The sequence below is a fragment of the Mustela putorius genome, unplaced genomic scaffold, assembly GCF_011764305.1.
Source record: "Mustela putorius furo isolate JIRA1106 unplaced genomic scaffold, ASM1176430v1.1 tig00000275_pilon_pilon_pilon, whole genome shotgun sequence".
NCBI lineage: Eukaryota > Metazoa > Chordata > Mammalia > Carnivora > Mustelidae > Mustela > Mustela putorius.
In genome coordinates this window covers 20,880,839-20,951,077 of record NW_025421341.1, presented here as the reverse complement: position 1 = coordinate 20,951,077, position 70,239 = coordinate 20,880,839, and the positions used below count along the sequence as shown (strand labels likewise).

The 70,239-nt window shown below is 51.6% G+C and overlaps 2 protein-coding genes across 2 annotated transcripts; one reads left to right on the top strand and one right to left on the bottom strand.

The window, feature by feature from the left end:
* Window positions 1–15,834: 15,834 nt before the first annotated feature.
* IGFBP5 (insulin like growth factor binding protein 5) lies at window positions 15,835–36,427 on the top strand. The gene is made up of 4 exons (XM_004762716.3): window positions 15,835–16,947; window positions 30,072–30,301; window positions 30,512–30,631; window positions 31,808–36,427. The coding sequence occupies exons 1-4, from the start codon at window positions 16,614–16,616 to the stop codon at window positions 31,937–31,939; spliced, it is 816 nt and encodes a 271-aa protein (XP_004762773.1). The 5' UTR covers window positions 15,835–16,613; the 3' UTR covers window positions 31,940–36,427.
* A 6,273-nt stretch (window positions 36,428–42,700) lies between these two features.
* On the bottom strand, window positions 42,701–67,133 carry IGFBP2 (insulin like growth factor binding protein 2). The gene is made up of 4 exons (XM_045078728.1): window positions 66,584–67,133; window positions 45,678–45,907; window positions 44,567–44,707; window positions 42,701–43,200 (listed from the first exon to the last, which is right to left on the bottom strand). The coding sequence occupies exons 1-4, from the start codon at window positions 67,029–67,031 to the stop codon at window positions 43,036–43,038; spliced, it is 984 nt and encodes a 327-aa protein (XP_044934663.1). The 5' UTR covers window positions 67,032–67,133; the 3' UTR covers window positions 42,701–43,035.
* Window positions 67,134–70,239: the final 3,106 nt, after the last annotated feature.

The window sequence follows — 70,239 nt, the reverse complement described above, 5'->3', positions numbered from 1 at the left end:
CATGGTACTGGCATAAAAACAGACACATAGACCAGTGGAACGGAGTAGAGAGCCCAGATATGGACCCTCAACTCTATGGTCAATTAATCTTCGACAAAACAGGAAAAAATATACAGTGGAAAAAAGACAGTCTCTTCAATAAATGGTGCTGGGAAAACTGGACATCTATAAGTAGAAGAATGAAACTCGGCCATTCTCTTACACCGTACACAAAGATAAACTCAAAATGGATAAAAGATCTCAACGTGAGACAGGAATCCATCAGAATCCTAGAGGAGAACATAGGCAGTATTCTCTTCTATATCAGCCACAGCAACTTCTTTCAAGATATGTCTCCAAAGGCAAAGGAAACAAAAGCGAAAATAAACTTTTGGGACTTCATCAAAATCAAAAGCTTCTGCACAGCAAAGGAAACAGTCAAAAAAAAAAAAAAAAAGAGGCAACCCACGGAATGGGAGAAGATATTTGCAAATGACAGTACAGACAAAAGGTTGATATCCAGGATTTATAATGAACTCCTCAAACTCAACACACATGAAACAGGCAAACATATCAAAAAATGGGCAGAAGATATGAACAGACACTTCTCCAATCAAGACATACAAATGGCTATCAGACACATGAAAAAATGTTCATCATCACTAGCCCTCAGGGAGATTCAAATTAAAACCACATTGAGATATCACTTTACACCAGTTAGAATGGCCAAAATTAACAAAACAGGAAACAACATGTGTTGGAGAGGATGTGGAGAAAGGGGAACCCTCTTCCACTGTTGGTGGGAATGCAAGTTGGTGCAGCCTCTTTGGAGAACAGTGTGGAGATTCCTCAAGAAATTAAAAATAGAACTTCCCTATGACCCTGCAATTGCACTCCTGGGTATTTACCCCAAAGATACAGATGTCGTGAAAAGAAGGGCCATCTATACCCCAATGTTTATAGCAGCAATGGCCATGGTCGCCAAACCATGGAAAGAACCAAGATGCCCTTCAACGGACAAATGGATAAGGAAGATGTGGTCCATATACACTATGGAGTATTATGCCTCCATCAGAAAGGATGAATACCCAACTTTTGTAGCAACATGGACGGGACTGGAAGAGATGATGCTGAGTGAAATAAGTCAAGCAGAGAGAGTCAATTATCATATGGTTTCACTTATTTGTGGAGCATAACAAATATCCTGGAGGACAAGGGGTGTTAGAGAGGAGAAGGGAGTTGGGGTAAATTGGAAGGGGAGGTGAATCACGAGAGACTATGGACTCTGAAAAACAATCTGAGGGGTTTGAAGTGGCAGGGGGGTGTGAGGTTGGGGTACCAGGTGGTGGGTATCATGGAGAGCACGAATTGCATGGAGCACTGGGTGTGGTGAAAAAGTAATGAATACTGTTTTTCTGAAAATAAATAAATTAATTTAATTAAAAAAAAAAAAAGATTAGCGATGTGGGGGTGCTCAAGTTCACCAAACATGAGTTTGGTATCCCAAAAGTTAGTATCTCTCTCATTCTAAACTTTCCCTCCATGACAGGACTGGTTTGGATTAAGAAGAAGCTGAAAGTATTGGTTCATGTGAAGAGTTTAATTCCCAGGTGCTAGAGAAAATCAAAGTGGTGACTTGGCTGGTTTCTAAGGTAACATCACAGAGATGTCTAGGACAGTAGTGGAAGCGTTCTTAGCAGATCTATTGTTAAAGGACTAGATGTGTTTTGTGCCTATTATGAAGTCCCCTAACCCTGAACTCCATGAAAGTGACCATGACAATGGAGGCAGTCCATCTCTAAGTCCTTCCCCTGCTCATCACCTGGACAGCTGTGCACTCTCCAACTGGATGAGCTCTCTCTCCTTGTGGAGAAGAGCAAAGATATCCAAAAGCCCTCATACGGCTCCTTGAAACATCTCTGTTGGGGGTCTTTCTTTTGCTGGGCACGTGTGGACAAGACTCCCTCATGTTTTTTACTCATCCTGCAATAACCTCTGCCCAAGGCTCAGGTCTCTAGCTGGCAGCTTGGCAATGAGCCTGTGATCATTGGGGAAGGAGGCATTCTACTTGGGTTTCTAATGCTGACTTGCCTCAGAGATATCCATACTGCCAACCAGTCTTCCTCTGAGCTTCTACTTCCAGGTTGGTAGAATGGGTTTACTTAACTAACTACATATTGTCAGAAGAACCAAAGAGAAGATGTCTGTGATTATATGGTGAATTCTCAGAAAGATAGGGCCAAGTTCTAAAACATCAGTCTTCTTCCAAGGACAGCTATGGTTTAAAGTTTTCAAACAGACTTTACATCTCCAAGACTTCTCCCCTGAGAAAGACAGAGTCTTTAGGATGCAGAAAGATCTCTGAGAAACCACATAATTTGCCAGGGGGGTGGGGGACAGGGAGTACAAGGCTCTCAGAGAGAATAAAAAGAATGATGGAAGAGGGGGGGTTCAACCTTCAGCAAGAGAACCAGCATTGGACTCTTCAGGAGTTTTCTAAGAGTAGAAGATTTCTGCTCATGAAAATTGACCAAATAATGAACCCTTTTCATGGAGCTTCTTGCAGAGTCAACATGCCATAAAAATACACAATTCCAACACTCTTCAGGATGGCAGAAGAGGGCTTCTGTGACAGCCCAGCACCACCCAAAATCAGAAAATCCATGAAGACGTTTTAGTGGAAGCTCTTTTGATTGCAAAAAATGGAGACCCTCTCTGACTAGTTCAAGGGGAGAGAGGAGCTGTTGAAAGGATATTAGGAATGTCACAGCATCCTGGAACAAGAAAATCAAAAGGCTTTGTGACATTCTCACATGTCTCTGGCCTATTGATTGCAGATCCTCCTCACTTGCCCCTGAGCATTTGTTCATCTTATTGCCCCAATAGCCTAGTCTCCTAAGACTTCCCAGCTCCCATGACATTGGTCATTCCTTCTGTGCCTTTCCCTCACATTTATGAGAGAGGATCTAATGGGCCCAGCTCACTGATGAAAAAGTCCTGATGGGGTCAGGTGTCCTTCCCTGAGCCAATCGTTGTGATGGGACAGGGAGGGTTCAAGGCACTGAGCAGAGACAGAACAATCATCACGATACCTGGTAAGAGGGAAAAAGGAATACATTGACAGAGGAGGCTAAGGCTATCTTTAAAAGAGGACATAATCTCCCAGAAGGCCATCCATTTAGTGGGCAGTATGCTAAGAATTTTACGTATGTTATCCTGTTAAGTATTCCCATCAACCCTGCACAGTGGTCTAATTATTCCCATTTTACAAGCAAGGAAAACTGAAGTTCAGAAAGGTCACTCACCAGGTCCCTCAGCGAATGGGTGGAGGTGCTATGGTCCAACCCAGCCCTGTAGGATTCCTGACCAGTGCATTTGTAGACACAGTCAGCCACAGAACCACACTCTCCCTCTGTACATGGACTCAAATGAAATGCAGACAGTATGTGGAATCACCCTGCCTGAGGAAGAATGGGAAGGGACAGGAAGACCAAGAGAAAAAAAATGACATGTTTTTCCTGAGTAAATATGAACAAAAAAGTGGAAGAAGGGTGGTCTATCTGAGGATCTTGGGAGTGAGGCAAAGGGCAGCAGAGAAAAATGAAATCCAAGGCCATAGAAAAGTACTTACTTTAAAGGAGTGATTTTTTTGTTGTTGTTCTTTGTTTCTGTACCAGAAGTGCCTATTAAAAAACAAAAACAACACACACACAAAACACACACACCAAAAAAACTGCCGTTGCTCCAGCAACAGACAGAACCGGAGCCCTGCAAGGTCTCCACCAGGTCGAGAGCTTTTTCTATTCCCCCAGCATTTCCATTGTCAAGATGAGGGGTAGAGGCTTGCTGAGACACACCACTCAAAAGATATGCCAGCAACCCAGACCTCACTTGAACTGGAAAGGAAGCTAAAAAGTCCTTGGGGGAGCAGAGGGGGGCTCTGCCCAATCCCACCTGAAGACAGTGACAGAGGTTGAGGCCAAAATCAAGTCCTGAAGATGATCCACACAGAAAGTAAGAGGAAGGGGAATGGAAAGAAATGATCAAAGCTAAAGCACAGGCACCTACGCCTAAAGACCCAGAACCAGACTCATAGACATTCTTACAGAAACAGGGAAACAGACCAGAGGGAGAGGAGGACTGCCCTGTTGATTCTCCTGAAAGGCATCTGGATTTCTCAGTGAGATCCTGATTTGGGTCTTATTCTCGTTTTCCATCTGGACTGAATGGTGAAATGCCTGGCATGAGAGGTGCCGTGAGTCAGCTGCAAATTCAGGCTTCGTCCCTCTGCCCCTCTGCTCTGCTCTTTGCCAGACCACACGGCCTCCCTCCCCTCCTGCCAAGCATGGCTTAGCTCACCATCCAGGTAGCACACTTCAAAGACTTGGGAGTGAGGTAGGCTGGGCTGGGCCAGCCTCAGGATGGGAACAGATTCCACTCCCAGCCCAAACACTCCTCACCAGTTCTCTTGAATGCCTTCCACTCCTCTCACACCCTTGACACTTTGAATAACCCTTGGACGTTAGAGCTGGAAAACCCAACTGTTCACTGGAGCAGTCTGTCTCTGCTGCACTGCAGGTCAGTGCAGCTTTATGAATGTGGGGTTGACCAGATGTCAGCCAATGCCCAAGCACAGCCTGGCATTAAGGGAATTTTTGTGTGTTTTTCTCCAGAGTTGGGGAATACTCCCCAGGGCAATCAGAAAGACAGGTGGTGCTTATGTGACCAGAAACCACAGGACCTCTATCAAGGTGTGTGGATTATGGTAACCATTACCAATGTGTGGTCTGCTTCCTTCATCTCCTAAGACGTGGCCTTTAGGCCACTTTGTATCAATTATATGTGTCTGATCCCCCACAGAAAACTATAACGTTCTCTGCAATCAAAAATACACTCATCTTTGTGTCCCTCACAACACAAAGAGGAGGACAGCACCTTGTGCTACATTGCTTTCATTAAATGTTTTCTGACTTCAGTGCCCGGCTGGTAGCCTCCTTAAACTTTTTTTGAAATACTGCAGAACTTGAGAAGCAGGAAAACAATGTCATGTCTCTTCCTTTCTCAAATCTTTTCTCTCCTGACAGTTGGGTCTATGCATGAAATTGAGCACTGGTAAAGGACTCAGAGACCTATCACTTTACTGGTAGAAAACCAGGATGAAAAGGTCATTGACCTAAAAAAATAAAATAAAAATAAAAGTTTTTAAAACTGTCATTGACCTGTCAAGCATCATGTTGGGCAGAATTCTAAGATGACCCCCAATGACCCATGTTCTTATATAAAATCCACCTCCCCACTCCAAGTGTTGGTGGGACATGTAATTTGCTTTTAACCATTAGAACACGGCCACTTGAACTGGAAAGGAAGCTAAAAAGCTTCAGTTCTGTGATTGTGGTACCTTATATGGCAAAGGTGATGTGACTCGCAGATGTGATAAATTTGCAGTTGACTGAGTCAATTCAAAGATAGATTATCCAGGGTGAGCCTGAGCTAATCAGGTGAGCTTTCTTTAAGAAAGAATCTAGATGTTCCCTAAAGTTAGAAATTCAAACCTATGGAGGTGGAGACACACCCTGTCTCTTTGTGTGTGTGTGTGTGTGTGTGTGTGTGTGTCTCTCTCTCAGAGCTGGAATAGATTTTTTTTTGGTGTGGGTTGAGGGGCTTGGTTTCTGGGTAGGCAGGCAGCCACCCCCCTCTGACATTGCCCCATCTGTCTCCCAGCAGTCCTGTCTCCCCTCCAGTCCATCCCAGTTGTCTTAACTGTTCATTTCTTTCCACACATCCCAACCTCTTCCTACCTTGACATAATAAGCAGCTCTTGACCTCCTTCAGCAAGATCAAATCAAACAGGTGTCCTCCACCCACACTTCCTCCCCCCGAACTATCACAGCAGAGGCTTTCCTGCAAAATGAAGTAGGACTGCCTGTAAAACTTGACTTCTCCTCCTAAGCCCAAACCATGGCACCCTTTTCTCCCAGAGCCTTCCCTCTGGGACTTCATACTTTATTATCACATTCGTATGGATGGTCCCCAGACCGCTCCCACCAGCTCTGCTCTTCCTAGCCCAACTGTATTGTCTGTGTTCGAGCTAGCTTTCCCCGGATGTACTCTATCTACCTCCTTCTCTCTACTTTTCTTCAGTGCTTCCTCTGCCCGGATCATCTGCCTCCCACACCATGCTCTCAGATGTCCAGACTCTAGAACCTCAAAGTCATGTGTCCTCCACACACCCACTTTCCTCAAATATTCCTTATTGGTCACCAAATTCTTGCTCCATAATATAGAAGAAAATCATCTATCTTCCTAGTTCTTTCGAGAATGTCTGGGTGAATTTTCAGGGTGGAAGAAAAAAGAAGCTTCATCAATAGAATTGTATCTGAAGCTGAAGAGTTACATTTTCAGTGTGTTAAGATTCAGTCAGTAGAAATGGAGGAAGTGGGTAGAGCCCATATATATGGGGCAGGATGGCTGTGGAATAATAGTTGCTCGGGCTGAGGGATGGGCTCATGGCCATTGTGATATTCCTGTCTACTTTTGTGTATGTTTGAGATTCTCCACAATAAAAATGTTCTTAAGTAAAGCTAAATAACTAGTTAAATCTTTAATTTAAAAAAAAAAAAAAGTCAGGGTGAGCGAGCCCACACGGTTTTAATTGGCCCCAAATTGTACCCATGGGCTGAAAGTGAATTGCGACTTTGCTACTGCCCCTCTTGAATCCATGTTTCTCCCCAGTCCCCCAACCAGTCTGGATCCTTCCTGTTTTTGGCTGGGGTCTGCGTGCATTTGGGACATTAGTTCTACAGCTCTGAGAAAACAGCTAGGTAGATAGACAGATACACAGGGACCTCTATGATGCTGGTACATTATTAGTGTTTTTTCACTCATTTCTCTTTTCAGAGTAGTGGGGGATTGAGTCCAGACACCTCCTCAGAGCTCCTTAGCCTATGACAGTTCATCTCTGAGTCTGTAGAATACAGAGCATTTTCCATCTGTGTTTCACACTTCAGTTCCTGAGTCCATCACTCACACAACTCCTGACACGTTTTCAGAACAGGAGCCCACTGATACAGGTGGCCACATCTTTGGGGCCAGCACTGGTGGTTTGTGGACACAGAGTCATTGTTCCAGATGAAGGGGGCATCGACCAAACTTTTCTGACCCACCCTGGTGACCCTGTCACACCCAATAAAGCCCCTGTACTTTTCCAGACCTGTGGTCCCTCATTTTGACTTTGACTTTCAACCAACAGAGCCAATATTGACCTCATTGTCTTCTTCCCAGACACTTAATATTGGGTCATATGCATTCCAAACCCCCCAGCCCTGCCCAAAATCAAGCCCCAGGAATAGGACTCTTGCTGTCTCCAACACAGGCACCTCCACCCCCTACCCCCATCAGCACCCCCGCTGCCCTCTGCCATCTGGCTGGGTTTCTAACTGGCTGCAGGGAGCAAGTGATTATGGAGGATTTAATAATTATCAACAAAGGAAATTAAAATTTGTTCAGTTTCATGCCTTTTGCCTTTAATACTTGGGCAATCTGGAAAAGGTAACTAGGGAGAGAGGCTGGCTACTGAGTAATAAAAATAAATAAATAGAAAGGAAGACAGAAATAGACCTCATTCACTTATCTACAAACACTCACTGGGTCTGGTAGGGGCCCGCGGCTCTAGACCCTGGACAGCACGGTACTGAGCCCCACAGTCAAACCACCTGCTCTCGGGGCTCTTTCTGTCTAGACATAATCAAGGCCTGGAAAGAACAGAGACGCAGACATGGAGGCAGAAATGGCCCTATGGAAAGGCGTTTGAAGGTACTGTGAATGATAACTACCACCTGAGCATTTCTATGCAGTGTGGGTTGAATTATGCCCCCCGCCAAATTCATGTATTGAAGTGCTAACCACAAGTTCCTCACCGCATGAACGTGTTTGGAAAGAGGGCCATCCATCACAGGTGTAATCGGGTAAGACAAGGTCATCCTGGAGTTGAGTGGCCCCTAATCCCATATGACTGGGGTCCTTTTAAAAAGGGAAATTTGGACATAGACTGCAGTCAGGCTGCCACAAGCCAAGGAACTACCAGAAGCTACCAGAGAGACCCTGAACAGATCCTTCCCTGGTGCCTTCCTAAGGACCCGGGCCCTGCTAATTCCTTGACCTTCAGTTCACCTGAATGGTAAGACCATAAACTTCTGTCACTTGTGTGACTTTGTCATAGCGCCCTAGCAAATTCAGACACTACGGAATAGTGCTAAGTGATTTAGAGATTATCTCATTTAACCATCTTACCAACCCATCGGTAGGTACTGGAACCCATTTTACAGAAGAATAAATTGAGCCAAGGGAAGGTCAAGTAACTTGCTCAAGGTTGAGCTGCTTTCATCTGAAAGGACAGTGGTGTTCAAAGCTCGGGACTCAGACTGCATATTGTATGGAAGCACTAAATCACTATACTGTACACCTGAAACTAAAATAACGCTGTATGTTAACTATACTGGCATTAAAATCAAAGTATTTTTTTAAAAAATAGAGTTATCCACCACACCCAGTACTCCATGCAATACGTGCCCTTCATAATACCCACCACCAGGCTCACCCAAACTTCCACCCCTCTCCCCTCGTATTGCATGGAGCACTAGGTGTGGTGCATAAACAATGAATTCCGGAACACTGAAAAGAAATTAAAAATAAATAAAATTTTTAAAAATTAAAAAATAGAAAACATGGAGTAATCATTGAAACAAAAGTGAGAACAAAGCACGAGGCTCAGGGAAACCTGTCCTCCACACCCAGTGTCTGCTAACTGGGTAAATCCCACATCTCTCCCCTCAGCCTCTCAATCCTTACTCCAAATAGATGTTATCTCTCTGGTTGGCTTATGATGAAGATGCTTCTCTGCCTTGCTTGGTGGTTAGATCGGTGCTTATATCTGTTCTAAGTCTACACGAGTAAAAGGGTCTTGTGGGTCATGATATTCCTGCTGTATGTGGTACATCCACTCCAGCACTCGTGTTTACCTGCAAATCGGTAGCTCCCTCGCATGTCTCACGCCATCTCTGCGTGCAACCTCCAACACACCCCTCCCTGCCATCATAGTACAGACTGTTCGTGTTTTTTTTTTTTTAATTTATTTATATATTTATTTTAAGAGTGTGTGAGTGAGCATGTGGGGGTTGAGGGGCAGAAAGAGAGGGAAAGAGAAGACCAAACAGACTCCCCACTGAGTGTAGCTCCAGATGTTGGATCCCAGGCACCCTGAGATCATACCCTGAGCCGAAACCGAGAGTCGGATGCTTAACCAACTGAGACACCCAGATGCCCCGTTCATGTTCTTTATATTTGCTTGATCCGTGTTTTTGTCCAAGGCTTGTCACCCAGCTGTATGCAGATTTCCCACATCAGTCAGCCTTGCCTGCAGCTCTAGAAAACATGTTCCATCTTCAAAGGCATGAGAGCCAAGTGGCACCATGTTCATTGCCATGGGCTCAAGAGTGGATGTGAGCCCAACCCTGAGACAACCCACCGGCGCCGAGTAGGGGGACACGATGCCATGTCATTGAGGTAAAGATGTCATGGGACAATTTTGTGTCACAAGGGATTAAAGGAGTTCTCAAGGGGAATTTTGATTATACTTGATTTTTGTATTTCAAGCTTACTTTAACCACTACATAAGCCATGACTCCATTGTAATTTAAAAAAAAAAAAAAGTGAGAGAATTAAATCATCAAAAGAACATCAAACACGTATACACCAACCCCAAAAAACTTGCACTGTAACAGTTAAACCATAATCATGACATGAGTGATTTCTTTTCAGCAAAACATCCATTCAACTAAACATCCACACGCTAAATTAATGGTATCACTTTGTATTTTGTTGGGATTGCAGTTTTGATTGAGTTCATTTACGTATTTGTTGGATTTTCTGGTGAGATGAGCTTATGAAGCCTATGCCTTAATATGTACATATTTAGGTTACACTATAATTAACATATTTTAAGCCCAACAAGAAGAGTATATTGGAATTTATTATTTTAAAAGATTTTAAAATACTGTTATTTAAATGATTCACATTTGAGAAACAAAGTGTTGACCAGACTAGTATATAAAGGGACAGAATAGAAACATACCAACATGGACATTACCAACTGTCAGAGTGATGCAGACATAACTAGGTGATTAGAAAAATGTTGGAATCATTAAGGGTCAGCAAATGTTTTTCATTCAAGAGTAATTAATAAGTAATTATTAAGGGCCTTCTCTGCTAGGAACTGTCCTGGAATCTCCTGGCCAAGAAGTAGGAAAAGGACAAGTGGAAATAAGATAAAGATGAGTAGGACCCTGGGTCCTTCAAAAACATCCGGTCTAAAGGGGAAGATTTGGTCTCATAGGTAATACTGAGTAAGCATTAATGAGGCTCACAGACACTGCCTCGATCAAGGCTCAAAACAACCATACGGGGTAGGAAATAAGTCTCCCTCCCCACCCCATTTTACTGATGAGGACACAGAGGACCACATAGGATAAAGGCTGCTACATAGGCTTCTTTAGGAAATCACACATGGGAGTTGGGGAAATCTGTTATGTAGATGTGATTTCAATTGGATCTTTAGTAATGATTAGTTCACTAATCAGAACAGAGGGGAAAGGCATTCTTGCCAGAATGAACAGCTTATGCAAAATCATGCAAGCATTGAAAGGCATGGTTTCCTCTAAGGAATAGCACAAAGGTATAGACTAGCCCAGCTGAGAACAGAGTCAGCCAGCGTCAGCTGCTTTGAAGGGTCTCAGGCCCCTTCAGGCTCAACTCTGATAACCATGTCACTAGACCAGTCCTTTCCACGCTAGTAGAAAAACAGTGTTTCCTAATGGTTTGGAACCCAGGCTCAACTTTCCCAACCAGTGCCACCACATACAGTTTCGCAGGTTGGGTACTGCATAATAAGAGTCCCGTAGATTGTACATTCATTATGACAATTTCCTGGAAGGGTGAGTAAAGTTTCTTATTCTAACAAAGTCTGTATTTCATAACAACTTGCTGACAAATAGATGTAAAGTGTCTTGAGGAAGGGTATCTTTTTCTAAATCACACAAATCTGCCCTATGGACTAGTGGTGGCAAACTAGCTCTTACGGTTTCTTTCCCCTGAATTGTAATGGAACCTAGATTCCAACCATGCACTGTGGTTTTATTTGGCCTTTTCATGGCTCAGCTGCATCTGCTTCCAGCAGTTAACATACTATCCCTCTCCTCCTATTCCGTCTTCCCTATGTAGCCCATCCCCCTCCCTCCCAGATCTGATTCTACCAACACTGTTTTTTAAAACCACAACAGATCACTTTTTCTGGTTAATCTCATTTTTCCAAAATTCAAACACAGCTCTAGGGCTGTCCATTGTACAAACATGTCAGATCCCATGATCCAAGAAGGCCTCCAACCAGAAACTGTATTTATGGAGCTGTCCCTATTCTGCCATATCTTTCTGGAACAGTTCCAGAAGACTTCTAAACATCAATTCTTAAAACTATTAACTTGCATATTGCTCACATAGAAATATAAGTCACTGTGAGTCATAGTTGGCTCCAGCTTCATCAAAAGTCAGCCCTAGGGTCAATGTGGACTGTAGTTAAATTGCCACCATATCAAGCACCGCTACAAAATTAACTCTAAGTAGCTTGTGGTTTCACCCTCAAAATCGTTCTAAGAAACTTCACGTAAAACCTAGGGAAAATGCAGTGCAAAAAGATACAAAGCTCTTTCAAAAGAGTGGCTACGTCTGCACAGAAGGGCCAGGGGCTGAAGGGGAATGCATGCGCAGGGAAGGGGGGAGCTGTTCTCTGTAACATTATAGATCTTTTTAACAAGGATGGCAACATAGTAACATGTTAAACATGTGTGGTGAGTAGAGGCTATCTGTTAACACTATCTTCTGCTACTGGAATGGTTGAAATATACAATAATTAACATTGAAAATTTTTTAGAGGACCTTTTTATGCACTTTGGCTGAAGGTCATATTCTAACTATTCATCAGAGAAGCTTCAGGACCTTTGATGTACCCAAAGTAATCAAGCTCTGACCTGGCCCTACCTGTCTTCAAGGTACAGTGATCATGAATATAGCTGCTAGTGAGACTTGGAAGCTGCCTTCCTCCACTGGATCGGTGCTATCATGGCAAAGGTAAGTAAGTGCCAAGGCCAGGGCGATGTACAGAGGACCCACAGGGTATTGATGTGGCCCTCCATCGGTGCCTTTGTTCCCCCCTCCCCAACCCTTGTCCCTGTTGCTAAAGACTTCCACCAGAGACTGCTTCTTTCCCTTGGAGAAAGGAGGCGTGTTTGAAATGATGTATCTATTCTGCCACCTAGCCTTCAGCCCCATCACTACAACAGAGCTGCCTTAAACATTCGGCAGAAACCTCAGTCTTGCTAACTTCCCTTATCTGGGGGGGGGGGTACCTGAGTGACCAGTTGCTTTATTTCTTAAAGGGGACCATACCTTCATTTTAAACTAAGATGAAGTGACAGCATCAGTATGCCTGATGTGTGCTGGTCTCTGGGAAAGGGACTGATGTCAATCTCATAAGATATTTAACAGAGTAATTACTCAGCACAGGGAATGGTTTCGGCAAGTCTGTCTAAGGCCGTGAGGAGAGTATTGCAAAGGAAAAGAATGAAGACAAGACCCTTAGTTGACATCTTTCCTTTCCAACTAGAGAAACCCATGATACTTTATGTCGTATTACAAGTCCAGTTTCCCAAACTGATATCGGGTGTCACCCTTGCCTTGAAAAATCACTTTAAAACTTAACAGAAAATAATCAAGCTTTATAAAATAAAAATGCTACTCGCCCTTTGAAAGTTGTCCATAGAAAAGCATAAATCTTTTACTTGGTTTCATTTCTTGAGACTTGGTTTTGATATGCAGTTAGTTTTTTAAAGGAATGGGGAGGAGTGATCTCTAGGGGATGAGACACAAGTGGATGATATTTAACTTCTTACTTCTCCAAGAAAAATGTGGTTGAAAGCATCAAAACTCAGACATGGCAGGGTGGGAAGCCGAGTTGGGAAGCTCAAGGCAGGGAAAGCACGTCATCAATAAAGGAGGGCAGGGAACCTGACCTCTGACATTTGCATTTGGCAGGAGTAAATGAGCCCCTCCTAGCTAAATTCATTGATGCAAATTATTTTTTTTCCCCCAAAGGTGATTGTGAACAGATCTAGGTCTAAAGAGTGGAGGGGAGGACGGGAAAAAAATGGAGAAAGGCCCATAGGCAGGCCCCATAATCCAACATCACATACCAGAACCTCTCTTCCACTCTCTTGTGTTACGTATGGACTCGTGCAAGCAAACCCAACTGATCAGTCCCGTCTTTGAGAAAAAAAAAATCACAGTAGACAGCCCCAGGCTACCAAGAATTCTTTGTGTTTTCAGAAGTCTGCCAGAGGTCCCCAGAAGAGCAGCTCTGTCCTACCAGCTCTCAACCCCTCATGACTTAGGCTCATTTCTAAGCAGACACACGGAATGGTCACTTCACATTTACAGGGTTGCAGAGTGCGCGCTCTCCACCGCCCCTCTGCGTGCTACCCCAAGGACCAGCCCCAGCCATTACCTCCTCCTCCTTTCCACGCTTTTCGTCTTCTCCATGAATCATCCCCCTCTTCCTTCTACCTGTCCTCACACATTTTATTTTCCAGCCACTGGAAGTCGGCTAGACAAAAAGACGTGTCACTGGAGGCCGTCTCTCTCAGAATAGAGGGTGGCTGGAACTAGCAACTCATGTTTCTCTGGAAGGAGCACCACAATTTCCCCATTCATCTTAAATGCTACCAGTGTGCTTGGAGTCAGCTTTGCCACTGAGCTGGTGCAGAAATAGGAGCAGGGGTCAGAACACACACCGCACGCACACTGTTGGGCCACTCTTCCAGTCTGAACTTGACACAAAAGGGAAAATAACATGATCCCCATGGTTCCTGAAATATTTCAACCAAATTTTTGAATACTAATTCTCCCCCTACCTTTCCAAGCCCCCAGACAGAGGGGAGAAGCAATGCAAACAGGTCTTGCAGTTTGGGGGGAGGGGAGGTTGTTCAGGGTCCTGTTGGTTTTTAGTTTTTTGGGGTTTTTTTTTTATCACTACACACAACTCCTCCTCCCTCACCCAGCCAACACCTAAAACCCCTCTGGCAATACAAATAAAAGTGCAACTTTAAGCTTGAGCCCTCTTTTAAAAACGTGCCTTTCAGCAAACAGATAAGCAAGCAGGAAGATCAGGATCTGGGAATGTTAACAGCATACAGTGAGATGCTCCTGAACCAAACCAGCAAGAGAAATATTTTCTTAAGAGCAGTCCTACAGACAGAATTCTTATCACAGATAAGGGTGCAGTCTAGTGGCAAACTTCATGAAATGCAGCCCCTTTTTCCAAAGGAAAGTGAGAGCACTTCTAAAGGGATGAAGGAAATGTAAAAGCGGTGAGTCCCACCCCAGGTCCTCCCAAATGGGGCCCCAAGGACAAGTCATTTCTCTCTGATCGGGCTGTAGAGTCCGCAGCCCAGTCATGTGGATTTCAGAAACAAAGGAAAATCACTACCTTCCTTCCTTTAAGACTTTAGCTTTCATTCTGTTTCACCAAGGAAAGCAGAGACCCAATAGTGTTTGAAGAGGTTGCCTGAGGTTTCAAATAGAAGAGTGATGTCCCTGGTCAGGATCTCTTCAGAACAAGTCCCACGGCCCTGTCAGCTCTCAGTCCTGAGATGTACCTGTGCGTGCCAGTTAGCCTTGTAACAAGGCACGCCTCTGGTCTGTCACCCACTCCCTCCAGAGATGTGGCCCTATCCAGTAGAAATGCTCCAGTAAACCAATGTGAAGGGAAGGTATCACTCCAAGCTGCCTTTCTTCCATCCCAAAAGCCCACACCAGGATACCTTAGGTCACCAGGCAAGATTTTTCAGACTTAGTATCTTCCGGGAAGCACGAGTCTCTGAAAACTCTTTACAATGCTGTTGAATGAGTATCCCTTCCCACAAGTATACACAATACAGATACCCACAAGCTTGAGCAAGTGCACAGACGTGTGTGCGTGTACACACACACACACACACACACAAAACCTCCCTGGGCCAACAATGGAGCTGAAGGAAAGTGGCCACCTCTTGATCATATGACCAAAGACAGTCACTTGCACTCCAGGGGCAGGAGAAATGCTCTTAATTAAATCCCCTTTCCTGGGCTTTTAGGGGGGAAAATCCAATTTCGCTTTTCTTTTATTTTTCCCCCTTTCTTTTTAATTCAGCTCACTACCCTCAGCTGGCCATCCTACACTAACACTCCCCTTCAAATACACACACACACACACACACACACACACACACACCCCTCACACAGTAACTTAGACACCAGCAGACAGCCATTTCCCAAAGCTTGGGAAGAATTTCTTGGGCACTGTATATATCCACTTGGCTAATAAGAAAATGCTTCTCCCTGCAGCCTGGGCCTTGGCTAGTTAAGGGGTGGGAGGGAGGGGGAGACCGAGTTAGTCTTCATTGTGTCCACCAGCTCCTCCAATTCTCCCTTATACTCGCATTCCACCCCCCTCCCTCGTAGGCAGCCCAGCCCAGTCCCCCAACCCCCTTTCTTACATTGGGGGGGGCGGGGGTGGAGGGAGGGGGGCACTGTTCTGGGAGCTCAGGGGAGCCCCCGTGTGTCTAGAAGGCCTCTCCCCACCCCCACCCCGTGTGAGTTAGTACTGCAAAGCTCCTTGGCATCCTCGCCTGGGTTGGGTGTTGGGGAGCTCAAATAGCAGCTACAAACTGGCTGGAGGCCAGGGGCCGTCTATTTAAAAGCGCCTGCTCCACCGGAGCCCGTAGTCTCTTTGGAAACTTCTGCCGGGGAAAAGAGCTAGGAAAGGGGCAAATCGGTGTGGGATTTTTTCTCTTTTCTTGCTCCTTTTAATTACCCCTCTTCCGTTTGCACCCTTCTTCGAGCTTCACGGAGAACCTGCAAATTTCGAAGAGGTGGTGACAGAGTGGGAGCAAAGAGGTGTTAGGCTTTGGGATTTGGGCCTTTTTTTTTTTTTTTTTTTTTTAATTTCTTGATTTCGACATTTTCCCCCACTCTCGCGGCCACCGCAGCCGCCTCTTACCTGTTCCCCGGCAGCCGCGCGCTGCAGGCAGCTGCAGGTTAGAAAGGAGCAGGGTGCATTTTAGACTTTAAACAAAATTTTTGCAGACAGCCCCATTTTTCTCCCCCCCACCCCCTTCTCCACAGCCTCCGAGCTCATTATTCCGGTGGTTGCTTTGGGGTGAACAATTTTTGGCTTTTTCCTCCCTGTAATTCTGAGCGGGTCTGGCTGGGGGGGGTTGTTTCTCCGGCTTTCACTCCCTCCGCGTGCACCTGGCGCGGCTCTTTTCCCCCCAACCTGTTGCAAGTCCTTTAATCCTTGCAGTTGGGACTTGCCGGCAGGCACCTCAGCCCTCCATCTCTCCCTACGTTTTGCAATTGTCTGGGGGAGGGCACCTGCTCTACCTGCCAGAAAAAAAATTTTTTTAATTTCTCCGGGCGCCCTCTTGGCCCCTCTCTCCCTACACGCTCGCTCTCGTGTCCCGCCCCAAGGTAAAGAGGAAGACTCGGAGAAGATGGTGTTCACCGCGGTCCTCCTGCTGCTGGCCTCCTGTGCGGGGCCGGCCCAGGGCCTGGGCTCCTTCGTGCACTGCGAGCCCTGTGACGAGAAAGCCCTCTCCATGTGTCCCCCCAGCCCCCTGGGCTGCGAGCTGGTCAAAGAGCCGGGCTGCGGTTGCTGCATGACTTGCGCCCTGGCGGAGGGGCAGTCGTGCGGCGTCTACACCGAGCGCTGCGCCCAGGGGCTGCGCTGCCTCCCCCGGCAGGACGAGGAGAAGCCGCTGCACGCCCTGCTGCACGGCCGTGGGGTTTGCCTCAACGAAAAGAGCTACCGCGAGCAAGCCAAGATCGGTGAGCGCGCTCAGTGTGCCAGTCAGTTACGCGGCGCACGGCCGGGGGACACAGGGGAGGCTGGCCCCGCGCGCTTGGGCCAGCAAGTGGCTTGGAGCCGGAGTGTAGCCCGGGAGGAGGGCGGGGAGGGTCCTTGCACCTCGGAATTAGAGCCTGACGGATCCAGCTACCCCGGGCTGCTTTCTTACCGGTGTCTCTCGCAGCTTTCGCTCCTTCTCCTCGCCCCTACCCCAACCCTTCCCCACCCACCTCCTCCCCCTCCTTCTGAATACTGGCTCTGAGGGCGTTCGGTCTCCAGGTCCAAGCCCCTAGGTACTCAATTTCTAGTCTCAGAAGGTGCGTGTTCCTTTATCAGCTCCCTCCTCCACGCACGTACCCACCTACCCAATATGGGGTTTTTTTTTCTAAACTTGAAAAAAAAAATCTCTTTGTTAAAATATTGCTTCAATTGGGAACCTGGAGAGAGAAGCGTTACCGGTCTTCTGCGGTGATTCCACCTTTGTGCCTTCCAGCCCCTGCCCCTGCCCCCTACCAGTCCGTCCTGGCGTATCTTCCCCTTTATCCCCACACCCACTCGCGCGCGCACACACGCGCAGAAACGCTTGAAAGCTAACGCCTTTCGCGGGGGGGGGGGGCTTTTATGCCCCTCCCACGTGCACACCCATCGCTCTTGACTCGGTGTGATTGTGGCATAGCGTTAAAACATCTTAAAATGCCAAATACCTTTTTTTCCTTCCGGGAAGGATAAAATTACTTTAGCTCGCTCGGCGGCAGTGGGGAGGTGGGGGGAGGGGGCCTGAGAGGAATAGGAAAGAAGGATTTCTGTTCCCCTGTTGAGTGTTGGTCCCTGAATCTAATTCCTTTTTCCCCGCCCCAGTTCAGATTTTACCTAGGAAGAAAGGTGGATATAGGGGCAAGAAGGGATATAGAACTCAGACATCGCAACTCCCCCGCCAGTGCTAATCTCACCCCCCACCCCCCACCACCTCAGTCTTTCAAACTGGATCACAAGTGGGTGTGGTGTAAATGCTAGAGGGGCCCTGGAAACACAGAATGCAAAATCAACTGGGCGGAGACCGAAAAGCCGCGCTCCGGGAGCCTCCCCTCCGCCTCCACGTAGCCCCGCCCCCGAGTGGCCCCGCCCCCAAATTCTCTGAGTCTGGAGTCGAAGGTTTAAAAAGTTAACAGAGCTGCTTGTTCCGATCAGAACAGTTCTGCCCCCCCTCCTTCCTTAGAATGTGGCTCCTTTTGGATTTACCTGATCTTACTTTTTTATTTTTTTTAAGTCTAATGAGTTCTACACGAAAATCTGGGCTCTGAAACGTCAATCTGGTTATTAATCCTCCCCCAAAGGGCTTAAGACTTAGCTAAATAGTGTTTGTTCTCTGTAGTTTCCCACTGGAGCGAAGCCCTTTTTTCCCTCCCATCCCGTCCATTAGGGCACCCCAATATGAGTTTTCGCAACTACAAACTGCACACTATCGCGCGGTAAGAGTGCGTCAGCGCTTGCGAAGCGGCAGGAGAACTTTCCTGGGTTCAGCCTGGATTCCCCGCAAAGCTTGCAGGGTTTGCCTGTCGCCCTCAGCCGCCCCCCACTTTTCGAGAGGCAGTGGTCCTCCAGACTGCAGCCTGCCAAAAAGGAGCAGAGTGCAACGCGCAGACCCCGGAGGCCCTAGAGGCCGGTTTGTGGAGTTATTTTTATTAAGAGCCACTTTTCGAAGGCGGTCCTGGCTGCCCTCATCTTCGGGGATGTGGATTTGGAAGAGCTAAGAACGGCGCGGTGGCGGAGGGGGGCGGGGAGGCGGGGGGATGGGGGGGGACTGGGTTAGGGGGACGGGTGGAGAAAAGGCATGAATCGGTTCCTGACTTGGAAGCGAGCGCTCTGGGTAATAATCCGGTCACATCTAAAGTATGCAAGGTATCACTCAGCCGCATTCTGGCCCCGCTTTTATTTGCCCAACCGTGTGGTTGCTGTGATGTGGTTGGTGTGAGGGTGTGCGCGCAAGGCGCGCGCACGCGCGCGCAATTGCTTGGAAGAGCAAATTGGCGCATCATCCAACTTTCCAGTTCAACCTAACACACACACACACACACACACACACACGGGTTTTTTGTCCCAAGCAAGATGCCCTTTAGACTTCTCTGCCAACCATTCTTCAACCCCCACCTTCAAGGTGCCTCCCATCCCCACCCCTGACTTTCTTGGGACTCCACGCCGCCTTTGGCAGGTGCCTGACCAACCATTGTTGCAGGATGGCAACAGGAGCTGACCCCTTCCTCCCGGAAGATAGTATGGTAGTGGGCACTCCTGGCTCGAGCCTTTCAACTCGAAAACTGTTGAGTGGGTGCCCCAAAAGTTGGAGACGGCGCAGAGAGGGTTCATAAAGAGAAGGAAATGAACAGAGAGAGGCAGGAGAGTGTCAGCTCCCTTGACCAAAAAATCTGCTCCTCAACACCCTACTACCATGTCTCCTTACCAAAGTCATCAGTGAGAAGTTGGCTTTGCCTCTCTCTCCTGCGGTTGCCATACAGATAGAGAGGATATGCATATATAGGCGCACACCTAAGTCAAAAGATATATGCATAAAGGAAGAAAGATATGGATATAGATACATATCTTTTTTTGACCAAAAGAAACAGTGCGTTTCCAGAATCCGAAACGGGGAGCTGAGGAGAGCGAGTTGGCAGGCAGCCAAAGCTGCTGGGAGGAAGAGCTGAGGGCGGGCGGGCCCAGACTGGTGTTTTGCTGGGCGCGTTGCTAAGCAACGCGAGAGCAAGTCTGCTCTGCCGGGGAATTGGGTGCTGAGAGCGCACTGGGCCCTGCATTTTATTTTGGCCAGTTCTGGGGCAGAGATAGATATAGAAACAGAGAGCAGTGTGTGTGAAGCTGGAGGGAGGCGGGAGACGGGAGTTATTTATTGATCCAAGCTCAATAAATATGGGTGAGCTGGATCCAGCCAAGGAAGCACAGGGCTTTGCTTGGGCATTGTTTGGAGAAGGACCCTGTGGCTTTCTGGCCAGGAGGGCGAAATACATACTTGCCCCGTTCTGGGAGATCTCTCCTGAGCGCATGAGACATTAAGCTTGGGTTACAGGGAGAAATGGGTTCTGAGTTTCAGTTCTGTCGTTGAGAAATAAGAAAGAGAGGACAAATAGTATGATCTGGGAACGAAAAAATATTACCGAAGTAAAAATAAATTCCATCTTTGCTTCTCTGAGATGTTTGGCGTCCATCACCCTGGCATCCTCTCCAAGCCTGGCCCAAATGCCATGTAGAAGTCAAGCCCTGGAGTTAGGTTTATTGGCCAGATTTGTGTCTCTGTTGAACAAGATCATGGAAAACCAAAGGAGCCAAATTCCTTTCCCACCCGCACACCCTCCCTTTGAAATAAGCCTTTGAGAGGCTGGCTGTGTCCTGAGCCAACCAAAGTGGGAGCCGGGAAGATGAGAGATGGTGCTTTTAACTTGACTTTTCTTGCCTCCCGCCCCCTCTTTCTGCTGTGTCAGCTCAGACTGGAAGGGCACGGACAGTTGGCCACAGTGAGAGCTCATTTTCTTACCATATTTCTCTTTTCTTCTCCCTTCCTCTCACTACCCCCCCCTCCTTCCCCTAGCTCCACAGCATTCCTTGGGGACTTGGATTTTAAGTTGGAGCAGCTGCCAGTCAGTGCTGGGGCTTGGGTTGGATTTGAGCAGACAGGTGGGTTTGCAGCTGCAGAGGGAGGACCAGGCTGACCTAGGAGGCAGAGGTCACTATGAGGGTTACAGCAAAGGGCATGGGAGCGGGAATCCCAACAGAAGCTCTGGGCCCCTTAATAAGGGGTGGCGGGGGCAGGGGAAGGGGAGATGGCTAGCAGGAAAGGAAGGTGATTTTTATCTGTAGTTTTTACTTTGTATCTGAGCAATGCCTTTGAAACTTTGGGTTATTTAATGCATAGAACATAGAAACTTCGGAGAAGGGATGTGCACATTCCAAGCCCACTGCACCCAGAAACTGGAAGAACTCCATAAACAGACCAGGTACCAGTGAGGGACCAACAGGGAGCAGAAGTGAAGACGGAGGGTGGAGGGAAGTTGGATGTGGTGAAAGATGATGAGGCAATTTGGAGGGGTTTTGTCTGAGTTTTTGTTTTGCATTTTTACTATGCTGATCCAAAAGTTTCAGTCCCCAGAGAGCATCCTTAAATGGCAATCTGGATGCGTTTTCCAAAACAATGAGATTTATTGCATATTTGCAAAAATAAATAAGGAAATAAACAAAGAAGCTGGTTCTAAGCTTCTACCCCCCACTGCCTCATATCCAGAAGATCTCCCACTTGTGTTTCCGGTTCCATTTCTTTCCATGATTTCTATTATGATGCCTTTTATATATACATATATCTAAATCCAGAGGAGCTACTGAAAACCTCAGTGATAGACAAAGTGTCTTTTTTTACCTGGCCACTTGGCTCAGCTCAGTCCTAGTGTCTCCCCAGGAATGGTCTAGGTATTGACCCAAGAGTGTTAATGCTGGAGAGAACCCCGAGATCGTAGCACTCAAAGTGATGGTTTTACAGATGAGAACACTGAGGTGGAGGGTACAGAGTCACTTGTCAGTTGGGCTCTTGCTGGGGCCCTGCCTAACGTGCCACAAGGCCTTCAGCAAATATGGCACAATACTTGTGAAGACGAAGGGAAGAAGTGACGTTGCCTCAAAGTGGAGAACACAACACCCTTTCTATTTTCAACACACTCTGGTGCCTCCCTTCTCCTCCATAGTCTTGGAAGCAAGACTGGCCTAGGCCAGTTGTTTAGTGAGGGATGGGGACAAGGAGGCTGGAAAGGGACAGTGCTGAGCCCAGACTTTGGGTCCATGGACTCAGCTGCCTTTGCTGAACCGCAGGGAGCTCTCTCCTGATGTGGGAAGGCAGGCAGGCCCTCACTGGCCCACCGTGCAGAAGGAGAACATGGCCCAGAAGCAGCCAGCTTCCCATGGCAACCAGCCCCCACCAGCACAGGCCTTTCATGGAGGCAGGCAAGCAGGATGAGGAGACCCGAACTCCAGGGGGTAGGAGGGGGAAGAGAAAACCACTGCCCCCAAGAGTCGCTAAGGAAGAGAGCAAGAAAATCACAGGGTTTGTGAACACAGGCAGGGATGTCGGCCATCCTTCCAAAGGAGAAGGGAGACAGGCCTCCTGATTACAGCTGGGGGCTTCAGATGGATCTGAGGAATGGCAGAGAGAATTCGTAAGAATCTGAAGGAGAAGGCATATAGGTTAAGGTCCTCTTCCCAATGGGTTAGACCTGCCAGGGGCACCCCAGTGGAGTTAAATATAAAGAGATTAGTTCCCTCATTTGTCATCCCTCCACCTCAACCTTCAGACATGGGCCTTCCCTTGCCGAAACCTGAGGCAAGAACCAGACCAAATTTGTACTCAGAACCTGGCGACCTTCAACCTCTGCTGGTCCCCACAGATGAGTTGGGCTCTAGTTATCCTGAACCATTCGGGTTGTACCATCACAGCTGAGCTGACTGGTCTCCACGTTCTGTCACCCCACTGAAGAGGACCCTCGTCCCAGACCCTTAAGAGCAGCACTGGCCAGTTGAAATCCAATACAAGCCACACATGTAATTTCAAATTTTCTAGTCACACATATTTTTAAAAAGGCAAAATGAAACAGGTGAAATTCATTTTAACCATACTATTTTAATTCCATGTTTCCAAGATATTATCATAACTACATACACACAAGCAGTTACAATGAGATATTTTACATTCTTTCTTCCATATGCAGTCTTTGAAATGTGAGGTGTCGTTTGCATTTACAGCATGTCTGAATTTGGACACGAACTCTGCATTAAAAATACTGTATATTTAAGTTTCTGTATATTTAAGTTTTGTACAATTTACAGTTGAGGAACTGGATTCATACACCTGAGTCCTTCCAGACACACTCAGAAAGTTTCCAATAACCACACTGAGTATTAGTTTTTAAATCTAAATTAATTTCAATGAAATAATTTTTCTTTGAGTTGGGGGTAGAGGGAGAAGGAGAGAGAGAATCTTAAGCAGGATCCACATCATGTGGGAGCCTAACTCGGGGCTCCATCCCAGGACCCTGACATCATGACCTGAGCCAAAATCAAGAGTTGGACGCTCAGCAGACTGACCCACCCAGGCTCCCCTAAATGAAATAAATCTTTAAATTCAACCCCACTAGCCACATTTCAAGCTTGAACGGCCACATGTGGCTAATAGCCTACCCAACTGGAAAGTATAGATGCCACCAGCAAGTGCCCCTGCCCCCAACCTGAGAAGGGAAGTAACGTCTCCGTTCTCCCCTCCTGCCCCAAAGAGTCCAAAAGGAAGAGTCTGAATCTGGATTGCCAGATACCACAGGACTCTTGTTTGACACCCAGCAGCTCTCTTTTCTTAGGGGGACTGGGGAAGGTTCTGGTTGCCTGCTCCCTGCCACCCCCTTCTGGTCATCCAGGACCATTCTCAGGGAAGGTGGCTGCCTAACTGTAATGTTCTGAATGGACTGCGGTGAGTCATGAGTGGAAGTGTAGCCAGGTCAGAGAAATGGCCAAGTGCTTCCTCTCCCTCTCCTCTGAATGGCTGCTTTGCACCTAGCCCCTCCATTCCCTTCTGATTAGATAGGAACGTTTCCACTGAACGTGCTCTACCTTCCCCAGTTCTAGAGAAACCCAGCCAGAGACAATCATCTAGGACGTTGTACTTAAATGTGTATTTCTCATGTGTGTAAATGTATCACCACCTGTCTCCCAGAGATCAAGAAATCATGTACTGGAGTCCCCACCCTCCACCCTCCTTTGGCCGTAGGGGAGAAAGTTGAGGGGGATCCTTTCTGTACCTCTGTTCCCAAGACAGTGAGAGAGACCCCAGCCTTTGATCCTGGGGGAGTGTCACCAACTTGACAGCAGCTATCTATGCCATCGAGGGCAGCTGGTCACCTCTTCTCTCTGCATCTTTTGGAAGGAAACCTGGTGCCTTGATGCACCATGAAGGAATGCCTTTAGACAGGGGATGCTTTGGAGGGAGTTCTCCCGGTGAGGACTGGTTGCTCTCGCCTGGGGCTGGCAGTCACACTTTCTGGCAGTCCGACTCTTCTGACTGTTCACCCACCAGGCTATCTGGTGTCTCTATTTCTCTGTTTAGGATAGAGATGTTACATACCGACATTGGCCAACTTCGTATTGGTCTAGAGCAGTCCCTTAGTTTTCCTGGACTGAAACGGAGTGAGGGCTGGAAAGGATCTCAGCAGGGTAAGCCCGTGGTCCTCCTTGTCTAGTCACTGAGGCTCTGAACCTGCTCCCCGTCTCTGCCATTCACCCCAAGTGAAATTGCTCCTCCAGTGTCTTTTTGCAACTGTTCCTTAGGATCACGGTTGTTTGGGTTTGTTTTCCTCTTGAAAAGACAGCGCTCCTTTCCTTCTCAGCCCATAATTCATGTTAAAAAGAGCCCAGAACATGCACGTCTGTTACTGACCGCAGAGGAAAAGAAAACAGTGTCTTCCAAGAGAGATCGGGGCAAGGCAGACACTGGCCAGGGATGGAACGGCTAGGAGGAGGTACACTGTAGTTCCCCTGGAAGGCTCAGCAGCCCCCCCCTATGCCTGCACTCTTTATGCAAAGGCACACACGGTGTCATTGATTCATTTGGCATACACAGCTGGGAAACGGTCAGACTTCAGGAGACTGAAACACACCTCACAGTTTTTTAAACAGTGAGCGGCTGATCCATCATTCCCCGTAAGCTTCATGTCCTAGCAGAAAGCTGGAGGATGGAGGTTGGCAGGGAAACGGGGCAATGTGGGGAGGGGGTGCAAAGCATCTAGCCACAGCCTGGCGTGGATCAGTGCCCTCTGGCCAGCTGTCCGATGGGACTCTCTGCAGGGAGGAAAATGCCCTCTATCTGCTCTGCCAGGGCAGCAGCCACTCTCCACTGTGGTCATGGGTCCTTGAAAAGTGGATAGAGCAACTGGGGAGCTAAATTTGTAATTTGATTTAATATTTATTCATTTAAGTGGCCACATGTGGCTAGTGAGCACTGTTACGGATAGCACAACCTTAGATCAAAGAAGCCCTGGAAACCCAGGGGAGCCTCCGCTTGTTCCCATCCCCCGAGACATGTTCCTCTGCTTCTTGGCTCCCTCTGCAGCAGCTACAAGCTTACAGGCCAGAGCATGAGCGAGGTGACCTCGCAAGGCATCCACGGAACTGTGGCGCGCCCGAGTTTATGTTACAGGCGCGCTTCTAGACCCACTTCTCTTTACCACTCCAAGAAATCTGTGCATCTCCCCATTTAAAGATTATGTACTGAACACCATACAATGGAGAGAAAAAGATAGATGACAACGCTCCACCCTTAAGAAGTGTTTAAATTCCACCGAAGGAGTCAGAATGAAAGCCGGAGGAAACCCAGCTCCCCTTTTCATTCCTTGTAGAGAGATTCTGGGCAAATGCATCTTGTCTCCTGGCTAGAAAAAGAGACTTTCCTCTGCCCAAGTCCAGGTGGCCTGGCAAAGCCCTACATTCCTCCTGAGCTGTGAATTCTGAGTACGCCTTGGTTTCTTCAATTTCCGTAAGCAACATCGCAGTATCTGGGCCACCCCGAGTTCTCTGGAGTTCAATGATGAGGTTAAGATAGAGTGGGAAACTACCACGAGCCCTGGACCAGACGTTCATGGTGCTAGGGAATGACTAAGAGTCCCAGGATGGAGGGTTAGACAGCAGGGGGCAGCAAGGTCCCCAACATCGCTCCAGTGCATCGCCGGACTGGAGAGCAGGATGCTATCAGAAGGCTTCTTAAGAGCATGTGCCTGCGTCTGCTGGCCCCTGCGAGAGAGCTTGAGTGGGAAACAGGCATGGTATGCTCTGGTGTGAGTGGTGCTGCCCACCCTAGGAGGTCTCCGGGTCCATAGCAGCAGGGCCTACAACCAGACACCTTCTGTGTTTGCTGGGACAAGGAGATGGCTTAGTCCTCAAGCAGGTGTTTGCGTTGCCAGAGGAAGGGCTGTGTACCTGTGTGTGCCTCCGTGGAGGCTGGCACAGCACCATGACCTGGGAGTGCCTTATGAATGAAGGAGAGGGTGAGCTGGCCACCCCAACATGGCAGGGGCAGGGGCCATCAGAGAGCTGGCTGGAAGGCAGACCAGACTCAGAACCCACCTGAAAGGCAACCATCAGGACAATGTGGTAGCCCTCGCTTCCGTGGTCTTCGGATGAGATCACAAAATTCACAGGCCATGCCTCTGCTACCCATGGAGGAGGGAACAAGGCTGAGCATTCCACATTTTCCATCTGCTGCAGAATCCTTTCAAAATGACATCTAGAGATGGGAAGGGGGGGACCCCAGACAGGTCTCTCTTCTACCCCAGATTACTTTTCAGCTACAGATTAGAGAAGGAGCATGGGGCTAGGCACAGGTCTGCCTTGTTCCCCGCTTGAGCCTCCAGCTCTCATACCTTTGTGGTATGAGAGCCACATACCTTGTATGTGGGTTTTTTCTAGTCCTCACCCGTCCATCCCCCTGACTCCTGAAATGCGTGCTGCAGATACACAGAAGGAGAGGACTGGGGTAGCTGTCAGAGAAGTCGGGGAGGGCAGCACCTAAGTCCCAGATCTGAAAATTGCTTGCAGTCCCCAGAAACCAGCGCTGGGGACATGTTGCGTGGCCATCAGTCTGCTCCGCCATCTACTGGCCATGAGAGGTATTGGCCTGCTTGTGGAACTTCCCTTGCTGTTCAAGGGCAAATTCACCAGGAAGTCCTCCCTTTCATCCACCTAAATCCCCTCTGCAACCTTGGTCCATTTTCTCTCGATGAAAGATCACAGGAGCCGCCTGTCTACATGTGCCTCCTTGTCTTATCTAAAACGTAAACCCTGCCCAAACTGAAAGCCTATTTATGAATTGGCCAGGAAGCTGCTGAGTAGGGCTCGCAGGCTCTGGCATTCCAATGCTGGTCTTACTTTCCAGCCTTTTAATCTCCGTAGCTCTGCCTGGGGTTTTGCTACATTTCTGTGGTCTCTGCAGCCTGCAGGGGACCACAAAACCCTGATGAGTATCTTTGCTACTCCACTGTCCTGCTCTCTGTGTAACAGGTCCCACGGGGTCACGTGGCACCAAAACCGGGAGGCACATGAAAACTTTAAGCCTGACCAGAAGCAGCCAAAAAGCCTGTGAACTAGGGAGGGCATGCCCTCAGGAACCCTACCTCTGCGACCCTAGGGAAGGAAAGAGGGTTTGCAGAAGTGCTTTGAGTTCCTTAAGGAACATACAAGAACATATGGGAATCAGCATCGTTTTCCAGTATCAACATGTGCTTAGCCCCAAGGCCATACTTGAACACTTTCAGAGAAAAGACTAAGGTCAAAGAAATTTGCTCCCAAGTTCACTGAACCCCTGTGAACAGCCCCATCCTCCCAGGAAGAGTGAATCAAGGTTAAAAGCAGCTCACAGCATCTCTTAGAAAAGGTCCTAGAAGAGGGAGGGTCTTGAGAAGAGCTGTCAGTACACGGTGTGCAGTGAGCCAGCATGCCTCTATCCACGTCCACTAAGGCCAGAGAGAGAAGCCCCGTGAAAGGTGGCATCACATCTGGTGGAGGAGGGCATGATACCTTCTGACCAGATGTCTTAAGAACCAGAAAGAGTACTCCGAGACACATTCATGTCCTTGTTCCTGCTTGGACACAGGGAGATGGACCTAACGGTCTAGTGGAAGGATTCCAGGAGCTGGTACTGTCTGCCACTGGGAGTAAGCACTTCCTGGGATCTCCCTGTGGAAGAGGGAACCCCTAGAGCCCAGCCACGGAGGTGCCCGTGAGACCAATTTACGGGCCCTCCAGCCTAGCTGAAGCAGCCTCTAGAGTTGCCGTCCAGCCCTCTCACAGGTGCTGGTCAGCCCCGGACCTCCCACCCATCTTCCCTCACTTCATCTGCCTACAATCTTGATTAGGGAAAGGGCGTGACCATGCACCCCCAGAATGCCCCCCCCACCTTTCAGTGGCAACCATCTCTTGTCCTCTCTCCTACCAGTGGCCAACCGCCTTTTCAGGGTCAGGATGCTTGGTGATGCCCAGAGAGGTTGAGTGAAGCATCTCAGATCACCCAGCAAGATAGGCTCAGCCACCCTTCTGAGCCTCAGTCGGCTTTTCCTCTCCACGCACCTCTCCCCAAGACCTGAGCCTCGGATTTGGGCCTATGTACTAGATCACAGAGCCCTAGTCTTTCGGTTTGTCCAGAGTTCCCCAAGCAGGCTCTGCTCCCCCCTGCACGCCACCTCATGAAGGAAAGTTGCTTTACTCCAAACATCCCTCCTTTAGCTCACCCTAGAAGGTTCTCCTCTGCCTGCCAGGCACATCGCCGCCGTGCTGTGAACAATCAGAGCAAGTTTGTAGAGTCGTAACACAGAGTCAAGCCAAGGTGGGAAGAGGGACAGAAAGACCAAAAGTGGGGGATGGGGACCTGGCACTGAATTTTGCTCAGAGAAAGCCCGCCCATTGCTTTCCTGTTTGCTCTCTCCCCATCATCTCCCTCTCCGGTGACTACTTCCCTTCCTCCTCTGTGGAGAAAGATCCAAAATCAGCTAACCACCCAAAACACTGCAGACCTCTGGAGGCTTCTTCAGGGCAGGGAACGCCTCTGCCAGGGCCTTAAAGACCGGATACCTATTCAATTAAGTTTGACAAATCCCAAGCCAAGAGACAAACAGGTGCTCAGGGGTTTCCTGCCACCTGCCGTCCGGACCTGGTTAGGCCAGGTCCCCACACATCTCCCTTAACCCACACCTGGCACTTCCCCTGGAGAGAGGTTTCCTGCCCCTGGGGGCACAAAACAGTGTCTTCTCACCAAGATTCTCCTTCCCTGTGCATCTCTTCTCCCTGCTTCCTTGGATCCCTCTCCTATTCTCCATTCCAGGGCCTTGTCACCGTGGTTCCTGGAGAGCCCGGTGACAGTGAGGCGGGTGGAGGAGACGATTTTCCTTCATCTCATCCGAGTTATTCAGGGTCACTCCAGGGCCCTATTCTTCTCTTTCTAAAATGTGAAAACAAAAGAGGCAGTGAAGATAGGCTGCCATACCCCTGCCTGGCCCACTTACACCCAGTCTCACTGTGGGCATCCTGGCCACATCCTGCCCACCTGGGAAGAGTGGTGGAGCCCTCCTCACTCTGGGTCTGCCGAGGCCGGCGGGATCAAGGAGCCGAGAAGAGAAAGGGAGCCCCAGAGAAGGGAGCCCGTGAGATAAGAACGTACTGGAAGTCTGTGCATGGAGAAAAGGCCAGGGGCTGGAATTATCGGATCAACAAATAAATGAACAAAGTCCTACTTCTTTAAAGGTCATAAGTCAGCTAAGTATAGACTGTCACCGAGTCTGTCCTATATATAACTGCTCTAGTCCCAGCCAGCTGTCCGCTTCTCTTGGCCTGGAGCTGAATTATGTTCAGCCTCCCAGGGCCCAGAACACAGACCCAGCCCTGAGCCAGAGCAGGGCCTTGGGGTTCCAGGTCCCCCACCCACCCGCACTGCACCCCTGCAGGCCCCCCGTGTCTGGCTCTCTCAGGTCCCCTCCTCGTCGTGATGCTCCCCACCACCCTGCTAGTCTGGACCCCAAGGACCCTCCTGCTCCTGGTTTCCCAAAATCTGTTGCAACAGCCCTGGAAGCATGAAGACCCCACTTGGGGATAGACTTCACCTCCTGTCCATGCTGGGCTGTCACCTCTCTTCCTCCATCAGCCTGCATCTCCACCTGGGCCTTTCTGGGCCACCCCAGCCACTGCCCAGCTACCTAGCCAGCCCCTCGGTGAACAAGACCTCACCAGTGCCTGAGCGCCCCCAGGGGCTCCTTCCCTCCCACGAGCCCCTTCCTGCCCCCAGCATGTCCTCTCCCTTCTGTCCGACCCGCCCTCGTTGATCAGCATGGTCTTTTCAACCCCGCCAAGTCTTCCTAGATTTGCTCCACTGGACTCCAATCCTGCGACCAACGTCCCAGCTCTTGGACGAGCGCTGACTCTTTCATCCTCCTTCTGCTTTCCCCCGGTCAGAGAAGCTCCTGGAGGACAGACACCCTCCGAGCATCAGGCTCTGCCCCAGAGACTGACCCTCTGCCTCCTTCCCCTGCAGAGAGAGACTCCCATGAGCACGAGGAACCAACCACCTCCGAGATGGCAGAGGAGACCTACTCGCCCAAGATCTTCCGGCCCAAGCATACCCGCATCTCCGAGCTGAAGGCTGAGGCCGTGAAGAAGGACCGCAGAAAGAAGCTGACCCAGTCCAAGTTTGTGGGGGGCGCTGAGAACACTGCGCATCCCCGGGTCATCTCTGCCCCTGAGATGAGACAAGAATCTGAGCAGGTGAGTCTCACGGACTCTGCAGGCTTTGCACACTTCCTACACCCAGGGAGCGTGACAGGTACAAAGAGGAGAAATCTTTGGGAGTGACTAGTTGGAACAAAATTCTCCATATATCCTCTTGGCCCCCAGTGCCCTGGGCCATGCATTCTGCATGGAGAGATGCTCTCCTCAGCTCCTGCCACATCTCTCACCCCCACCGTCTTCACACAGGGCCCCTGCCGTAGACACATGGAAGCGTCCCTGCAGGAGCTCAAAGCCAGCCCCCGCATGGTGCCTCGCGCTGTGTACCTGCCCAACTGTGACCGCAAAGGATTCTACAAGAGAAAGCAGGTATGCCCCGTCCCATGCGCCCAAGTTCAGAGGGCTCCTGAAAGCGGCACTTGCCAGAAAACCTTTTCCTCTCAATGCTTATGGTTTCTGTCATTAACAATAGTGTTTCCGGAACCCTCAATATCCACGCGAGTACCCCCACTCAGAACTCTCCCCACTCCCTCCTGTACTGTAGTCTGCTTCCGTTTTAGTGATCCCCCTTGCTAACGTAAATTCCTTAAAAAGGAAACTTTATATCACTGTCATTCACATGCTATGTATACTGTTTTCTGATGAGCACACACATAAACACGTACACAGAGATAAGGACTGCAAAGCAAATGTTCAGAGGCAGCTAATCATTTACGTCCCATTCATAGCCAGGCTACCCTTTGGGCAGCATTGCTGTTGGTTAAACCAGTAATACTTAGTATAGTATTAGTATTAGTATTAGTATTAGTATTAGTATTAGTACACTTAGTATTAGTATAGTATTAGTAATGCTAATATCTTAGGCCAGTGGTTCTCCCTGTTCCTGGAGCATCAGAACCACCTGGAAAGCTTATCAAAACACTGGTTGCTGAGTCCCACTCTGAGACTTCTGCGTTTCTAACAATTTCCCTCCCAGGTGGCCCTGATGCTCCCTATGGGTTCCCTTCATCTAAGTTGGGGGCCAAGAGCCAGACTCCCTTGAGTCCATTGTTGGCCTTCCCCCTTCTGAGCTTCGTCCTCCTTACCTAGTTATTTAATGTCTCTGCCTCGAGTATCTCATGCAGAATGATAATTGTACCTGGGGTCCTTATGCAATTTTGACGGATTAGGGATTAATCTTTATAAAACACTTACAGGCTGTACTCTGCAGGAAGTGTTAAGTAGTGTCTGGTACTGTAGAAATGATGCACCATCACCATCATCATCATCAGATCACGTAGCCCTATGGAGAATCCCAAGTTGGAGACCCTGGATGGGGGACAGAAAGGAGATTGTAAGAGCTAGCCACTGGCAGACTGTCTAAGTGAGCATTCCCCCCGGGGCCATCCCCCCGTGCAGGGCGCATACCACAACCCTGAGGGTTGGGACACGGAAGATAAGGAGCAGGGCCAGAACAAGGGCCAGGCAGGAGCAGAGCCCCCGACCCCGGGCAAGGGGGCAGCGGGGAACCGCCATCCTCACTGCCTATTGCTCTCCCCACCCCAGTGCAAGCCTTCCCGTGGCCGCAAACGTGGCATCTGCTGGTGCGTGGACAAGTACGGAATGAAGCTGCCAGGCATGGAGTATGTCGATGGGGACTTTCAGTGCCACACCTTCGACAGCAGCAACGTTGAGTGACGCGTCCCCTCCCCGTCCTTCCCTCACCCCTCCCACCCCCAGCCCCGACTCCAGCCAGCAGCTCCCTCCACCCCAGGACGCCACTCATTTCATCTCATTTAAGGGGAAAAAAAAAATACATATATCTATCTATTTGAGGAAACTGAGGACCTCGGAATCTCTAGCAAGGTCTCAACTTTCAAACCGGCAACAGCGGAGAAGCAAACAGCTAAGGAGACCCACTCCCGCCCCGCCCCCCCCCAAAATAGTTTTCTTTTTGAGGCAAGTTGAATGGACAGGGAGGGAAAGGGAGGAGGAACATGAGAGAGAGAAGGGAAGAAAGTGGACGTGTAGAGGAGAGGGGGAGACAAGCTGAGTTTCGAAGAAGGAAAGAAGAATGTGGAGAGGAAGGAAAGATCCCCGGGACCATGGCTGGACCCACCTGTTGTGTCCAGCCCTGGCCTGAGCTGGGAGACGTATGGGCACTGGAAGGTACGGCCCCAGGTGTGGCATTCAATGGCACCCTTGGGCGTTTTCCCGTCTGGATTAGTCACAGGGGAGAAAGGAAACCACCTGTCTCCACCTCCAGCCAGCAAGTTGCATGGCTTGACCCTGCCCCCGCCCCCCTCTCCCCCAGCAGAGGGCTCTCCCTCCCCCAAACTTATGAAAACTAAAATGCATTCCATTCCTCTCAAAACAAAGCAAAGGACTAACCGAGTGCTGTTAGATAGATAGGTGTTCCGGAACAGAATCACAAAGATGACGTCTGTGTGCGTACTCCAGTCCCGGTGCGGACTTTGGGAAAGCAGTACGCGCCCCGCATGGAGAGACTGCTCTTCCAAGGGGACTAGACCATGCCGACACGGGTGCTTTCAGCCCCTCGTGGCACTCCATTCACGACCAGCATGGCCTCTCTGGGGGAGGATAGGCTGAAATCAAGGCGGCCTCGTACAGACTTCTCTACGAGGCTCCATATAGTCATATGTAAGGCATATACGTCTATGTTCTTTCTTTTTTGCTTTCTTCTTTCCTTTCCTTGAAAGGTTTGCATTAACTCTTCAAAGTAGTTCCTCGGGGGACTCTGAGGAGCTTCCTCATTCTGGGAAAACCAAGAAAACCCCTGTTCTTCTAACACACCCCGTAACTGCTGTTTTTGCCAGCTTCCCAGCAGCGGCAGACGCAAGCCCTCGGCGGGCCACGGTGTTGGACGCCTTCACGATCTCCCGGGTGCAGGTGCGTCCATGGGAGGCACCCAGCCAGGTAGATGAGGGCTGTCCGTGGGGCGCCCCACAGCCCCAGCCCCTCTCGAGTTAGCCTTTAGACCCTCCGGAAGTCGCTGGCTCTGGGCCCTGCACCAAAGGAACACATCAGGTCCAAGTTTGACCCACGGGTCCTGCCCAGCCTTTTCCTTTCAAAGGGGCAGAACCTGCGTTTTGAAGCCAGCAGAGCAGGAGAGAGACTGAAATGAGAAATGGCAGCAGGCGGGTTGGAAGTGAACGGATTTAAATACAGGGAAATGGAAAAGCGATTGTGCCGGCCGGAGAAGAAGGAGCGGAGGGACGAAGCGGGGAGAACTGCCCCCTTCCAGCTTCCGAGCCAAGCAGCAGAAGGGGGGACAAAGCCAAGAGCACCTTCCCGGGTCCCCGCCCTCTAAGCTCTTTGGGATTCCAGAGGACAGAAAGAGGAGAATAGGGGTGCAGTTCCTCAGAGAGAAATGAGGTAGGTTCTAGAACCTAGCCGCTGGCCAGGAGCAAGGATCAGCAAAGGCCAGCTGTGCCTTTGAAGGGACAAGACCGTGCCCTCGGACGGCCACCTTCTCCCTCTAAGGAAGGACTGGGGCCAGAGCCTTTCAAGCTCCTCATCCCCCCCAGGCCAGTGTGGGCTTTCTCCCTGGAGTGGGGGATGGAAGAGAGGCCCAGGACGAAGGGAGGCCTCAAGGGTGCTGGCATGTGGCCGCCAGATTCTGAACCAGGAGAATTCCCGTTCCTGCCGACTTCGTCAACAAATCAGCAACCTCAGGGCTGTCCTCAGAGGCTGGAGCTAGCCCACCAGGGAAGGGGGCTTGGACTCTGGCAAAGGAGACTCCTCCTCGCTGGGAACACAGCTCTCTCTGCTCTATGCTGATGGCGTGACGCCGTGGAGACCACTTCAACACCGAACTCGGGGCCGTGAGGAGGGACAGCAGACAAGCAAATAGATTTCAGCTGGTGGGAAGCTTGCAGCTACGGAACTTGGGGGGGGGGGTCTCCTGCCACTGCCACCACCCCCCACCACCCCCGGACAGGACAGTTGGCTGGGACAAGAGAGATGGTCGCTTGTCATAGGACAAAGGGCCCGATGGGGCTGGCAGCCGCCAGGACTTACTTGACCTGCTGCGTTCATGTGCCCCATCTCTCTGCACAGCTCTCCCCAAACCCCTGACTCACATTTCTGTGTCTTAGGCCAGTATTGTAAACCTTTCCCACTTCACTCTTCTGTTTGCCCATTCTTTCTGTGGATCTCGAACAGTCCTCTAACTGGGATCTGCCAAGTGGATACTGGGGTGCCATTCCCCCTAAGAAAAGACTGAGCCAGGAATTGCATACCCTACCCCACACCCCTCCCAAGACCCGGACCTGTTCCTGAGAGGGGCTCTCTCCTTCCCTCCTGCTATTTACTGGACTCCAAATGGGTGTCTGCCCCTTCCTTCGGCTCTTTGCCAGCAGCCACAAGGCGGGGAAGAGTATGGCCTGGTTTAAGTCCACCAGTGTCTTCGGGTGTCCAGAGTTCATGCTGACTCCCCCAAACCTGTGAGTTCAGCACTTGCAATGACTCTGCTCAGCTAGCCACGCCCTAGAGGATGCTGGACCTTCATGACAGATGAGACTAATCTCCCAAGAGGGAGGCCTGGCTTCGGAGGGAGTCATGGAGGAACATGGAGCATCCCTGGGGCAGGGCGGGCGGGGAGGCTGGTGGGAAACGCTGAGAGCTGGGATCCCAAGCAAGGGTCTTCTTGACTCCAGGCCTTAGGCTCTGGAGTTTTCTGTGGCCTCAAGACTAAATGTTGCCCCACCCACCCAGCAGTAGGCCTCTTCCCATCGCCCTTTGACTCAGGCCTCACTCCAGCAGGAGAGGATTACCTGTCATTCCTACTGCTGCCAGATGATCCAGGAGGGCCTCGTCAGGACTGACCCTCCTTCTCCCACAGCTTCCCTACCCGCCTGGGCAAAGCAGGGCATGCAGGATGGAAGAGACTGTAAGGTTTCTCAGACAGCCAGGCCTGGACAGACAGGCCTGGAGACATTCAAACCCCCTCACCCCAACAGGGGAGGACAGGAGGCCCGGGAGGCCCCATGTGGTCTACCTCCTGTCTCCTCACCCATTTTCCCATCACCGTCTCAGTGGTCTCCACAGTAATCCTGCAGGGTCAGCCTCCCCTGGGGAGGTGGGCCCCACCTCAGCTCGCGGGCTACCTAGCTTGTGGGCGGCCACATGCCTACCGCACCCCTCTCCAGGGGGCCCGGGGCTGCCCCCCTCCACCTGTTCAGCTCCCACTGCCCTCCCCACCCCCGCAGAGGGCTGCGCTGCAGGTTGGAACTTTAGAGGGACGTGGGCCAAGGAGAAGCATGCCTTGGGCTCGAAGAGGACATTTTTAGAGAAAGGAGGCTAAGTTTTGAGAAGTGGTGGCAAAGGGGTTGGGGACTTGCCATCCAGCCCCCTGGGCATTGTACTGTCTTTATTTTTAAAACCACTAAAGTGCAAGACGTATGCACTTTTCTCCACTTTTTTTTTTTTCTCCTAGGTTTTTGATTCTTTTTATAAACATACTTTCTTGGTTTTCTAATGGAGTTACCGTTTAGCCATTGTCACTCTCCTTCTCTAACTCCTCTCTCTGGACAGGGAAAGGGAAGGTGGAGAGTGTCGGCCTCCTGCGCCCCTCTCCTCCCCAGCTTCTCTGGTCCCCCACCACCACCCTGAGTCTCAAATCTCCCACCGCCGCCGCCCGCCCGCCGTCACCACCACACAGTAGCCCACACGGATAGACAGTTGTCAGACAAGATTCCTTCAGATTCCGAGTTGCCTACCGGTTTTTTTTTATTTCTTTTTTGAAGACAGCAATAACCACCACACATATTACTGTAGCTCTCTAGTCTTACATACATACATATCATAGCTCTATTCTATCTCCCTTTGTTTTGTTTTAAACTTTTTTTTTTTTAAATAAATGCTCATAATCTTTACTGGTGAAAAAGGATGAAAAAATAAATTGACAAATAAAACCAGTTTGTGGGGAAAAAAAAAAAGCAGAAAAAAAAAAATCACCTGAATGCAGAGGGGCCCGCCTCCTGTCTAGCATTTTGTACCTGAGGAAATAAAAAAAAAAAAAAAAAAAGCCAGAGGATCTCACGTTTTATTAAAAAAGTGAAGATTGCTGTATACTATTTATTCAACGTATAATTTATGTTACTCCTTGATCTTTGTCTTTTGTCATGACAAAGCATTTATTTAATAAAGTTATGCATTCAGTTAGCCTGCGTCAGCGTCCTCCGAGGGCCCAGGGAAGGCAGGTGAAGGGCGAGAGGCACGCGGGGGTCAACTCAGGCCAGACGCCAGAGGGGCAAGAAGAACAGACCAGGCAGAGGCAAGACCGAGGGGAACCCCCAGACCAGGCCTCCCGTGCAAACCTGGGTGCCCCCCTCTCCATGCGTCCAAAATAGTTCAGGGAGTTAACATACACCCTGTGCTTAGGGCAGCGAGGGGCCGATGCATGCTCCAGGCCTGCTTGCTCTACCATCCCCCACACCTGAATCTCAGCCCTTGCTGTTCAGTCAAGGGGCCTTAATCTACCCTTTAGCCTGCCCGTGATGGGTCTCCTTTCCTTGGAGAGGATTTTCAGGAAGGCGTTTCCAGAATGTGCCTCAGTGGCTTCTTCTACTGCCTCCTAAGCTCTTAACTCCTGGGAACCTCTGGCCAAGGTGAACGCTAGCTCCTGCTTCTACCCAGCCCCTGGCCGCCTGCCTAGTGAGGAAGAAAGCTGTAAAACAGTTAGCGACTCTTTCACCTTCCAGCTGTTGTACTACGTTCTGCCTTTCTTCCTCCTGGGTGCCTTCTTTCCAAACTCCACGTGCCCCCTTCATGTGTGGGGCGCACGGCAGCACTCTGCCCTTTATGCCTCCCCCACGACCCCTACCGCACCCCAAAGGGCCTCATCAGTCATCGGGCCCAGTCATCGGGCCCAGCACAGAGACGGAGTCGGCGGTGTCCCTATTCTGCCCAGCCCAAACCCAGGACCCCGCTCCATCCGAGGCCTGTGGCCAGTGGAGGAATTGGGAGCAGCCCAGCCTGGCAAGGGGTTGGCCCGTCACTGGGCATGCATGCTTCTGAGGGGTCACTGAAACTCTTCCCTGAGACCCTTCAGCCATGCCGTCGTTCAGCCAGCGCCCAGCAGGAAAGGCAAAGATGGAGTGGGCCCCTTGACCTTGCACTAGGAGGTACACAAAAGGATCTGGAGTCTTCTCTCTTCCCTTTACAGGGGGGTCGATGCGGGGGCTCAGGAAGAACGGCGTTCAGGAAGGCTATGCTGGTCCAGCCACCTGGCACCGCCTGCCCCAGGACTGTCCCTGGCCTCTCCATCAGCAGCTCACTCTACCATCACCCACATCCTGTTGGGGAGGGGGGATGGGTGGGGGCGAACCAGGCATCTTCTCTGCGTGGCTCCCCCGTAGGGCCCCCCCTCAGCCAGGCCCACTCTACGATGCTCCTCAGCTGTCCCCGGGGCCTCCTCTCGGCCCTGCAGCCCTCGTCTTCAAACTCCCTGCTCACCCACAGGTCATTTAGGCAGCTCCTGGCTGCCCCACCCCTGTCCCACCCTACCCCACACAACTCAGGGGTCATCGGAACAACCCACACAGCACCCTGGTGATCAGACACTCACGGGGTCTTGGTGACCCAGGGGGACTGGGCGGGCACCTGCAGGCTATTCATATGCCACCATCTGCCACGACCACCACGCCGCGCGCCGCCCCCCCCCCCCACCCCAGCATGTCAAGCTGTCCAAAACCAAATTCCAGAGACACGGCTCATTACGGTCTTGACTTCACCAGTCTGGCCTCCATCCCCTCAAAGCTCAGAAGCCACACGCTGAGCCCCAGGGCTCCCAGGGAGAATCTGAACACCCCACTCTCTCACTCTGACCATAGTCTATATTACGGCAAGAAACCAGACAGGCTCTGCGACGTCAGCATTTCACTGATAGGAGAATGAGACTTTGGTCTCCCCATTCTATTTTCCAAAGCTTCAAGCCTCTCTGGCTCTGCCTCCTTCCCTAAGGAGATGAGACCCAGGGCTCCACTGTTACCTCCACGTATCTGGGTCTCTCCTGCCCTGCACACCTCAACTCCAGAGAAGCCTCACCAGCCAATGCTGGCACTCCTGCACAGCCCTGCTGAGCCCCGATGGAGAAAGTCCCACCATGGTGTGGGCTGACACTATCCCGGAACCCTCAAGCTCCAAATCCTGCCTGGGGAACCTGCAAGAGTTGTGTCGCTCCCACATCCCCTCATCTCTACACCTTCTCCTTCTCATGCTTCTCCCCATCCTGCCTTCTCCTGATCAGAGAAAAGCAAGTGAGAATGTGAGAATGTCCCACCTTCCCATCCAAACCTCTACGGAGTTAGCCAGAAAGCCACCACCCTGTTCCCCCTTCCTGTTCCCCCTTCCTGAACCAAAGCACAGCCTGTTTCCAAAGCACAGCCCTTCCCACCTGTTGCTCCCGCCCTTCTCCAACAAATCCCCTCTCCCGCTGCGTGGGCCACAGAGAGGGAGTGAAGGGGGCACATAGGAACAGCATCTTGTGGAGAGAACCAATGGGTCTTGTTCATGAACCTGGATGTCAGCATGAGAGTGATGGGAAAGTCGAGTGCATCTTCTCCACCCAGGGGGCCCCACGCAAATGCAGTTCAGTGTGACCAAAACTGAACTCATCTTGTACACTCAGGTACCTTACCTATTTTATCTTACATCTTACAGATTACAAGTTCAAAAACAAGAGCAACGTTTGAACTCATCACTTTTCCTCCTAAATTCTCCCTCTCTTCTCTCCCATATCCCTCCTCCCCTTCTGGTTGTGAATCCCAAGATCCCCAAGAATGGTTCCAGCATCCTCCCGGCCACTGTAGCCTGACCCTTAGTCTCATTGCTGACTCCTCATTTACGTCCTACGTCCAGCAAGTCCCCAGGTCCCAGGAATCAGCTACCGCATCGAAAACTCTGCCATCTGACCTTGCTCCCCACTTTCCCTGCCTAGGCCAAGTCACCCTCCCTTCTCATCTGGGTTACTGCCATTCCTTCCTACCAGGACATCCTTGCCAGATAGCACAGTAGGAGTTCACTTTTTTTTTTTCCTTAAGATTATATTTATTCATTTTGACAGAGAGAGATCACAAGTAGGCAGAGAGGCAGGCAGAGAGAGGAGGGAAGCAGGCTTCCCCCCCACCAAGCAGAGAGCCCGATACGGGACTCGATCCCAGGACCCCAAGACCATGACTCGAGCCAAAGGCAGAGGCCCAACCCACTGAGCCACCCAGGAGTTCACTTTCTAAAACACAGATCCAATCAGCCCATCCTCTGCTTAAATGCTTTCCTTTCAGTCCGAAGTTGAAATCTCTCGGCAAGACCCTCAAAATCCTTCCTGATGAGCTCTCCTCTGGCTTCTTCTCCAGCTGCTCCCTTACCCACACCCTCCTTCTATCACAGGGAGCCTCAAGCCCACGTGTGGCTTGTCCTCTCTATGCCTGAACTCCACCTTCCCCTCCACACACACACACACACATACACACCCCAAATCTTCCCCTGTGTCCCTACTTCCTCCCTACCACTGTCTTTGCACCCACTATGAGACAATATCTGTGCAGATAATTCCTCCTAAGGGCACCTGGGCACACCTCCGTCTCCTGATCAGGGAGGACTCCCATGGCTGTTTCAATCCACCACAGTATCAGCCCTTCAGGACGGGGACCAAATCTACTTCATCTTCACATCCAAAACCCGAACACGGAACCTGGGATGCAGGACTAACCCCACTGAGACAAAGCAAGTCTTTGAAGTAGGAAGTAGAAATTAACCCAATTAAAGACGAGGCAAAAGAGACTCAGAGCTTAGGAATGTGTCCAAAGTCACCTAAGTCATAAGTCATGTAGTCCAAAGTCTGTTCAAAGACAGCCCACTCCCAGGCGCATGCTCTCACCTACCCTGGGGGACATTACTCAAGGTGGTCCCTGTAAGCGGTGACTCTTCAGATTCAGAGCGCTTAAGAACAGGGCCAGCTTCCTAGGCATGCAGCCCATGCGGTCACACAAGCCCTGTGCTTGGCTCAAAGCTCTGCTGTCACTGTCCTGAAATTCTTAATAATTTCTGAACAAGGGGCTCTGAAGTTGCCCTGAATTCTACAAATTGGGTCACCGAGAAATTGGGTGATTCCACGCATTAGAATTGCCCGGAGGGCATGCTTCGATGCAGAGTCCCAGAAGCCCTCCCAAGCCTCTAGCTCAGGTGGTCTGCGGCGACAGGTCCCCTGTTCCTGCGAGTTTAACAAGGACCCACAATGGGCCTCCTGGGCCACCCCTTAAGCAAAAGGACCCTCTGCGGGCCAGCGTCAAATCATCTGCAGTTCACCATGCTGCCCCACGGTGGCAGTATAGCCCCAGTGTGTGTCAAGAGCAGCCAGTTCCGGAAGGCCCCAGCCAGCTTGACAACCTCAGGATCCCTGCCCAGCCATCTTCCCACTTGGATGCAGTATTTTCCCTCTGCAAAGGTTTCTAGGGCATACTATCCATCAGTCAGTGGGGTTCCTGTAGCTAGAACCACAGCAGAGCTGCTGCTGGCACTCCCATAAAATCCTCCTTTTCAGAGGGTTTGGAGGACAGGGAGGCTCTGGGCAAGTGGACATGGAAATGGGCAGGGAAGCTGCAACGTGCTCAGAAGCACTCTGCAAAAATATTACAGAGCTGACCCGAGTCAGCAACCTTGGGGCATGGTGGCTGGTGCAGTGCTCACTCAAGCAACGGCTGCGCGATAATCCCTCCCATTTTATAAGGTCCTCTAGTTTGCAGAGCCTATGCCCATCCACGGTCTCACATTATCACCCTGCTATTTGAGGCTGAGACCATGCCCATTAGACAGATGAGGAAAACTGAGTCTCAGATAAGGCGAGTGATATAGCTCTGGGGCAATAATGCAGCGTGGGACAGGATTCAAACCCAGGTATCCTGACTCCAGCAGTTCTTCTTGCCCAGCTCTGCATGAGAATCACCTGGGAACCTGAAAACAAGCGAACAAACAAACAGAAAAACGTACCTGGGGTCCACTCCAGGCCCATCAGATCCGACTGTCCGATGGTGGGGCGCTGACAAGTATTTTAAGTACCCCAGTCGACTCCAATGTTAGCCAAGGTTGAGAAACGCTGCCCTGTCCTGGGACAACAGCCACCAGCTCCCGGCTACAGCTGAGAGGTATGGGGCAGGAGCACCCACACCCATGGATGAACAGAATCAGATCCCAGGGAATGGTGGCTGTCCCACAGGGTGCAATTCCAAACCGCATTCAGAGCGCCCTAGGCTCTCTCCAGGCAGTCCACCCTGCTTCCACCCAGAGAGGCTGCATAACTCAGGGCTGAGCAGCACCCACACTCTGGAATTAGGGGTCCCAGCCTGGGCCATGGAGGTTGGGTACCTCTGGGGATTTTTTTTCCTTCATCTGTGAAAGTAGAGCTAATAGTGCCTCATTTATGGATTCATGAGGACTAATTGAATTAACTCACTTCCAGAGCAGCAGACCAAATGGCCTGCTGGCCTTGGCCTTGGCCTGGTACAAGCTAGAGCACTGACTAGGGTAGGTCTGCTTTGGGGGACCTGGTTTTCTTCTAAGGGGAGAAGTTCATTCCCCACCCCACCATCACCACTCATGAGGGCCCCAAGTGTCCCTCTGTCTCTCCTGAGTTTCTAGAAGGAAGGTCAGGAGGGATATGGGTGGAACGGAACCACCTTCCTTCACTTCCCTGGAAGGAAAGGATCAGACTCCCCACACAGAAGGGGGGCTACTGAGAGGTGGGGCTCTGTGTCCTGTGCTAGGGAGGGGAGCACTTCTTTCCTTGTGGCCCCGTGCAAAGTCGGGGAGCTCCTTGCAATTTGCCAGAGGTTAGGTGCCCCCAGAACACAGGGGGTAGAGCACTCACATAGAATTTTGCTTCAGATAGGGTCTGCATCTGCAAGTGTGTAGTCCCTGCCTCTGTTAACATTGCTATTCTAGAAGCCAGTTACTTGGGCCTCTTGGAGAGCAGCACCTGAATTCTGAGGCAACACTTTCATGAACACGCTGGAGCACACCAACCCTGCTCCCTTTCCTTAAGGACCTGGGGACTGTCTCCCCCACCGCACCCCGGCAGAGAAGGGAGCTCTCCTTATTTGAGGCGCCAGATGCCTCCACTGTCTCTGCGATCCACCTGAACCCAGGGGCAACCAGCTTCATTCAGCTGGGAGTCCAGGGGGAGACAGCAGATTCCTGTGGTTTGAGTAGCGGATTCCACCTGGACTGGGGGCTTTAAGTTGGCCTAGGCCAAGGCCACGTGAGGGAGGCCATTCTCCTTCCTCCTGAATTCTTCTCATTCCCAACCCAACCAAAGCCGTGCCTGTCCCCTTCCCAGGCGCTGTCCCCAGGAGTTGGGAACAGAGCTGGACAGATGAGACGGGCAGGCCCCGGTATCTCTTTCCCAAGGAAGCCCCAAAGACTCAGGCAAAAGACACACACTTTACTTTTCCTTCCTTTATTCTTAAGCAAAAGAAACACGGGGGTTCAAAAATAAAAATTTATTTCCCCCCTCCCAGGCCTTTCCCCCAGCTTGGCCACTGCAATCACCCTTCCTCCCCAGCAGGGACAGGAGAAGGCGAGGGTGCAGACAGCTCCAGCTGGGGAGGGGGAAGTCGGGGGTGTGCCGAGCTCGGTGCTGATCTCTTTCCAAATATAAATACACGTGTCAACACTCCTGGAAAACCCTCCCACCTACCACGCAAGGCTCTCCTCTCTCTGGCAGTGTTTAGAGAGGGGGTGGGGGAGGGGAGTGCCCGGCACCGGCTGGCTGGGGGTTACTGCATCCGCTGGCTATGTACCCCACGGGCCTCCTGCTGCTCATTGTAGAAGAGATGACACTCGGGGTCCCCCCGGATGGTAGGGGCTCCCTGGATCAGCTTCCCAGTGTTGGGGTTCACACACCAGCACTCCCCACGCTGCCCGTTCAGAGACATCTTGCACTGGGGAGAGAGAAGAGAAGGATGTGGAGGAATGGCCCTGAAGCCCGCAGCTCTCCTCCCCTTCACGCAGCCTGAGGTCCGCTGAGCAGCTCTGCAGGCTGGTGCTTCACAACCTTGACGGTGCACCAGGGACCTCGCTAACATGCAGACTCGCCTTCAGAAGGTCTGGAGCGGGGCTGAACTCCACTCCGTGCACAAGCTCCCACGTGACACCGGGACCCACCAAACATGCTCCAGTTAGCAAGGTGCTGGGGAGTGCCCCAAGCTGAAAAGACTCAGTCCCCACCCACAAGGAGGTCCTGTCCCGTGGGGTCGCCAGCAGACCAGGGTTTAGTTACAGTATGAAGTGAAAAAACGCATGTAATGGTAGAAGTCAACACGAGCACAGGCCCTAGTGTGGGCCGTGCACTGTGGGAGCCACCTACACACTGCTCATTCAGTTACTAGTTTTTAAGTGTGTGTGTGTGTGTGTGTGTGAGTGTGAGTGTGTGTGTATGCGTGTGAGTAAGCTCTATGCCCAACGTGGAGCTCCAACTCCTGACCCTGAGAGTAAGAGTCGCACTCTCGTCCCACTGAGGCAGCCGGCGCCCCCTACCGTTCTTCTCTAGCATACACGTTCATTTAATCCGCAACCACCTTGTAACTCAGGGACCATTAATTACTCCACCACTTCACAGATGACCAGAAGGAAGTACAGATAGATTAAGTAACTTGACCAATGTCACACAGCTAATAAGAGGCATAGCTAAGAAGCCATTCCTGTCCCAGGATCCCTGCTCTTATCCATAAACTAATTAATTACCATGAAAAATCCCTTCAGTTACCGGTAAGGGACAGGACACAGTCTGTTTTTCATTAGAAGAGATCACTATTTCTTTTCAGCCCCAAATACAGTAACCGTCACACATTTAGAGGGCACGTGTACAAACAGCTTTGAACACTAGACTGGTATTTCAAGCGGCAAGATGTCTGCCTGGGCTGAGGGAGGTATGGACGTGAGCCCCACCCCCCGACCCCACCACTGTGCAGGGGGAGGGCAGTAGAGGCAATTAGTCAATGGTATAAATCAGTGATTCGGGAAGTGTGGTCCACGGGTCATCAGCCATTCCTGGGAGTTTAGTAGAAATGCAAACCCTTGGTTGCCACCCAGCCTTCTGGAATGGTCTGACCCAGGAATCACTGCCAGGCGATTCTAAGGCCCAATAAAAACGTTGAGAAGCATTAGTGGAACCTAACGTGGCTTCTCCCAGGCGCTCCACCCAACCCGGACACCAAGGGCTAATGGCAGGCAGCTGAGTAAGAAGAGGCAGCCTCTGGCAAGAGCAAGGCACAGCTGGGGTTCAGGGCCAAGGACATTCCCTCTCACCTGTTTGAGGTTATACAGGCCATGCTTGTCACAGTTGGGGATGTGTAAGGAGTAGAGGTGCTCCAGAGGACCCCGCTCATCTGGAAGGTGCATGGTGGAGATCCGCTCCAGGACCTGGTCCAACTCCTGCTGGCAGGGGGTCTGTGGGCACAGACAAGCACAGATGGGAAAAGACGATTCTCAGAGTGAAACTGAGCTCATGGAACAATGGCCCTCAGAACCACCTCCTGCACAAGGAAGGGATATTCCCACAGCCAGAGAGCTGGTTGGTGGAACCAGCCAGGGACTACTGACAGCGATCTCACTAATATGTCATCGTGTCCACGCCAGCCTCTATGAAAGTCCCATGGATGGGTGTTTTCACCCGTCTTTCCCTCTGTCAGTGGCTTTCAGGGGCCAAAATGGGATCTCCTTGGAAAAGCGAATTCAAATGGCTTTCTTTCTTTCTTTTTTTTTTTTTTAAGATTTTATTTATTTATCAGAGAGAGAGAAGGGGAGAGAGCGAGCACAGGCAGACAGAATGGCAGGCAGAGGCAGAGGGAGAAGCAGGCTCCCCGCTGAGCAAGGAGCCCGATGTGGGACTCGATCCCAGGACGCTGGGATCATGACCTGAGCCGAAGGCAGCTGCTTAACCAACTGAGCCACCCAGGTGTCCCTCAAATGGCTTTCTCTAGAGGACCTCTGCCCCGACCCCATGGGCCAACTTCCACCCCTTCCCATTAACCCAACCGGGACCAAGACCCAAGACAAGAGAGCTCAGCTGGAGAGAGGAATGGGGGCAGCCGAGTGAGGGGAACACATCCCAGCAAGCTCAAGCAAGTTCAAGTCCATCTCTAGCATCCATTTCCTTGCCTCTGCCCTGACGCCAAAAAGAAATGTGGAGGTTTCAGAAGGAGGGGACTTCAAGAAACCATATACCCAGTCTCTTTCACAGCCGACAACTGAGGTCCCCGAAAGAGACACTGACCGGCCAGAAGTTCCCTGAATATGCTGGTGGGAGAACCAGAAAGGAAAGTGCTTTGTCTACAGGCAAATAGGACACGGATGTTACTAGGTGCCCTCCTCCACCGCGAGACCTCCCACCCCTCCAAGCACACCCAGCCCCTCTGACCCTGGCAGGCGGCGGCCGCAGCTTCTTGGGCTCATCCAGACCAAGGTGATGCTTGCCCCCCTTGCCCATCTGCCGGTGCTGCTCGGTGACCTTCTCCCGGAACACAGCCAGCTCCTTCATGCCTGACTTGAGGGGCTTCCGACTAGCACTGCCTCCACTGCCCAACAGGTTCACGGTCCCGTCCACATGGTTCTCAACCAGACCTCCTTCAGAGTGCTCGTCACCGTTGTCTGCAGAGAGAGGAAGGGAAGAACTCTAGGTGCCGTTTTCAGAATGGCAGGGCCCCCAGGGGCCTGTGAACCCCTGAGGATGGAGATGACCAATAGCCATACGATTGTTCTAAACAATTTACATAGACTATCGATTTCAGTTTTGCGGCAACTCTTGGGGGGCGTTACCCCAACTTTGACAGATGCGCAAGTCAAGGCACACAGGAACCGAGACTGAGCCCGCGAATCTGGCACTGGAACACAGGCCCACTGACTGAAGAAAACCCCTGGGAGGCCTCCTCGGTACTGCCTCCATCCGGAGCAGCACGGAGGAGCACGGAAGGAGGAACGTGTTTGCAAGGCTCTCACCGTGGAATGGCATTAAGTCCTCCTGAAGCCATCACTCTCCCCTAGAGAGACCTCCGAGGCTCACCCACCAGAACCCCCAGGTTAAGGTCTTCATCATCTGTGGCCTAAAAGGGCACAGATTGGGTCCATTTTCAAAACTAATGCCTGAGATCCCTGGCCAGGCCAGGGTGAGGTGAGGGAGTGAGAAGGGGGAAGAGCCACCACCAGAGCCCGCAGCGTCTGACACCCCGCTATCGCTCATCTGCCCACCTGCCCCCTTCTCGTGTCCGCTGATGACTCAGGCCCACGGCCGCTCCAGCACTGTCCCCAGCGGCCCTGACCCATTCCCGTGTCTGTCTCGGCATGCCACCACCAGCCACATTCCAGAGAGCCCGGGGAACAGGAACCGGCTCCACTCTGCACTTTCCGCTTACCGCGAAGCATGGAGAATCACCCGATGCTCGTTCAAAGGTACCTGTTAAGTCTCTTTCCACCTTCCTCAGCCACCAGCCCCTCAACTCCAGGGAGAGGCTCCTGCAGGGTGCACAGCTCAGGTGGAGGGGCCCTAAGAGCAGCCCCCAGCTACCACAGGCTCACGCTGGCTCGGTCGGTCCAGCCAGGGGAGGCCCAAGGAACAGAAGGGCATGGAAGAGTCGTAACCAGGGAGACAAGCTCTCACGGGCTCTAGGAGGGCTGGGACTCAACAGCCCCCTGTGGATACAGGAGGGCCAACCAGGTCTCAGACCCTGGGGCCTAAAGCCATCCCCCAGCAGGTGCCAACAAGACCTAGATGTGCGGAGGGAGTATTTCTAAACAAATTTTGCACGTTTTCTCTTCCCTTTTGTGTGCTTTCAAATACAGCCCCGATAACATAACTGAATGGCTCTTACAATATTTCTACACAAGGGTTTCAGATGAGACACTTAGGACCTGGTAGTCCCCTCCGAGTTCAGGCACAGGGTGGTGGGCTCAGATGCCCACTGTCCTGGACAGAGTTCCATGGGACAAAGAGCTGCCCTGTAAAAGGGGGGCCGTGATGCCCACTCTGGGTTGTTGCAAGCTGAGGCGTTCACTCACTCCCTCCATGGCTAAGGGGTGGGGACAGTCTTGTGCTTCCTGGGGAACTGACACCTGCTTTCACAGAGCAAGCTCCAGAAGACTCTGGTGGAGTCTGGCCACCTGACCCCTGGGGCCCATCCTCACCAGCTGTGGCAGCATTCCTTTAGAAAGCCAGCACGTGACCTCCAGACTAGCGAGCCCCAGCTGATAGGGTATTCTGGAGTTAAATCCCAGCTCCCCGACTTTTTTTTTTTTTTGAAGATTTTATTTATTTAACAGAGAGTGAGAGATCACAAGTAGGCAGAGAGAGAGGGGGAAACAGGCTCTCCGCAGAGCAGAGAGCCCAATACAGGGCTCGATCCCAGGTCTGTGAGATCATGACCTGAGCTGAAGGCAGAGGCTTAACCCAATGAGCCACCCAGGCACCCCCAGCTCCCCGACTTTTTACGCCACCTGTATTTGTCCTGCACATATAACCTCCCTATGCTTCCATCTTGTTACCTGAACTGTTAGATAGATCATCACAGCCCCTACTTCACAGGACTGCTGAGAGTATGTTACAGGTAAAGCAGTTAACATAAGGCCTGGAACATAGAAACTCTGTGTCCTGTTGGTGATAGTACTTTGATGATGAAGACAGCAACTGCCTCAGTTATCCATTATCTGCTCGCTCGGCAATGCAGAACCCAAGAACCAGGCAGCAGAGGAAGAGAACCCCTTGAGCATCAAAACAGCTGTCAGCACGTTGAAGCATCGGCAAGTTCAAGTGCTTTCCTCACAGGGCGTGGGGACACTCAGCACAGGAACACTGCTGGTTTGCAGGAGCATGGCTCCAGCGAGCCTGGTCTCTGGATGTCTGGTTTCTACGGCCACGGCAGAATAAAATCAACAAAATTAAAAGGAAAGAGAAGGAAGGCATGTGGACAGTGGCGAGAAGTATCGAATGGCAGGAAGATAAGAGGAGACTGAAAAAAAACAAACGTAAGAACTTTGGGCATGTTTAGTGCATCACAAACAGCTCCACACCCATGGATGATCCCGGAGGACTTCCATACTGTGTAGTCCAAAACAAGAGTTGTGTGGGTAATGACAAGGACCGTGGGACATTCAGAAAAGAGGGCGGGGGGTAACATGCCAAGCATTCCCCATTAAAAAAAGAAAAAAAAAGATGTCTATCCAAAATTGTTAAACTTTAGAAAAATAAAAATTGAAATATTTATTTTTAATAAATTACTTTTTAAAAATATTTCATTTATTTATTTGACAGAGAGTTCACAAGTAGGCAGAGAGGCAGGCAGAGAGGGGGTGGGGAAGCAGGCTCCTTGCTGAGCAGGGAGCCCGATGCGGGGCTCGATTCCAGGACCCTGAGATCATGATCTGAGCTGAAGGCAGAGGTTTAACCCACTGATCCACCCAGGAGCCCAAAAATTGAATTATTTAAATGAGTAGGCACTCTGAAAATTCTCTCTAGAATGGCTATTTCCCCAGGGGTTCTGGGTAGCCCGGGTGTTACCATAGATAAACCAATCACAGGTCGAATCCTGTTCCAGAAGCCCAAGCACCACCTGCAGGGGATAGCCTATTTGAAGCCATTTGCCACCAAGCTGGCTGGGAGTTCTGTCCCCTCCGTATTCGATCAGACCCATCCACCCACCCCAAACTTTCGTCACACACCCTGTCTCCCGACCCCAGCACTGTGGACACTGGGACCAGAGGATTCTTCCCTGGTGAGCTGTCCTTTGCGCTGCAGGATGCCAAGCAGAATCCTGGGCCTCTACCCACCACAGGCCAGGAGCCCTCCTGAAGTTGGGACAACCAAAACTAATGGCCCCCAGGAGCTGAAAGTGCCTCCCACTGAAAAGCACCCTTCAGAAGTTAGGCTTTCTCTGGAGCCCCTTGCTGAATGACCTCAGACCCCGCCTAAGGCAGATCCAAACTGCTATCTTCACCTCCCTCGGCTAAGACCCTCCACCACGGCTCCTCCCCCAGCACACTTCCAGAGTCCAGGAGTCCACCCTCTGGTTCCAGAGGACTTGAAGGTTCCTGTTCCCCCTTCCCTGAGCTCTCCTGGGGCTCAGACCACTGACAGGAGCCAAGGCAGCATCCGCTGGCAGAGTCCCAGAGGTCAGTCCGCCTCTAGCGCTCAGAACAAGGCATCTGAAAACAGGTAAGACGAACAAGATGCACACGGGTAAAGAGGCATCAGGCCGGCAGGCTCCGGACAGAGCTGGCTTGTCATTAGGCACAGCGGGCCCAGAGCCCAAGGGCCCAGGGAAATGTGGGGGTCTATTTTAAAGTCAAAAGGAAAGGGGCGCCTGGGTGGCTCATGGGTTAAAGCCTCTGCCTTCGGCTCGGGTCCTGCCTCTCTGCCTACTTGTGATCTCTGTCAAATAAATAAAATCTTTTAAAAATAAATAAATAAATGAAATCAAAAGGAAAAATATGCCTTTAGGTAAATTTTCTTTTAAGTCTTGATCTATGATACCAATACATGCACCATTCTAAGATACATTTACCAAATATGACTTAACATCTTTTCACAGAGGAGGACCACAGATGCCCAGGCATCCGGGGCCGCAGTCCGAACGCAGCCCTGCACCAGGCCCCAGAAGGCAGGGGCCTACAGGGCCCGTCTGCTCCCAGGAGGGCAGAGTTGGCTTCCTATCCTGAGATGGCCCCGCCCTCTCTGAAGTAAAGGTCAGTTTGTCCGCCCTCACGCAGGCCACCTGGATTCCAGGCTAGGTTTCGTCCCATTCCATTATTGATCCCAACGCTGCCAACGCACATGCTATTAAGATGAAGAAATCCACGGGTCTGGTTTGCTGACGCACATTCTGACGCTCCACACCTTGAAGTCCAAGCCCGGGGAAGGGCCTGAGGGCTGACTGGGTGGAGACCACACGAGCTTGCAGACCGAAGCAAGCTTTGGTTCCATGACTGGTCTATTTCCAGCCGAGAAGCTCAAGAATTCAGGCTCCCAAGTCTCATAGCCCAACCGAATCCCAGGTCTCCACTTAGCTGTGCAGCCCCAGACATGTCACTTAAGCTCTCTGTGTTTCCATGGCTCATCTATAAATCACAGACCAACAGCACCCACTTCCAGTGGGCAGCCAGACTGCCGGCGACGCTGCCCGCAGACACAGTGCCGGGGAGCATGCGGAGCCAGCTCTCAACGGCTCCCCCCACACTGGGGCAAGTACCCACCCGGCACTGCCGGGCACATGGGCCTTATCCCATCATTACCCAGTGCTTTCCATACATTCTCTTCCAGGGGACAGGAGTGATCCGCAGGAAAACATTCCAAATGGAGAACTCCAATTAGAGATGGAATGTGCCCTCAGAACAAAAATACCAAGTTGCATTTTTTTCCCCTGCCCAAGAGTGAGGTTCAGAATACTCTCTATTACACAACCACTGATGTATGCAGCTCCATGGGCTGCAGTGCAAAGGTCAGTCTAAGCAATGGTTCTTAGCAGTCCAAATCCCACAACTGGAGAAGGCTTCGGGCTTAGGGATAACCCACAGGGGCCTCCGGGGTCCCCAGAGATCTTCCCCTAAGGATTAACTGTTCTCTACTCCATAGCGCCCCAGGAAATGGTTCACCGCTGAAGCAGGGAGTTTGCCGACTATATATGGAAGGTCAAGTTTTTCCGAAGACAAGTGGGGGAGACCACAGAGGGCCTGGAGCGTGAGAACTCCCCTCCTGCATCCTGCCATGCCCCTCAACCTCATGCACCTGGAGGTATGCTCCGCTGAGAAAAGCAAGGACAATCAGAGGCAAGCAACGAGCAAACCCGAGGCCCAGAAGGACTACCACCTGGTCTAGAGGAGCTACACACTACCGCTATGCCATCAACAGAGTGCCTGGGGTCCCCAACATTGTCCTCTGGCTCTGCCTAACTAGGTGGACCGGTCACTCCCTCCAGGAGAAAGAGCTTTGCACCTTCATTCTGCATTCCGGACTACGCATTAATACCCTGGTTTTAAACTTTAATTTTGGCAAAGCCTTTTTTTCCTTGACGTGATCTTGTTGGATCGTAGCACTGACGACCTGACCCAATGCATGAAAACCCTTGTGTTGGACGAGTCCCACTCTCATGAAACCACATTTTCTCCTCATGCGATGCTCTGACCTCCACGCTCCAATTCCTGATCTGTAGAAAACCTCAAAGCCCTCTTAGGAAAATAGGCCCCTGAAATCCAAACGCAACCCCGTACTCCTTCTTGCTTAGAGTGTGATTGAGGCTTTGTCCTTACACAGGGCCTGGCGAGAAAAGGGAACTTTTCCCCGGAACATGCCACATCTTCCAACAAACGACTATGCCTCCCTGCTTTCTTCTTGTCTTTATTCTTAAGAAAACCTAGGCATTTCTCACCTTCTCCTTTAGCCTACCTCCTCTCTGGAAATCTAAGAGCTGGGGGTCCCCCAGAGAAGATAAACTCTTGACTCCAAATCTGTCCTTCCCTCCTGTGGCTTCGCCTCCTTCCGCAGGTAACGGCACTGCAGGGCCTGCGAGGATGGATTCCGAGCAATGGGCCAGGGGAAGGCTGGCCGCTTTCCCGGCTCCACTCTCGCCGGACACAGAACTCACGTGGCTTCTGCTTTGTTGGTTTCTCCCCAAATGCACTTAATCTTGACACATGTTGGGCAAAAGAATTAATACTAACTCCCATCTTCTCATTAACATCCATGGCAATGGACAATTCATTAACAAAGTCGAATGGGCAGAGAACTCCAGGAGTCAAGAGGACTTCCCGTTTTGCTGCTTCTGTTTCACCCATGATGTTGGCCAAACCCTCTAACCTTCCTGAGCTCCCCCTTCTCCAGTGTAAAAAACGTGTATAAGAATCCTACTCCTGGGGTGCCTGGGTGGCTCAGTGGGTTGGGCTGCTGCCTTCTGCTCAGGTCATGATCTCAGGGTCCTGGGATCGAGTCCCGCATCGGGCTCTCTGCTCGGTAGGGAGCCTGCTTCCCTCTCTCTCTCTGCCTGCCTCTCCATCTACTTGTGATTTCTCTCTGTCAAATAAATAAATAAAATCTTTAAAAAAAAAAAAAAAAAAAAAAAAGAATCCTACTCCAGTGAAGGCTGCGACTTATCATTACCATTTGCCCGGGGTGGGCAAAATCAAGTTCCAGAAGAAATGTGCAGACAGGTGATCGATTTCTTAAATGGGTAAATGGAAGATTCACGTAGCAGGCAAGGGTGGGGAAGATCCGATCTGTCAGATGGCCATACACACTGGAGAAAAACGAGTTACCAGAAAGTTCTGCAATACTCTCTCTCTGCATATTCCTTCTAAAGCCTGATTTTGTTGATCGTATGAATTCTGTATGTCGCTCAACATCACAGTTCTCTGGCATCTGATGGAAGTCCTTGGGCAAGCGTGGATTCACCTAAATAACTTTACCTTTACAGAATTTGTGGGAAGGAAGGCGAGAGAGGGAGGGAGGAGGGGCGGGAGGGGGATGGGAGGGAGGGAAAGTCGCGCATAAGGACCACGCAGGCATAGGGGAGAAAGGGCTCATCGGTAAAGTCACCAAGATGCAGGGGAACCAGCTGTCTTGAAAAGAATGTAAAGCCAGTGCCTTCAGATGGCTGACTGTGGCCCCCATGTGCAGTAACACAGGCCCCCGAGGCTGGGGTGGAGAATTCAGTCCCCGCTGGAAGGCAGGCAGAAGGTAGCCATGGATGGGGAAGAAAGGGGAGCTGCTTTGGCATCTTTCAGCTGAGGTCCTTGGTCTCTCTGGGTAAGTGGCCTCGTTTATGTGTCTCCCTCCCTCCTTTCTTCTAAGGGTCAGAGGCAGCCAGCCACCCTGGTGCTCATAGGGGAATTCTGAAGAGAGTGTATGTACATGGACATCCACTGCGGTGGAGGCTGGCACCCGTGGCACATTCCAGCTTCAGGAATGACACTCTCCCGGTCAGCCCATCTACCCCCTGCTGGTGCCCAGCTTCCTTCCAAACTCCTTCCCATTCTCTCCCAGCCTTGGAGGCCCTGCTCCCTACACCCGGCACCCCTGTGTGGTGTCAGCAAAGCAACCCTGAAGTCTCCCAGATGCCACCACACTGGGCAAGAAACCCTCCGGGCGACAGACCAGGAGCTCCTAGGCACGGCTATGGCACAAAAGGAACTCCCTTTGGGGAGGAAATAGCTACAAGCAGCCTCTTCAGTCCTTCCTGATCCCCCGTCATCCAGGCTGTATCCCACAGGGGCAGGCACTGGTCACCTCACCTGTGGCTCATCATCCTACCCTCGGAACTACCACGGGCTACTGGAGATGATGCACGAAAGCAGGACATCAAGCCCACTGCCGGCCAAGCCACCCTAAACTCTTTCTGGATTCTCTTTGAATACCAGCTCTTCAGTTCAAAACTTTGGCTAACTTGCTCTAGCCAAGCAGGAAGAGAAGCACTGGCCTAAAAGCCAGTGGGGGGCGGGGGGGGCAGGTGGCGGGGAGGTGGCAGTGTGCAAGGTTCTGATCCCAATGCTAGCACCATGCCCCGGATAGTGAGTGATGCCCATCAGGGGTTTAAGATGTGTAGGCTTCAATATATGGGGGCACCTGACTGGAGTAGTTGGTAAAACACATGACTCTTGATCTCCAGGGCATGATTCGAGCCCCACGTTGGATGTAGAGATTACGTATTTAAAAAAAAAAAAAGAGCTCAACCTGCTCATCCATAAATTCAGTGAGTTCGATTAGGGGAACTGCGCCCTGTCTTGCCTGTTGATCAGAAATCATCCCAAGAGCTTGCTACGAATGGTCCTGGACTCCAGCCCCCTGGGGTTCACGGCAAGCCTGAGCAAAGGTTAAAGGCTCTGTACTTTTAACAACTCCCTCCAAGCTCTGGCATTTCCAAGGCCCCATTCCTCTGCGTTTCTCGCTCTCCTGCCTCAGTTCGCTGAAGAACTTCTTGGTGACGGGAGAACGATGCCAGTTCTTTTCAAGGGACAGGACTTCATGGGAAGACAGTCTCATAAGCTCTTTCCATCCACAGGCTCATAGATTCATAAACAGACGCGTATACATGCATGGATGCAACAGGGGCCCTTCTTGGCCAGGCATCATGGAGATTTCTAGACCATGCCCTCACGGCGCCATCTCCTCTCGGGCTCCACCGAGTTAGCAGGAAGAGCTCGGCCTCTACAGAGCTTCCCTGCCTGTGCACTTTCTAAAGGGCTGCTTTATAAACACCAGGGTCATTCCTGGAATCACAAAGACCTGGGGAGGGTCAGCGCTGAGGCACACCGTTTGAGAAAACAAAAACAGGCTCAAATTCAGCCAAGGTCCCCTGGGACTCCGTGAGCCAGGCTGTCCTTGAAGAGCCAGAGAAATTGAAAGCAAGATGGCAAACAGCCCTATCAGCTTTCACCCTTTCCACGGGTCCCAAACATGTCTCCTCTGGCTCAACTAAAGCCATCCAAGAACCCGGCAAGGTAACCCCGCCACAGAAACCCCAAGGGGGTAGAGAGTGTGCTCCGGTGCAAAGCTGGGATAGGGGATACGGGAACAGGAAGGAGGTGCCTGACCCAGCAACTCTACATCTCCCCGACACGTACACAAGAACATGCATTACAGCATTACCTGTAGGGGCAAACCCAAGCCAGCAGCCTTCCAGCAGGTGAACGGAGAAGGAAATTCAGTAGGGTAAATACAATGGAGTAATACACAGCAGTTGACCAGAATGGCTCGGACCTGTGATCACTCCAATGATCTATCCACCTAACAGACCTCTAAACCTAACGCTGACACAGAGAAAAAGTTGCAGAACGAGTCCTTTTTGCACACGTAACTTATTTTCAGAGAACTCTAGATGTTGGGCATCTATTAGCAAATCTGTTTTGCCAAGGAACAGAAACAGGAAGGAATGCATGCTGGTGGCTGCCTCTAGGGACAAGGGACAGCAACAAGAGGCTGGTGGGGAAAGCCATCGGGAAATTTTTTTTAAGCAGACATGAAGCTGGGACACGGGGGTGGCTCAGTCGGTTAAACAGAGGTGAAGCCAACAGGACAAAATGTCCTCCACTCCCAGTTCTGGGTGGCAAACTGGTGTTACTGCATGATTCCTATTACTTCTTCTCTGCATTTTTACCATTTTTTTAAAGATTCTATTTTTAAGCAATCCGTAATCTCTATAGCCAACGTGGGGCTCGAACCCACAACCCCGAGATCAAGAACTACACACACCACTGAGCCAGCAGGTGCCCTACAACCATTTTCTTTAACAAGTCATTTCCCTCATCACATTCGTTCCTCCCTCTCCTTGCCAAGCAGGGGTATCCGTGAACTTGGGGTGCCTCTGAAAGCCCACTGGGTGCAAGAGGGCCGAACATGAGTGACCTGGCCAACTTCACTGGCACTCACAGGCCACGACAGTGTCACCAGGGTCACCTGCCTGCCAGAGACTGACCATGGGCTCCTGGCCAGGTCTCTGTGGGATGAAGAACTGAGAAATGAATCAGAGGAAAGACCCAAAGAGAATGGAAGACAGTCACAGAGTCCAGGAGAGGAGGACAAAGGAATCAAGATATTGCAGACCTGAGAAGGGAAAGCCAAGGGGACAAGGGCATCCCAGTGGAGCCCACAGGGCACCGGGGACACCCACAGGTGTGGCGTGGTGCAGGTGCCCACAGGCCAGTCATGCCTGGAGAAAGGGAGACAGCTGTTCCAGTTCCCTGAGGCCCAGAGAGTAAGAGCCTTAACTGAATCAGAACGATCCAGGGTAGAAGCCACTCAAGACTTTCACGGTAATTACTAAAACAGGTAGCACACACGGCAGATGGGGAAAAAACTGCAGACTTGCAGACTTGCTCTGGTAGAGTTTAGGAGGAACCTTTCAAGGAAGAAGGGCAATATGGCTTCCAAGTGTCCAAAGGCCCCTGGACTGAGACTATGAAGGGCCATCCCTGGGCAAAGCACTCTTTTATTGGACTCCGCTTCTCTCACAACTCCCTACCCAGAGCACACTGGCAAAAAGCCCGGGTCCCTGCTCTCCCTTCCTCCTCCAAAGGATGGAGCTTCTTGAAGATGCAAATGTGGACTTCGCGCCCATAGCGCTTTAAAGAAAAGTATGAAAAAATGAAAGGAGGGCCGGAAGGACATTCGGTGTGCTCGATTCACTTTTCTGGAAGACAAGATGGTGCCTTCTAAGTTGAAAGGAGAGACCCGTCAAACCCAATTCTCTCTCTCCTGTGACTCGACTCACCAGAAAGGGTTCTCACTATTTCACCTGGAGAACTTCCCAAAAGCCTTGGTTGAAAAGGCTAAAAGCTGCCCCTTCACTTGCATTCGATTTATAAAGAGCTCTACTGACTTTTGGTTCCTTCATAGTTAATATTCAACTTTTTAAAATGCTTCTCTTGGGGCCTACAGCTGGCTCGGTCAGTAAAACTACACGATTCTTTATCTTGGAGTCATGAGTCTGAGCTCCACGTTGGGTCCGGAGATTACTTAAAAGAACACAATTAAATCTTTAAAAAAAAAAAAAAAAAGTTTCAAATAAAACGAAATGCTTCTCTGGCTCCGCTGGTGCCGAGTCGCGTGTCAAACGCATCTTCACATTCTCGCACGCGGCACACGGCATGCGCTCCCTCCATGTGTAACCCTCAGGATCAGGACAGCTGGCTCCCTCAACACCACCCCACCCTTCTCTGGCCTAGGGTCCTGTGTTCTATTTAATTCTCACTTTTCCAGCCTCTCCCTCACCATCCAGGACCCCCAGCAGCAAGACTGGTCAGGAGTTTTGAAAAGGGGAAAAAAAAAAAAGGGGGATCAGCAAGTGAAGTAAAGAGGTAAGAGAAAAGACGCGTCCCTCTCCCAGGACCCACATTCAAACAAGCGTTCCCACACTCCGTTCGGAGGATATGACCCCACAGACCAGCTCCCGGAGTGATCAAGACTGGGTCCTACCCACGCGTCTCCTCCTACCCTCGCCTTCCGCCCGCCTCCTCTCCAGCCCCGTGAAGGCTGTTCCCAGGGACTGTGGGCCTGACAAACTGAACCTGGGGGGCGCAAACAGAAACTAAAAACCTGTAAAGATGTCCAGGATTGCCTGCCCACACTCTCAAAACCAGCACAAGAAGCGTCCTGAATATAAATAAGTGTCTTTAAATAGGTCACCATGCTTTTCTTTTTCCTCAACGAAAAGTTCACTAATTGTGTCTGATAAAATAGGTTGTCACATCTGGGGTCCTCCCTGGTTCTGCTCTCTGGGCAGACAGGCTGCAACGGGAACCGGGGACAACCCGCAGAGCTTTGAGGGAGACTCCCCGACTCTGGGGCGTAAACGGGCCACGCTCTCAACCACTGGCAGAACCGTAATGAGTGACCGTGGCACCAAAGGCCATGACCACCCACTGGAAAACCCTCCACCACTAACCCCATTCTGGGCTTTCCAAAGCCAAGGGCAGCCATCCAGGGAAGCCACACCCCACGGAAGAAGCCATTCCTCTGAACCGGATCCCTCCGTCCCTGCTCTTAATACACTTGGCAAATCAGAAAATACAGAAAAACAGTCCCTCTCCTCCTGTTCCGTGGGCTGCGATTAGGCGAAGAAGGAAGGAGAACCTGCAGGACATCGATTATCGCAGTTTCTGGGCTAAGAGCTTTGTGGACAGAACTGCATTTTATCATTCGGCAATCACACGAGGTTGATAGTTTCTTATCCCCTCTCACCTTGACAAAAAAAAAAAAAAAACACACAAAGCCAGAGTGTTTGAGGCCAGCTGTCCAAAGTCACGTCATCACTGGCAAAGCCAACACCAAATCCAGGTTGTTCGGCTCCAGGGCTCTTCAGGGAACCAGGCTGGCGTCTGGTCATTGGCGTCACTGGCAGCTTTTAACCCCCAGGGCTTTATTCCTTCTGTTTGATCACCTTCGTCCCCTCCTCATCTAGGGATCTTGTCTTGCCTGTCCCTGGAAAGCCCTTCTGATCTCCCACACCCATCCTAGCTGGGCTCCCTTTCCTCCCGGCCAGCCACACCTCCTGCCGCTGTTGCTATAGAAACGACCCAGCCTTATCAGGCGGTTTGGAGACAAGGGCCCCCAGGGGACTGCCATTTTCATTTTATCTTGGCCTCAGGCACTTTCTCGTGGACAGGCAACTTGGCACCTCCATCCAAAAGTCAAGGCCCTGGGAGAAGCATCTGGTGACCCAGATCCACTCCGGTCTGCGCCTGCACTGGAACTGGAATGCAGCCTTGATTTCTTCATCTGTCAAGTGGGGAGAATCCTGAGGCTAAAACAAGAGCTGGAAAAAAAACCAAAGCCAAACCAAAAAAACTCTACGAACACTTTCGTCAAAGTGGATGATGTCTGGAAGAAAGTGATTTTAATTACCATTATTTTGTCCTTTACCCCTTGGGGCAGACCCTTGGCTCACTGCACCCCACAATCCAGCCCAGACCCCTCCTGCTAGAAGGTCCCACCTCCTTGAATCCTTTCAAGGGTTCAACATGCTAAGCCTCCCCATGTCCCACCTCCCCAACTTGCTGAGGCCTTCCTGGGTTCTGAGGCCCTCCCTCCCTGGCTTCCTGGCTTCCTGCCTCCCAGCACTCAGCTCCTTGAAGGAAACACAGGCTGACACACCTATACCCATTCACTAATTAGGAACCCCAGGCTCTCCTCTGCTCAGGCCAACTGAAGGGGGGGCCCATGGGCCAATTCTCCAGCCCCACAGCTGGAGGCCAGCCAGCCCCTGCCCCTTCTCCCCAATCTCCACTCCTGCCCTGCCTCCCAACAGCCAGGAAGAGATGTGGGGCTGGCAGCCAGAAGGGGCCCCACAGGCTGCCAAGTGCCCCCTCCCCCCACTAAAAAAAAGGTTGTGGGGGGAAACAATTCCTGACTACAGTCGACTCTGTATTTCTTTCCGGAGAAGCCGGCTTTCTGAGCAAGGTCTCCCTCTGCACCCTGACTGACACCCAGGAGCTGAGCCAGAGCACATCTTCCCTGGCTATGTTAAAGAACAGGAGTGGCCCAGGAGGAAGGGCTTAGGGGGATGGTCCATTTTCCAGGAAGGGAAAAAAAAATCCATAGCCAGTACACTCTACTCACTGTGGAGATGGGGGTGGGCTGCAGTTACCCTGGAACCTGAAAGCCAACAAGCTTCTCTGGACTGACTATCCCATCTGTAAAGTGGGCTTCTCCTCTCGGCACCTCCCTCCTCATGGTCATGAAGGCCCTCCAAGTCGAAGGAACTTTCCACCTCAGATTCCCAGTGGCAAGGGCTGTGTTTTGTCCCAACTGTCCTGGGTTTCACTACAAGCCTCTGCTGACCCCTGAAGATTCAAGCAGCCCCCTTCTCTGCTTCCTGGGGCCTCCCTCCCACCAGAGGCTCCAGAGCACAGCCGCCACTATCATTATGCCCAGAAAGGCGGTCACTCAGAGGGCTTTCTGGGACCACGAATGGAATCAGACACTGGGAATAATCTCAGAGCCCAGAAAACACTCTCCCCAACAACCCCCCGCCACCCTGCACTCCTGTGGAGAGCCCATCAAACCTTTTCGAAATGAGAGGCTGCTCCCCAACTCAGAGCGAGGTCCACTCTGCAGACAGCGTAGTAAGGACACGTCACTTTTTGGACAGAATGCCCAATGTCTTTGCCAGGATCACGTTCAACTTTCTGGCACCCAAGGCTCAGGCAAGAGAGACGTGAGAGCCCATTTTCCTGGAGCAGGAACCAGGCACCCCAGGGCCTTCCCTGCCTTGGACAACTCCCCGGCCGTGCAGCCCGGCCCATGCTGTAGGTACTCAGTGTGCTAAGACCAGCTGGCTCCCACCTGACCCTATTGTTCTGAAGCTGGGTCTACAGCAGGGCGCCTGTAGGGGGCTGTCCCCGGAGGAAGGAGCTTCCCACCCCTGAACGGGGGCCTCAGGGATCCTCTGGTCCTCCGAAAACCTCAGACAGCTAGGTCCTCACGGCTGGCTGGCCGGGTGAAGGCAGAACCCAGCCCTGTCACCAGCTTAGAGCAGCAAGCCCGCACAAGTACCCAGGGTCCCAACCCTGGGGCCACTTCTGTCCCTGCAGTCCCTCCACTCCCAACTGAGGGATTAAAGGGTGAAGCTCCCAGATGAAGAACAGTCAGCCTCAGACATCGGGGTACGAGCCCTAAGGAGCACTGCCTAATTCATCCCTAAAAAATGGAAGCCTTCTCACCTCAAACCACTTGTTTGACGTCAAATCCATTTATACTGTATTTAAAGTACAGTTTCCTTACCCTTTCTACAAACAGCTCAACTACAGTCTGTGAAAGTAGGCCAGAGGGATGGATATTTCCATTTTATACGTAAAGAGATGAAAAAAAAAAAAAAAAGAAGTGCTTAGTTTTGTCTGTATTATCTAGCTTTCCACATACACACACCCACACACAGACACACACGCGTGCAGGTGCCCCCCTACAGAGTTGCTGCTGTCGATATTTGATTTACAGATAAGGAAGACGGAGGCTGGGGGAGAACCTGCCTTGGCGAGCACGTGGTTGGAAACCGGGCTTTGAGCTGAAGCAACTTCACACCTCGATGAGGCCACGAAGCACGACCCTCAAACTTCCAGGGAGACACGCGGCCAGCCCGACACAGCCCACGTGGACTTCGTTTCGAAGGCCAGCTCGCTGGGCGTCAGGGAGGAGACACAGTCGGCTGCCGTCAAGGCAGCCAGCGTGTGTGAGCACCGGCTGCAGGCCGGACGCTCGCCGACACCACAGCTGTCCTCATGCGCACCCCGCTGAAGAGACGCAATCGTCCCCGTTCCACCAACAGGTAAACTGGTATTCGAGGAAGGCCCACACGCGTCAGCACTCGGGTTCTCGAACTCAGGCTGCAATGGAACCCGGTCCCCATGATGGCACAAGCAGGGCGGCCACCCCCCACCTCTGCTCACCCCACCCTGGGACCCTTTTGTCTCTCCCAACTGCAGCACACTGGTCACCTCCCTCTCTGTGAAGTCCCCAGGCCTTGAGCCTCCCGGTGGAGTTGAGGGAATGCAAACAGCCAGACCTGGCCTATGCATGGCAGGTGTCCAGGAACAAACTTTCGGGCTGACGGGGTCAAAGACTTTTGTTGCCTACAGCCCCCCCTTCCCTTGCTTGACCACGGGGGCGGAGGGGAACAGAAGGAAGGTCAGCAGCTTCTCAGCTCGTGACTCACCTGCTCAGCCTGAGCTGAGCTTCAGAGTCCAAAGCTGCAACATGGAGGTAAAACGCCTCCCTCTCTCCCTCACAGGGATCTTGGAAGACAGGAGACAAAGCAGGCTAGGAAGCCAGTTCATGATACGAGGAAGACAGATGGGAAGGCGACCGAACCCCTGGCAGCTGCCTGCCAATCTCAGCAAAAAGCTGGCCAGAGACAGCAAGGAGTAGAGAGGCCTAGAACGTCTGCCAAACAGAACACCAGCTCCCCTGGTGACTTAAAAGCTTAACCTTGCTCCTCTCTGCCTTGGTTGCAGGGAGAGCAACCCTAGCACAAACCCCCTTGGGGAGGTGACCCCTGCCCCCCCACCCCCACCCCACAAAGCCCAGCCCCATGTTCCTCTGCCAACCACCCTCCTCATCCCAGAATTAGACTTGTTTCCAGCATTCCAATCCCCACCACCTACGGGGTCTCCACCTACCTGGAGTCCTGTGGAAGGCTGGGGTACATCTCTCTTCTGTGCCATTTCTCAAGCCTTACCCGCTTGAACCCGCTGTTCAAGACCCAGCCATAGTGGGAGAGGCCGAGGGGGCCAGGGGAGAGGGGGTTACAAAAGCAGCATCGATTAAGCAGGGAAGGAAAGGGGGACTGGGAACACTAAGAACGGACAGACTGAAATGAAATGCTGTCCCTGGTGATGAGGCTCTTCAAAAATAGTAATAACCGAGCCCTTTGTCGTCGCTGTTGTTGCTGGTACCGTGTTGTAGCATGTGAGCGGGGTCAACAACAAAACCAAATGTGGGCAGAGCCTACATATTTTCTGCTCCTCCTTCATTCCCTTCAGAAGACCCTGCTGTGCCCCCAGCCCCCCACCAGGAACTGTCGTCCTATTTTGCATTTCACTGGAACCAAGAATTTTTGGAACTTCCTTATATCAAAATTTAGCAACTGTGCATCCAGTTTTCTACAGCAGAGAACAGCTAATGTGAGACCCGACAAGAAGCTAACCTGATTAATGGGCTCCAGTACAGGGATTCTCTCCAAGGAGGTCCTCAAGATGCAGGACAAAGGGAACCAAATAGGCTCCTGCTCCCAAGGCCCGCAGGCGTCTTTCTAAGACTAACTTCTACATAGTCCCCTAACCCATAGGAAGGATTTGCCCGAAATTTTCAGTTTAAAGCTCCGTGCTAAGGTAAGCAAAATCTTAGAACTGTCTAAGCTTCCCTCTTCCCTCTGCCTGCCAGGAAACTCAATAGTTCAACTTGACCAAGAACCACTGCAAAGACAGACCTCTGCGGTGGTCGTGAACACATAGATTCCTCTTTCCCCTGGACACCACCACCTATGCTAATTCAGAGACTCCTCAGCCCTATTTTTACAAGATCCTATGACCTGGTTACAGAGGATTTGGTTTCCTCAAAGCTTCTTCAAATACCTTGTCAGGGGAATGGATGAGATCGTTATTACCACACAAAGGGAACCATCACGGTGAACAATGCGGACAGAGTGGAAGGTGAATAAGGAGATTGCAGGCAAAAAACCCTTGATTCCAAGACTTCCTCGGATTCCAGCCCTCAGAGGAGCACAAGGGACGGAGGAGGCAGCCAGCCCACCACTGCTTGCCTCCTCGCCGGCCCGGTTGGGACTTGGGGAGCCACACCCTCCAGACCAGACCTCCCTCCAAGGCCAGAGTGTACACAGCCACATCCCACTAAGTCAGGTGGCCCAGGAACCACCGGTCTCAGTCCCCCTCCCGCCACCTCAACTCCCCCACCTCCTCCTCCCAACGCGTCCTGGTGACTCAGGCAGAGCAGCTTAGCGGGGCAAGTGCTGGGTGTTCTGTCCAGAAGGGGGGAGGGTGGCGGAAGGTAGTGGTGTTAGCAATCAGTGACAGTGGGTCCCACTCATTCCCCAAGTCTATTTTACGACTTTGAACTCAGTATGCAAATTTATGCAAGACAAGATGCAAAGCAGCGCTTGGAGCCAGAAGTCCCATTGCTTTTCTCCCCTTTCTTGAAGCTGCACTGAACCACTGTAAATCAGCGCTAGCCTCTGCCCCCCTTTCTGGTCCCCCAGCAACTGCAGATGCAAAGGCTCCTCAGACCCGCCCGCCCGCCCGCCTGCCTGCCTGCCCTGGGACTTTGAATGACTGCACATTTCTATAGCACGTTTATATGTGCAGACGGCCAGACGGCCACTGGGGCGGCTCCGCCCCTCGGCATAATCCCAGGCATTGTACACGGCAGGGAAGGAGGCAGGGAGATGCGGAGGGAGCCAGTCCACCCCGCCAACCCTGAATTCTGAAAGGGTGCCCACTTCCTCCTCTTACCCCGACATTTCTAGGCACTCCTGCCCACTCCATCAGCAAACACACCCACACACTGTTAAGATCCAGACCTCAACAGATCTCAGGGGGCCCCCCACTCCCATTTTTCTTCCAGGCTCACTCACCTATTCCAACCCCTAGTCTGACATGCTGAGTTTCTCTGAACCAACCATTCCTGACCCATCACCCCCAAGGGATGGAGGCTCAGCACCCGCAGATGTGCCCCACCCCCCACCCCCTGCATCCCAGCCGTCCCCAGGAAGTCAGCGACACAGCCCCTGAGTCCTGGGAACAAAGACAAAAGAGCTAACAGCAAAGCCGGAACTGCTGGGGTTTGCTGCCTCAAAATAAGAGGGTATGTTTAAAATTCTCAAAAGCAACCTGCTCAAAGAGGAATGCAGTCTGGGATGGGAGAGAGCTCGTTCTCCAGAGAGGGGAGAAAAGGGGACGGGTGATGGAGGGGGGAGGAGGCAGCCTTCAGGGCTACGGTCTCTTCTGGGTGCATCTGGGCCACATTCTGTGCACCGTGACACCCAACCCGGACCCCAGGGCTCTATGGGCAGTGCCATGCCCCTGCCCAAGACCCTCTCTGGGACAGAAGCCTCGAAACTTGCCCCTCTCTTTCCTGCACCCCTGCCAGCCCAGGTTTCACCCTGCAGTGCCCCCTCTTGCCCAGTCCTCAAGCCTCAGCACCCTGCTTTGGAACACTTCTTTCCAGGGTGCCCACCCAGCTTCCACATCTAGCTCCCACCTCCCACCCCCCACCCCCGTGCCCCCTCTTCCCAGTCTGGAGCACAAGAGAAATATGCGGAAGGCGTCTGTCTGGGCACTGGGAGGAGAGAGCTGAGGAGGCAGCTGGGGCTAGCTGGCGGAAAGGAGTCCCATAACCAGGCAGAAAATCCAGAGTGACATTCTTCCCATGAACTCACCCCATTGTCCCTGGGCTCCCCTGACAACTCCCCCCTTCGGGCTCTAGGGAGGAGTGAATGGGGAGAATCTCCCGCATCTGTTCTGGGGCTTGGAAGCAGGAGAGCGGCCAGTGGAAAGGAGGAAGAGTGAAAAAAGTACAAGGTTTCGGGAGGACCTGTGCCCGGCACTTAATGATTAAGACGATCACAATCCAAAGGAGTCTGTGAACTTGGAGGCCTTTGAAAAGTTCACCCTGCTGAGGAAGATGTTTAGTTTGTCAGAGTTCAGCTCAAAAAGCACAGTACCTCCCTGGTGGGGAGCTGGGGGGGGAGGGTGGTGGCAGGCAGGAGCGAGGGGGCCACGGAGCAAGAACACAGGGCCAAGTCTTTTCCTTTTATTATGACTTTCTAAGAGAAGCAGGAGGGAAGGGTTAATTTGGAGGCCGGGGGGGGGGAGGGAAGCAAGCAGAGGGAGAAGAAAGGGACTCAGGGTTTCTGCTACCTCCTCTGAGGAAACCCCAACTTGCTCTGCACTCAAGGTCAACATGTGCCAGAGAAATAGAAGAAAGATTTCAACTCTTACCCCCAATTCCATTCCCAAGGAGAACAGGGAAAAAACAATGGCTGGGGAGAGGAAAGGTGGGGAGGCCTGACGGTCCTGGGGGGCGGGGAGGGGGTACATGACTAGGACCGCATAAGCTTACAAGCAAGCAAAAATGTTTTCACTTATCCCTTTTCTTCCTTTCTTCCATTTTTTTTTTTTTTTTAAGCTTGAGGAACTTGGTCAGACTCGCTTGCTTTTTAAAACAACAGCAGCAGGCAGTGGACACATTTCCCAACTGTCTCCAAGAAGAAAAAAAAATAATTACAGTCTCCTCCAGACCACTGGGGCAGAAGGCTTTTGTAATTTTTAAAAACAAAAACCAAAACAAAAGTGAGATTCTGACTGCCTGGTCGTGTCCCTCAAAATCGTTTTGGGGGTAATGAGGATCCCTTACAAAGACTCCTGGGGCCCCCCCTTCCACCGCACAGGGAGGATCTCCCCGGATCAGGACGGGGGTAACACCTCCCCGCGGTCAGAGCAGCCCAGTCCAGCGCCCGGGCATCGTCTTGCCTTCTGCCCTGGGGCCCAGATGCTCCAGTGAGTAGCACTGCTGCCCCCGCCCCGGGTCTGCAGCCGGCGACCCGGCTTAAGTTACACTGACTCAACTGCTGGGCAGAGACTCCGAAATGCCCCTCTCTTATTGTTCCTCCCAACAGAGAAGCACGAGCCTTCTTCGTTCTCCCCGGGATAAGAGCAGAGCTCGTCTGCGTTTCTCTCCTAAGCAACCCACCCTACGGAGTACCAAGTCCTTTCTTTCCACCTCACCATCCCAAACGGAAGGGTCCCTCGACGAACTGCCGCCCTTCTCCTAGCGCCCCGCTCTCATCAGACGTCCCGAAGTCACCGGCACCCGCCAGCCTCCGCCCCCCAGCAGTGTCCTCCACCCGGACCTTTCCAGGAAACCTTCGGTCGGCGGCCACCGACTCAAACTGTGCCCCAGCTAAGCCTCAAGTTCGTACTCCCCCAGGTCTGGCCAACACCCTCCTCCCCAGTATATCCTCCCTTCCAAAATATAAGTCGAGGTACGTCCACCCGGGGAAGACCACGGTAACAGGGATGCCTCTCCTCTGCCCACTTATCCCCACCAAACCGGTAAGCAGCCAGGGCTCTCCCGCACGCTGTTAACTCCAGCTTCCCTCCCCGGGCCTGACTTTCGGGTCCCCCTCCCAAGCAGTCGCCCACAACCGGTCGAGGACTCCGCTGTTCCTCCACTAAAGCGGTCGCGGAGCTCCCGTCGCACGCCGCTCTCGCACGGAACGGCCCCCGGCCCGCGCTCCGCTGCCCTCCAAGTTTCTCCGAACTAGTTGTCCCAGTGCGCGTTACCTGCAACCTGCTCGGGGCTGGCGCCGTACTCGGCGTCGCGGCGCTTTTCACAAGTGCCCTCGCCCAGGACCAGCGCCTGCAGGGGCAGCTCGGAGCCCGGGTGGGGATAGCAGCGCAGCCCCTGGGCGCAGCGCGGGGTGTAGACGCCGCACGCCTCGCCCTCCAGCCGCGCGCACACGGAGCAGCAGCCGCAGCCGGGTTCGCGGACCAGCTCCGCGCAGGGCGCGCGGGCGTCTCCGGCCACCCCGGACGCGGCGGCCGCGGCGGCGGGCGGCGCGGCCGGAGGGGGCCCGCAGGCGGCCAAACGCTCGGGCGTGCAGGGCGGGCAGCGGAACAGCACCTCGCCGCGCACCCCGCTGCCGCCGCCGGCGCCAAGGAGCAGCGGCAGCAGCAGCAGCGAGGGTGCCAGGAGCAGCGGCAGCGCGGGGCCGCCCAGTCTCGGCAGCATGTTGGCGGTGGTGAGCGCGACGGCGGAGAGCGAGCGGGCAGGTGGCACGGCCCTGCGAGCGCGGGAGCCGCCTCCTCCACTTCTTCCTCCTCCCCGGCAGCCGCAGCCGGGTCCTAAAGGGCCCTGCTTCTCCCCGCCCCCTGCCTTCTCCCCTCCCCCTTTTGGAGACCACCCCCTTCCCCCGACACTCCCGCGCGCCGGCCTGTGAGTGCGCGCACGCCCGCACGCCCACCCTCCCCCGCCGCGCTTCTGGCCTCTGTGGGTCCCTTGCACCATCACCACCCCGCCGCCCCGCTGAACCTCCGTCCCTCCACACCCATCTTACCCCAGGCTCCCTGACTCCCGCGGAATGCGAGTAACTTGGGGCTTGGGTAGCATCCGCGCGGGAGTGGAGAAAAGTGGGTGCTTTTGTCTCCTGTTTTCAGTTCAGTTCAGAAGGTCTTAGTTTGCGTGCTTCCCATGCTGCCGGCACTGGGCTGTGCTGGGGCAATGCAAAGGACATAAGACGGAGTCTTGGCCTTCAGGTGGATTTCAGTGCGCTCCCACCGTCTCCCTCCATCCTCAGGGTTCCACTCAGTGCCCACACGTTGCTTGGGGAAATGCCTCTGGTCATCAGTGAGTTGGTCGGAAGAAGCAGGTTCCTATCCACTAGACCAGCCTAGCCTGAAGAGCCCCTCCTGGTGACCACCGCAGTTTCCCAACCCTGCCAACATCTGCTAACATATAATTACCAGAAATGCAATTTCTGGACACTGAGAAACCTGTTCCCTTCCTCTTTGCCTGACTTCCCCCAAAGTAATGCCTTAGTTGCCTCCTCTCCCTGATCCAGAGGCATTTGCTATGGGCCAGATCCCCACCCCCCTAACCAACACTCTGCCTCAGGGGTCTTGGAGAGGTCAGATCAGACTGCCAGGTGTGAGAGGAGGGGGCGGCGGCATTTAGAGCTCTATGGGGTCTTGCAGATGGACAAGGATGGCCTCCCTTCCCTGTTTTGTTTGATTTAAACTGAGTCATCTCTCTTGGCTAGCCCCGGCTGGGCCAGGCCTTAATTATTACCCATGTTGTGACCCTAACAAAGACTCTTGTCAGAGAGGTTCTCTTGATCAGGGATGCACCTTTAAGCTGACTCCAGCCTAGGTTTAATTTCCCAAGCCTCTGCCACCCTCCCCCACCCCCATCCCCAGAGCCCTCCATGCCTGCTCTAACTTTAGCACTCCTGGCCATTTGACTGAACTCCACAACTGCTCGCCAAGTGGCCACCTGGTCCTGGAGGTGAGTGAGAAACCCCAGCATTTGGGGTGAAGATTTTGGTAAGGTGGACAAACAACTCGTTTGTCAGAGACTTGAAGGAGGAGGGGGCTCCTGGGTGAATCAGAATTGAAATCTAAACTTAGAAATCTACCCAGGGAGACACAGGGAGAGCAAGGACACTGGCATCAGAGGGACCAGCCAAAGCAAAGGAGAAAGGAAGGTTGGAGAAAGGAGGTCCACTTAGACCAGCAGAGAGCTTGGGGGTGGGGAGGACCAGCAGGAAAGTCAGTGTCCATGTTTGAGCAGAGGAGTGCCGCAGCTGAACTTCTGGAAGAGTCCATAGAGCTGTGTCTAGTGCAGATCTGACAGAAGAAGAAAGAGACAGTCCTCTCTCCTCCTGGGTGTGCCCTGGCTCCTTGTACCTCTCTGGTAGCATTTGCTCCTGTTGTCCTTACCCGCTAGCGTCTGAGTGCCCTCAGCATGCGGACAGTACCTAGCGTGGCACGGTCCCGTGGAAATCTAATGCACAGCACAAATGTGAGCCACGGTGCAATTTTCAAATTTCTAGCAGCCACATTAGATTATAGTGAAAAGAGATAGGTGAAACCCATTTTAATGCCCTATTTAGCTCACTATATTCAAAATATCATTTTAATATGTAATCAATATTATAAATTATTAATGAAAGATGTAGCATTCCTTTTTTCCAACGATATCCTCAAGCTCTGGGGTGTATTTTATGCTTAGAGCACATTTCAATTTGAACTAGCCAAAAATTTAAATCATACCCACAGGCGGCTAGCTGTTACCACGCGGACAGGACACAGGTCTAAAGTACAGGGCCTGGCACGTAGTAGGCACTCAGTGAATATACTGAATGAATAAATGAGTGAATGGATGAAAAGTACTGTCTCTAAAAATACTCTGGGCAGTATGAGAACATTCTCCATTATGATGTCCCGAAGAGGAGCTGGAGAGACCTTCATTCACTCATTCAGCGCCTCAAGGACTCTTTGAGAATCTTCCTCTTTCCAGCTCTATTTAAAGTTCTTGATCTCTAAGCAAAGCACTGTGGAGATGAACAAAGTGAGGCCAACTTGACAAATCCAAAATACTCGAGATTGCTCTGGAATGAGTCTGATGGCCAGACCCCAATTCTTTTCTCCTAGTTCCCTGGGGAAGAGTCCGTTTTATCACACACACTCACATGCACAGCCGTACACACCGCCGCCGCCACTAACCCCATCTTTTTAAGTCCTAACCCCTGTGAGGTTCAGAGTTCTCCTCCAGAAAGCCTGGCTGTTGCTACCAGATGGCTCTCTGCCATCCGAAGCCTGGAGAGGTGGAGGAACTCAACCCCGTCTTGTTCTCTAACTGCCCACACAGGGCTTCGAACCGCGCTGGGCACTCAGAGGCTCCACAAATATTTGTTGAGTGAACCCAGGCTCTCTGTCCTCCTTGTCCCGGCTGTGCCTGCTCTTTCTGGAGCATACCTTACTTTAAATTGCTCCTAGTCCTCTGTCAAGGGTATGTGCTTAGGCCTGAGAGATGATGCCAGGCAGTGGGGACTTGTTGAGAGATGGGGACAGGCTGAAACTGGTTTTCTCCCCTCCCCCTAATCCCTGCCTTTTTCCATTTGAAAAGTGTTTCACAAACTCCACCCTCAGGAGGTTTACCTTAACCAAGTACCACCTGTCCGTATTATTTACATAATATTTGTTTAATGTGAAGTCAGATCTCTCTTTTTTTTTTTTCTTGGCAACTAAAAGCTATTTTTAAAATAAACGGTATATCACTACCATAAATGGAAAGCCAGGATTGATGGCCATATATAGATGGCAACCGTAAAAATAAACACAGTGAAAACAAAACAATGCCATTCCATTCAAGCTGGATACTGTTGCCTCCTGAAAGCCTCTGAACCTGGCATATTCCTCTGGTTAACAAAAGATGAGCC

Bases quoted from the DNA above. Each gene is read 5' to 3' on its own strand.
- IGFBP5 (XM_004762716.3), top strand. From the start codon at position 16,614: ATGGTGTTCACCGCGGTCCTCCTGCTGCTGGCCTCCTGTGCGGGGCCG. The intron at 16,948-30,071 runs GTGAGCGCGCTC...CTTCCCCTGCAG, and splicing joins CCGCGAGCAAGCCAAGATCG to AGAGAGACTCCCATGAGCAC. The intron at 30,302-30,511 runs GTGAGTCTCACG...GTCTTCACACAG, and splicing joins TGAGACAAGAATCTGAGCAG to GGCCCCTGCCGTAGACACAT.
- IGFBP2 (XM_045078728.1), bottom strand. From the start codon at position 67,031: ATGCTGCCGAGACTGGGCGGCCCCGCGCTGCCGCTGCTCCTGGCACCC. The intron at 45,908-66,583 runs GTAACGCGCACT...CTCTCTCTGCAG, and splicing joins CAGCCCCGAGCAGGTTGCAG to ACAACGGTGACGAGCACTCT. The intron at 44,708-45,677 runs GTCAGAGGGGCT...CTGTGCCCACAG, and splicing joins TGCGGCCGCCGCCTGCCAGG to ACCCCCTGCCAGCAGGAGTT.